This window comes from Lepus europaeus, chromosome 2, assembly GCF_033115175.1.
Source record: "Lepus europaeus isolate LE1 chromosome 2, mLepTim1.pri, whole genome shotgun sequence".
NCBI classification, from domain to species: domain Eukaryota; kingdom Metazoa; phylum Chordata; class Mammalia; order Lagomorpha; family Leporidae; genus Lepus; species Lepus europaeus.
In genome coordinates, this window is record NC_084828.1 from 66,737,326 (window position 1) to 66,809,414 (window position 72,089).

Consider the following 72,089-nt stretch of genomic DNA (forward strand, 5'->3'; position numbering starts at 1 on the left):
AACAACTTTTGGGCAAGTTACCAATGAATGATTATTGATTAAACATGGGTTTTGAAGAAATTATCTAATTTCTTGAAAAATGGATGAATTAGATAAATGGATATTAAAGATTATGAGACTAATTAAAATAAGCTACATAATGTTTTTAAAGCAATCACAGCAGTAAATCTTCAGTAACTCATATGTAAAATTTATTGCCTTATTTGCAAGTGGTGCATATCATGCATTCTATTTACTGTATTTACTTCAACAAAGTAAAATAAAATTTTACTTAAATATAAACATTTTAAACTTGCATATGTGTTTGATCTGCAAAATATAAGGGGATATTAAATAACAAATACTAATATAAAAGTTAATTGAAATGTTTGAGTTTTTAGAAGAAAACAGCATGAAAGTTTTATATACCACCGGGATCTTTTTATTTTTTTTTTAGAGAATGTATGATACAGTCATAGCAATTTTATTTTTTGAATATTTTATTTATTTTATTTGAGAGTTAGAGTTACAGACAGTGAGAAGGAGAGACAGAGAGAAAGGTCTTCCTTCTGTTGGTTCACCTTCCAAATGGCTGCAACGGCCGGAGCTGCGCCAATCGGAAGCCAGGAGCCAGGTGCTTCTTCCTGTTCTCCCATGCGGGTGCAGGGGCCCAAGGACTTGGACCATCTTCTACTGTTTTCCCAGGCCATAGCAGAGAGCTGGACTGGAAGAGGGGCAGCCAAGACTAGAACCAGTGCCCATATGGGATGCCAGTGCCGCAGGCAGAGGATTAACCTGCTGTACCATGGCACTGGCCCTCCACTAGGATCTTTTTAAAAACAATCCAGTCAATAACTGACCATGCAGGGGACACAGCCATTGGTGGCGACTGAAAATGCTCCAGCTCATAAAGCAAATTTGTTAGATGAGATAGGCAGACACTTCCAGACAAAGCACAAGCATGGCTTATGCCCCTAATAAGCAGGAAGCAACTAAAGAAGATATGATGATTCTATGCCCTTCAATATCCCTTAGCATTAAGGGCCTGGAATCTCTGAGCAGGGAATGATGTAGGCAGGCAGATAGGATAAAATTGATTAGATTTGTAAGTTGGGAGTCCAAGACCTATGCCCCTTGTGTGATCTCATGCCACTATCTGACTCCTTCTGAATGCCCACCTGCCAATCAGGCTACATAACCATTTCCCTTTGGAAGTGTATAAAAGGCCTGGAGCCCACTGGGATCTTTCTTTTTTTGCCCTTGCTGCCAACGTCTTCAGGGAACATGGCCTTCAGGCTGCCCACTCCCAGCTTTCCTGCTTGCATGCTTGCTGCTTGTGGCTAGCTTCTGGTCTGCTCTCTGCTTGGTATGTACCCAACTTCCCAACTTAACTTCTAGACTTTTCTTTCTCTCCTAAATAAAGCCCTCACTCTCCTACTCATTTCTTGTACTAAATAAAATCCTTAAAACTAAAAAAAAAAAAAAAATCCAGTCAAAAACAATGTCTTTTTCAAAAGAATTATTAGAAAGTAATGAAATTAATGTGTTGTAGCATGTTTCAAGTAAGAGTTTTTGAACCATGCTATGCTACCCAATGCTTGCAGGGAAATATTCTGTTTGATATGCCTGAAATGCTACATAGCTTGAAAACCACTTAAAGGACCACTTGAGACAGAAATAGAAACGAAAAAAAATGATTTCATAGAATAATATAAGTCATAGAGCTATGTTCAAGTTCTTTTTTGACCCTCAAATAATCTTAAAGAATATTGTCAGATAGTGTCCTCAAATACAAGGAATATCCACCTAAATAGCAAGTGGAAAATAACAAATGTCTTTGGTATGCAATGTCACATCCAGGAAATCCCCACAAATCCTTGCCACTTAAAGTGATGTGGGCTTCAATTCAAATGGGGGGGGGGGGAGATTTCTGAAGTATTTCCCATGACTCATCTTTGCATCATCTCTCAATGGGAACCATCCTATTGTATCTCATAATCTCTTCAGCCTATTCTTTAGAATTTTTCCTCCAAAAAGTTAAAGAAAGAGGGGGAAATTAACAGTAATGTCCAGATCCCTTTGCTACTTACTTGTCAACTCTTGAAATTAGAAGTCTTTGAGAGCTTTCCTTTACTGAATAACAGACTCAGGAGAATTAAAGTCTCTTAGTTGGAAATTCATCAGAGTTTATAACATTTCTATCTGCCCTGAAAATCCTACCAATGCATTGCAAAAAGCTGGTTACCATGAAGCCTGCTTAATAAAGGTTGCATTTTTGTGAGAGAAACAATGGCAGGGAGACAATTTGCATTAATTGAAATACAGTTTGTATAATGTAGCCATTCAAATTTCCCATTTTTGTCTCAAATTTTATTCTGAGAGCCGCCTCAACTACAACTGCTTGTTATGATGAATTAAGAGATAACAACACCAAATGGCCAGGCTCTGAAGGGGGAACGGAAGGAACAAGGACAAGAGAAGCAGCTGGTACAGCCGAGGAGCAAATGTGGGCTAAATCTCTTCCCACACATCACATGGAAGCAGTTGGTGATGCCCCCTTTGTTTTCCTTCCCAAGGTGAAGGCACGTCGTTCTCATTAAATCACCCAGTCATGACTTGGTTGCTGCTTCCAGAAAAAAAAAAAAGAAAAAGAAAAAAGAAAGTGTGTTGAAAGTAGCAAGGTAGATTCACACAAGACGAATAATTTACCTGAAATTCATTTCAAAATTCGTGAGGAACGAAATATTCTAGCAGAGGGAGAATGCAAGAGTTAACTCAATATTTGTGATTTAAAGACTTAACATTGAAATTTCAGGTAGCACCACTTGCATATGCAAGCAGATCAGCTAAACGACTTCCTTGCTGGTAAACAGCAGTCCCTTTTGTAACTTTTGTACTGGGTCACCTGAACTTCCTGGCCATTTCATGTTTTCTGCCTTGTCTGACCTATGACTTGAAATTGTCTAGCACAGCCTTCTCTTTGTCTGATCCTATGAACCTCAATTGATGCTTGTTGAAAACACAGGTTCCTCAGCCCCATTTTAAAGCAACTTAGTCAGAAATTTCTCCAGAGAATTTTTAATCCCTGGGTGATTTTAATGATCAGAGAATGTGTGCTGTCTCCAAATATTTCTGTGACCTTGCTGACCTTGATTCTCTACCCTGCTGTCCCGTCTCTTAATTATATACATCAAAGTGAGGGGTCCATTATATATATATATATATGTGTGTGTGTGTGTGTGTGTGTATATATATATAAATCTGTAATTCAATTGGCTGTGTGGGCTTTAGAAATAATTTTATCACTTTTTCTTACTACTTAATCTTAAAGAATTTTAATATAAGAGTTATGAATAGAGTTTCTAATAGATAGAACTTAAAATATCTTTAGATCAAACAGTAGGTTTTAACTCAAAACCTTGAAACTATTGAAGATAGAAATTGAGGAGAAACTTGGGAAAGAGGCCAAAATGAGATTTTTTTTCTTCTACCTGGGTGAACTGGGGGATTATCAGAAAGCTTATTCCACATCACAAAGTGGAAATTAAGCATAATTGTTTGAGCTTAAAGTTTTATAAAAAAGGGTGGGCAGGTGGTACAGCAAGTTAAGCCGTGGTCTAGGACATTGCAAGCCATACTGGAGTGCCTAGAATTGACTACCAGTTCCCCTCCCCATCTCTAGCTTCCTGCTAATGTGCGTGGGAGGCAGCAATAATGGCCCAAGTCTCAGGTCCCTGCCACTCATGTGGGAGACCTGGATTGAACTCCTAGTTTCTGGCTTCCCCCTGCCCCAAACCCAGCTGTTGGAGCATTTGCGAAGTGAGCCAGTAGGTGGAAAATGTTTGTCTCTGAGTCTTTCCCTCTCTCCCTAATACTCTGCCTTTAAAATAAATCTTCAAAAGATGTTTCATAGAAAGAATCTGACCAACTGCTATTTAAAAAGTACAGACTCTTGGTACACAAATAACTATAACATAAGAAAAATACTGTTTCAGACTCCAATTTGTTACTACGAAAACCTCTAAGCAGAGATAGTAATTATCTCTTCTTCAAAGATTTCCAAGGACAGGGACTCCCTAGAATTACTAATCTATCACCTCTATATTATAACTCTTTTCTTGTATATAATGAGTTTATAGTTTATTTCCAAAATTCCAACTTATTAGCTTTGTTCATTTTGGCAAATCATCATTACAAAATGAATAACGAGAAACCTTAGGGAAAAAAGAGCCACCACCAACATTTAAACCTAACTGCCTATCTGAATTGTCCCCAAAAATTTCTTCAAAGTAATCATTTAGACTTGGCTTAAATATTTCGATTAACATAGTGTGTAACCAGATATCTGTTGTCTTTCTAACAGAAAGCCTTTTCTTTTCCAAATTTGAACAAGTGTATCTTTCTGTTAACTTTTAACCAGTGCTCCTGGTTCAGCTCACTGAGGTAAACGAGTGAAAGTTTGGTCCTTCTTCCATTTGACATCTCCTCATCTCCTACAAACACTGGCATGAAATCAATTTGAGGCTTTGTGTCTACTGGTCAATTTTTTCTGGTAGTTTTAAGTCTTCCATATACAATACAATGTTGCTTGCTCCTTATCACTCTCTGGTTCATTTTTGTCTTTCAAACTGTCAAGACCCAATCATACACCAAGGAAATAATACCATTGCATTCTTTATCCATTTTACTATGCATCTGTAAAGCAATAAAGATTACAATTTTATTGTGCTAGCCTTATCACATTGTTGCCTAATGCAGTACTTGCTGTGATGCAAGATCTTGCTTTTACACATCTTGGCTAAAGAAACATCTCCTACCTTGTATACTTGTGAGATTATTTTGGGGTCCAGCAGCAGTCTCTCAAATTTGTTCCTGCTAAGGTTCATTTGGGTAGAGTTGGCCTATTATTTCTTTTTTTATTTTGTTTACTTTTGACAGGCAGAGTTAGACAGTGAGAGAGAGAGAGAGAGAAAGGTCTTCCTTCTGTTGGCTCACCCCCCAAATGGCCGCTATGGCCGGCACGCCATGCTGATCTGAAGCCAGGAGCCAGGTGCTTCCTCCTGGTTTCCCATGCAGGTGCAGGGTCCAAGCACTTGGACCATCCTCCACTGCCTTCCCAGGAATTGAACTATTATTTCAACCCATAAAGATTATCTTGATTCTTTCATCCCTTATACTCACCATCATTTCCAATTTTGGGTCATCTATAAATCTAATAAAATATTTTATATATTTTCAAAGATTAAAAACTGGTAACACAAGGCTCAGAAAGAACAATTTTTAAGTGGATGCTGGGAATATCTACATCACATTTGGGAGTGCCTGGTTCAAGTCCCATCTACTCAACTTCCATTCCAGCTCCCTGATAATGCATACCATGGGAGACAGCAGGAAATGCCTCAAGTACATTGGTCGCTGTCACCCATGGTGGAGAGAGTATGAGTTCTGTGCTCCTGATTTTTGTATGGCACAGTTCTGTATGTTGTGGGCATTTGAAAAGTGAAGCAGATGCAAAATCTCTCTCTGTGGGTCTCTGACTTTCAAATAAAATGAAAGTAAATTTATTCTTCAAAAATTCCAGAAGTTCCACAGCAGGAGACCTCGGAGCCACTTGTCATTACCCTTGTGGAGATATCTTCATCCAGTTGCAGATCTTCTAATTACTCTCTCACAAAGGTAACTATCACTGTTTCTATTTCTCTGTAATGTCCAGGAGGCTACAGTGGAGGGCGCTATCCAGAAGGGTTAGAGAAAATATGGAGAATCAGAAAAAACAAACACAATTAGGAGGGAATTTCTGAATCACTTAGTATCTCTTCAATGGATTATTTTAAAGTCAGTCTTGAATAACCCTATGTTTCAGATGAATATTCACTATTTATCCAACTCCCTTTTAGTACTGTAAATCTTCTAAAAAATAAATCTCAATTCGGTGTCACTTGTTCATGAAAGAAGCAGACAACTTTCTCAAGAGAAAAGGATGTGAAACCTACATAAACATCAAACATAGAAGGCAGAAGCAGATGATGGCTGATATTATTGGCAGACCACAGATTTCTGAAAGCATGTGGCTTGCTTTCCAAACCCACGCCAAGGTTCTGTGCATTATCAGGTAACCAAAACAGGATTTCTAGATACAAATAGAATTTAGAACCAAATATATCACCATTTCCACATGTGACAATGGGATTTGTTCTCGAGACAGTGAGTAGAGTAGTAGGCAGGTGGAGAAGCTAACGGTTCCTTCAGATGGAGCTCTCCTGGAGCTCAAGTTCATGCTTTCCAGCTGGCTTTGAAGATTTCCCAAGTTCCCCAGAATCAGGGGTTCCAATTGAGAAAACCAGTTCATCCATTATTCATTATTATTTCACACCAAATTTCTAAATAAGTATTTGACCTGGAAAAATAAAAGGCCGGCTCCTTTAAATTTCAGAAGTTGTGCAGTAACGTGATGGAAGGTAACGGGATGTGACAGATCAAAGGAAGAGCATCAGTTGAGATTTTGAAACTCAATTTCAGATTTTTTTAACTCACACATAAAAAATTGAGTTGCCAACTATTTCTAAATACTCCCATCTCCATCTGTCAAATTAATAATTGTCAAGAGAAAAAAGTGCATTAGAAACCATTGTAAATCCCCAATATGCTTCCTAATACGAAGTTTGAGATTCTTTCCACTGACTTCTTACTATGGACAGGAGCTGTGTTCTTATATTTTCAGTTTAAGGAGGAAGAGACTTTGTTGAGAGAAATGAAAAATGAGATCAGAACAAGCTAATACCTTAAGGCAAATATTCCATTTCTTTCTTTTGGTCCTAGGAAGTAGGTTTTGAGGAAATCTAATAGTTATATAACCAATGCCATTAGGTGGCTTTCAGGTTGGTTTGCTTCTGTGACAGGGTCATGCTCAGCCTGTAGCAGTACAAGTAATGAGTGAAATGCAAATGTTGGAAGTGTTTGCTATTGCAAGTCAAAAGAGAATCTATTTACATAGAGGAGAGCTGGGCTGTGGAGTTCTGGAGGATAGAGGGCTCCCTGAGCCCATAGACCCTAAGATTGCTGTTGTCAGATTAAATTCTAGGATAATGCAAGACTGTGTTAATTGCCACAAGGCAGATCTGAGAAGCCCTCTAATTAGGAAGAATAGATTTCTACCAGAATTTTTCAGTTTACTGTCAGAGTTTCCATTGTCTTCTCTGAAGCTGGCTCATTTAGGAGCCAGGTTTGAATGTTATGTACAGTGAATGTTAATGATCTCAAACGGAGGGACCTCTCCAGCTGAAGCAGGTAGTCTTATTACCAATGCTAATAGCATTCTGCTTGTCATGCACTGGGTTGCCGGGGTCCAGGCTTTGACATCTCTGCATTTCTGCACACTGTATACAGATGTGCTATGGGTCTTGACTCGCAGGGAGAATAGCAACATCATATCTTAGTAGGAAAGAGTTATGCCCACTGTGGGATAAGCGTGGTGATGTGTGCTCTGGTGACCAGTGACGATGTCCACTGCATCCCCTCTAGCACACAAGGACCTGTATGGATGAATGAATGAATTAATGAATGAATCATTCATCAGCTATGGGATTTACATAATAAACCTAGCCAAAATGAGGAAAGCAAAGCAGACCCAATGAAGACTCTTCAGTAGGAGCCTGTTAAATTCTTTAACATGTACCTGTGAATAAATAACCACAGAAAATAGAAACTGCATTCCTTCAATCGACATAAAGTATATAAAAAATGAATACAAAGTAAAGACTTTTTCGGACATACAAATACTGAAAGAATCCATCATCAGCAGAGCCACAGCAGAAAACGTGTCATAACAATCCTCTACGAGGCCAGAGTTGTGGCAGTGCCAGCATTCTGTATTGGAAGTCTGGCTCAAGTCCCAGCTATTCCACATCCCATCCGGCTCCCTGACAACGCACCTAGGAAAACTATGGAAGTTGACCCAAATACTTGGACCCCTGCCACCCTAGACCCTGATGAAGATCCAGGCTCTTCCTGGCTTCTGCGTAGCACAGCCCCAGTCATTGGGTCATTTGGGAAGAGAACCAGGACCAGGGAATGGAAGATCGATCCCCCTCTCTCTCTCTCTGATTGTCTTTCAAATAAGTAAATAAAATCTAAAAAAAAAAAAAAAAAAATCCTCCATGTAGAAGAAAATGATGCAAGATGGAAATATAGGCTGAATGAATGGAATAAAAAGCACCAAGAATAACATATTGATATGTGTGAGCATAGACTTTCCCTTATAACTTAAACCTCTATTTTTTTTTTAAATATTTATATACTTCTTTGAAAGTCAGAGTTACACAGAGAGAGAGGGAGAAGCAGAGAGAGAGAGAGGTCTTCCATCTGCTAGTTCACTCCCCAAATGGCCGCAACAGCCGGAGCTGTGCTGATGCAAAGCCAGGAGCCAGGAGCCTCTTCCAGGTCTCCTATGCAGGTGCAAGAACCTAAGTATTTGCACCATCTTCCACTGCTTTCCCATCCATAGCAGAGAGCTGGATCAGAAGTAGAGCAGCCAGGACTCGAACCAGTGCCCATATGGGATGCTGGCACTGCAAGCAGTGGCCTTACCCGCCACACCACAGCACCAGCCCCTCCAATAGATTTTAAGTTTATAAAAGCCAAACAGTTTTTTCCATGATGTTGCACATGAGCACTGAAGAGTTTGTTCTTTTTTCATTGGAGCTGAAATTTTATGAATTAAATGTATAGAATTTAGTTGTGATCAACAGATCTCATCTATATTCTAATATTCATTCAAAAATACTTTTTATCAATTGGGTGCTAGGTACTCACTTAAACATTGGAGATATAATAATAATGAATTAGCTAAAGCCTTGATCTGCAGATCTTACATTTAAGGACCATTATATAAAAATTTCAATTCCAGAAAAAGTAAGTTATAAAAACATATTAATAGAATAAAGAATGACCAGATGATAGAAAAGGTGGTAATGTTTATATTTGATGGTTGGAGAAGACCTATCTGAATAAAATAAAATAAAATCTAGATCTTAATGATGGGAAAGATTCAACCATGAAAAATCTAAAGACCAGGTTCTCATTCTCGGCCATATGGACATTTGGAATCCAATAACTCTGGGGAAGAGAATGTTATACTGTGCATTGCCAGATATTTAACAGCATACATAATCCCAACACCCTGTATGCCAGAAACCTCCCACAACCAATTGTAAGATTTTTTTTTTTTTTTGACAGGCAGAGTGGATAGTGAGAGAGAGAGAGAGAGACAGAGAGAAAGGTCTTCCTTTTTGCCGTTGGTTCACCCTCCAATGGCCGCTGTGGCCGGCACATCTCGCTGATCCGAAGCCAGGAGCCAGGTGCTTCTCCTGGTCTCCCATGCGGGTGAAGGGCCCAAGGACTTGGGCCATCCTCCACTGCCTTCCCGGGCCATAGCAGAGAGCTGGCCTGGAAGAGGGGCAACTGGGATAGAATCCGGCACCCCAACTGGGACTAGAACCCGGTGTGCCGGTGCCGCAAGGCGGAGGATTAGCCTGTTAAGCCACGGCGCCGACCCAATTGTAAGATTGAAAGATGTCTTCAAACATTGTCAGTATTCTCACCACTAGTTGAGGACCATTGATCCAAATAAAGAATAGTTCAAGTATAAGTTATACTTAAAGCAAAATTTTGAGATATGAACAGGTTCAGCAAGCTGAAAGAAGATAGGAAGAAAAAAAAAAAAAAAAAGACCAGTAGAGCTGAATGCTAGTGAGTAAGAAGAAACATGGCAAAGATACACTCAGAGAAGCAAAGGAAAATCATATAATCTCAATTTTAAAAATGGAGAAAATGAATTATTTTTCAATAAATCATGTATTATTATATATATTTGTGTGTTCATATGTACATATGTAGTCAAATTGCAATGTGAATTTAAAAGTATTTAAAAGTCTTTGGTAATGAAATGTTTGCATATCATTTAGAATCAGAATGTTAAAATGTGGCCTGGAGGCAAGAATTTACAGTACAAAACCAGAAAGTGTCTGGGATATAGGAGTTTGTTTCACTTTCAGTAGATGGCTCCTTTCTTCCATAAAATCTGTCACATGGTTTTATTCATAGAGCAGCCCATGATGACAAATTCTCCAGAGCCAACAGTTCAAGGGTCGTTTCTTTGATTAACATAAAAGTCGCAGGAAAAAATATCAAGGCAGATCCAAAAAAGTGCAATTAATCCAAATACTCCTTTACAGTCATTTTATGATAGCATATTTCTATTTAAGATTTTTCAAGAGGTGGCACAAGAAAATTAAAAAAGAAAAAAAAGCTGTATATTCTAAATCTAAAACTAATCTCAAGTTTCATTTACTGCTAGAAAATAAAGTGCCATCTTGTTCCTCTTTGCCTTGTGTTAGTAGCAGTCTTCAAGGCTAGGGTTCTTTGTTTAAAAAAGAAATTTCACTTTGGAGAAAATATTGACAGGTGGCAGTGGATTATTTTTAGTTTAGCCCATTCTATTGTAAATTAAATTTCTTGCCTTCATTCTATGATAAGATTTTGAGTTCAAGTAGCATAGATATCAATGCATTTTCTCATCTGTTGAATGTAAGAAAAAAAACCCTGGTTTAGAATGCTGGAATGTTATTACAACAATTCTATGAATATGTTCCAGAATATATAGTAATAAGATATCCTTTCAAATCCCTTTATCATATGTAGAAAGGATGACATGAGTTTTTCCATGTCTGTGGTGGTATTAAGATGTCAGTCAGCATCAAAAGCTATTTTGAATTTCTAGTATCCATTTTCTGTCCTGAATTCCTTTAATGCTGTGTATTTAAGTTGCACCTGAACATCTCCTAATCTTATAAGCTTGTGACAGACTGGAAAGAAATACCATACATTTATTTATAGCTTCATCATAGTAACCAAGTAAAAATATAAAACACACCAAAAAAAAAGAAAAGGAATGATTTGCATTTAGGTGAAGTCATATGCTTTGCACATAAAAGATATTGAAATATGAGTGAATGAGAGAGAATGAATGTACACATTGACAATGATTACTATCTAAGAGCTACAAGAAGTCTTCAAGAGCAGCTAGGGGAACCCTGTTAAATTACAAAAGGAAAAGCTTAAGGCAAAAATATTTGATCACAAGAAAATAATTTAGTTTTATTAATAAAGAGCAGTCAAAGAATAGATCTGATCGCCATCTCTACTTGCTTTTTCTACTATTCATCCCATTTAACATACAAGGGTACTTAAAAAACTTTATGGAACTGTATAATATGAAAAAAAAAACTTTTCATGGACTTCAACATTTTTTGCACCACAATAAACTTATCTTTTAATTCCATTTTTTTCATGAGCTCTTTGAAGTGCCTCATAGTTAACCCATCTACTAACACAAAGCTGTTCATACAGTGACTTATTTATCTATTTATTTTTAAAAATCACTGGATATTTCCTAAACACTACACAGGGTCTTAAATATTTTGGGAAAAGAGTGGAATGAGACATGGTTTTCATACTTTGGGAACTTAGAACATAACAAAGAGAAATATATCTAAGAACCAACTAAAGGGTAAATCACACTATGACACAGATAGGAAGAATTTTATGGATACACAGAAGGACACATTGGTTCTACCTGGAATAAAACAGGATCTCTCCTCAGAGAAGATACAAATTCTTTTTGGCTCTCAAGGCTAAATAAGAATATGATGGACTCAAAACATAAAATCATTCAGAGCACACATTAGAGACCCAAGGTGCAAAAGCTAAAGGCACATTTGGGAAACATGGAGAACACACTGAGGAGTGGCAGGGTTGAGGCTAAACATGTGCATCAAAGACGGATTGCCAAGAATCTTGAAAGTACACACTTCAAAAGACATTGCAGCAGTGGGACACAGTTGAATGCTTTCAAAAGAGATATCAGTGGGGACTAAGAAGGATGGATTTTAGACAGCAGAGACAGTGGGGGGAAAAAAAGTAAAGATAGCAATGTCAGATTCCAGACAGCTGATGAGGGTCTGGTATAAGACATAGTCAGAGAAAACAGAGACAGCAACAGTACTCTGGTGAATGACTGGATAGTGTGAGGAGACATCAGGGAGAAGATAAAGGGAAGTAGGTGGAAGGGTTCTGTAAGACAGCTACTTGGCTCGATTCTCATTGCTACCATTTTTGAAAATATCATATGTTAATTATCTTCATCTAAGCAAAGCTCAAAATTGTTACAATACTCTACAAAGCCTGCATGATGTGGCCCTATTGCCTCACTGACTCTGTTTTGTACAACTTATTCCCCTCCGCTACCAGCTCAGCCACAGCCACACTAGCCTCCTTGCCTTTCCTTAAAAATACAAGGCATACTCCGCCTTGGACTGTCCTGGCCCAGCTGCTTAGGACTGCAGTGCTGTCCTCACTGTGGCTCCTCTCTCTGTTCCCAAGCTTTGTCTCTCTTCATAGCACTTCCAATTTATCACCATAATCGCTAGTGTATGTATACTGTCATCTCGCCATACTAAGTCATTAACTCTGTGAGGACCAGGGAGAATTATTTTCTGTTTAAATTCACAACTTTACCCCAGCACGTAGAAAATTCCAAACAGATATTCAAAAATGTCTGTTGCTGGAGTAGGCCTTTGGTGCAGTGGTTAAGATGCCCCCTGGAATGCCCATATCTCATATTGAATATAGAATCCTGTCTCCACTTCTGATCCAGATGCGTGCTGGTGTCTACCCTGGGAGGCAGCAGGATTAACAACTTAAGTACTTGGGTCCCTAACACCCATGTGGGAGACCAAGGCTAAATTCATGCTCCTAGGATTAGCCTGGTCAGGCCCCTGCTGTTGTGGGCACCTGGAGAGCGAACCAGGCAATGAAGATGGCTCCCTATCTATCTCTGTCTCTCTGCCTTTCAAATAAATAGGATCACATAAAATTTTAATTGTAAAACACTTTTGAATGTAAGAATGCATGCATAAATTGATTATTACTGCCTTAAGCAAAAACATTAATTAATGCTTTTTTAAAATTTCAAGCCATATTTCTAAATCTAATAATTTATATGTCTTCATTCAAAAGAAAAAGACAGAGAGAGGGAAGAATTCACTTCATGTCTTCTTCACTTAATTCCAACAACATTCCTGATTAATCTATTTTTAATTTATTTCAGGTTTCCAGCCTCTGTCTCTTACATGGCTTTTAGAATATGAAAAATGTTGACTAGACTTATACAGTTCATATTAAAGGATTTTATTTTTCATTGCCATAGAGTCTATCTTAAATCCTTATTCTTCAAAGTATTATTTTAATTATACTTTAAGGCTTTATATAAATTCACTCCCATTTCCATTCTAGGAATTTTTGCAGGAACTCACTCTTCTTTCATTGCACTAATTCTATATCTACTCTCTAGGAGTTCAAACTAAAATGCATCTTCTTTTATTCTCCTTTTGCAGTTTCCTTTTCCATCTAGACCCCCATAGCAGATCTCATTGCTGCTCTTATGTTCTGAGACTATTATTATAAAGATGGTACATTTTATAATCTTATTTAGATGCCCCTTAATATACACTTAAAATTATAACAAACCATGTTATTATAGAGTCAGAATAACAAAACATAATTATTGATCTATTAACTGTGCTACATCCTGAAACTAAGAATGTTTAAACATATTATGCTACTAGTTGCACAGATCACACAGCTATATAAAAGTGGGCTTAATTGACCCTTTCTTATAGTTGAGGGTACCTAGGCTAAGACAGAGGCCCAATACTTGTCCATGGCTATGCAGCTGCTAAATGGTAGGCCAGATCTAATTCTTATGCTAGAAACTAGACTTAATTTGTAATTTGAGAGAAATGTCCTCATAGAGGACTTAAGCCAAACTATTCCCATTTGCAGAGGCCTAGAAATCCAAGCAGTAATATTTGTCTACTATTGCAACTTCAAAACAAAGCAACCTCAAATTATTATTGTTTTTGGTATGACAATTAAAGATAATCAGAGATAAGCAAAACTATTTGAAACCCCCTAAGAAGGTAAGAAAAATGTAACTCTGTAGCTGGAAAAGTAAAAGATCTGATTTCTAATTACTTTTGTGCCACATTCCAAATCTATTCCTGACAAGTGTTTGGAGCTCAAGTGACAAAATTTAGACAAATGGACAAGCCATGGTTTAACTTAATATCATATCAAATAGCAACAGTATGCATTGTATAAACTTGGATATGCACAGCATGCCTTGTCATCAGAAAAGCATGCTGTGATTACCAAATTAAGACACAAATGTATGCTTACGCCCTGCCCTTCAGCTTCAAAGCAGAATCGCTGAGGATCAAACCACCAGCATTACAGTCATTGGTAATCCCACTTAACTCATGCAGCCTAATGCACCATCCATATATGGCATGGCATGCCCCATGATTCACAACCAAGGAGCCCTGCAGAGAAAGCAAGCCCACAGGCCATGAGCATTGAGCTCCACATGGGCAAGAGAGTACATGGCCATTTCTTTGCTTTTGCCGAATGTGCCTCTCATAAAGGAAAGGAAAAAATTCCCAGTAGAATAACGTCCATGCTGTCACCACCTATTATAGACTCAAAGGTAAAGAGAACCATGGAATGTTTGAGCTTGAAGGTCAGTTGACATCATTTAATGTCACCCCTTTAATTCGCATGGCCATAAGAGAGTGAATGACCAACACAGCGAGTGAGGGAGGAAAAAACAGGTTCCCAAATGTGTATCTATCCATCCTTTTCTGGGAGTGACATTAAAAGCAGATAAGAGCTCTAAATTAGGCTCTAACTGACCTGCTTTGAAATCACACTTTTATGTTAACTGCATGGATGATTCTAGGTCAATTGATATGTTTCTCAGGGGTGAAGACTAAATAGGATACTGCATGACAGGCATTCTCACCAGGCCTCACACAAAGTGGCTGTTTAACAGATGTTAACTATTCAGAGAAAGTACGTATTCTTACTACCAAACTAGTATGGATTGCTATATACCTCCATTGTGACTATGGGTGCATAAGCCAGCATTCCTGTCATCAGCCAGCATCACTATCTTCTTCATGCAGCCTCAGAGTCAGACTTACACAAGGAATTGTGATCTACATCACAGCTGGTGGAAAGGCCAATTAATTTCAATTTCAGTAATTTTAATTAAATTTTAATTTTAACGAAATTAAATTATAATTTCAATTAAAGTAATTGGGAGGGTTTTATGTTTGGAAAATATAGTGGCTAGATCTATCAAACAACCATTGCATGTAGCACATGCTTACACTTAGAACAAGTCCTAGTGAGATTTGGCAAACAAGCCACCTCTTTCTTTCTCCAACACTCTACTTCCCTCATCTGAGTCTGCCTCTTAATGCGCCATGCTGGCCCCAGTGTCTCTCCCTTTCATGAACATTTGCAACTTCCCTGGAGTTTGTTCTTGGGGACTTCTTAAGGACTGTATAGTAACAAAACATCAGAGGTTTGAAAGGAACCTAAAGATTCAACCTCAGGTGTTAGAATTCATAATAGAATGATATGTGAGGCTTTCCAGAGACATTGTATATTTACATTCAAAAGGCATTGATAGCCTAGAAGAGAAATCAGCTTTCAGTTGTAGAATTTTAAGAAACATAGTATAATATAGACTGAGGCACATGACTTTTCTAATTCCTTTCAAAGAGTAGGCATATCTGAAATGCTGTGCCTTCTGTGTTGACAGGTATTAGGCAAACTTGGGGAGAGGGACCTTTGTCAATCTTAAAAAAAAAAAAAAAATTGCTCTCCTGGATGTCTAGATTTCATTTGTTGTTCTATAACTCAGTCCCCTGAGTGAAACTAAGGCTACTAGGCATGTATCTTGAAAATAATCGAAGAGGCCTTCTCCATAACCCCTCAGCTAGGTGGCTTGAGTGTCTACTGATTTTAAGCCAACTCAACAATGAAGCAGTTGCTGTGTTCAAGAAACACTTTTAGATAGCATGAGAATAGGTTAACTTCTTTGGGTTTTGGTTGGATGACATGCACTCAGTGCCTTCTTTCCATCAGAATTAATCTTATTTGCTTATTTTCCCCCAAATTTCTTTCTTTTTAAAGATTCATTTATTTTATTTGAACGTTAGAATTACAGAGAGAGATAGAGACAGAGAGAGAGGTCTTCCAAACGCTGGTTCACTCCCCAGATGACTGCAATGGCTGGAGCTGCACCGATCCGAAGCCAGGAGCCAGGAGTTTCCTCCAGGTCTCCCACGTGGGTGCAGGAGCCCAAGGACTTGGACCATCCTTTACTGCTATCCCAGGCCATAGTAGAGAGCTGGATTGAAAGAGCAGCAGCCAGGACTAGAACCAGCGCCCACAGGGGATACCGGCCAGGCCTTTAACCTGTTGTGCCGCTGTAGCACAGCGCTGCTCCCCCCAAATTTCTTTTCTTTGTGTGTTTATTGCTCAGTATTAGTACTCATTAGCTCATCTAATTATGGTGTTAATTTTATTCATGTCTTCTGTCCTCATTAGATGAGACACCCCTACATGGCAGGAATAATTTTCTAGACATTTCCATATGTATACCTCAAGACTTAACACAGTATTTGGTCCTTTATAAATATACTTTGACACCTAAACCAGAAAGTCCCAATAATACACAGTATTCCCCAGAGTTGAAAACAAGTATCATAACAATGACTTCTGGCCGACTTAAGAAATGAAGAAATTTAATTATTATAATGCAAAACTGGAGTGAAAACAGAAATTTATCACATGGTACTTGTGCTTCTTGACAAAATTCGCAACAGTGTTCAATAATATTTTCCTATTTTGTAAAATAATATTTAAGATTGTGTACTAATATAAAATTATACCAATCACATGGTTAGATAAACTTTCTTAAAACATGCATGAAATATAATGAAAAATTCAATAAAAGAACCATTAAAATGAAGTTGTGATTTTAGTTATTTCACTACTACATCTTATTTGATTTAGTTAAAGACTTGTCTGTCTTTTTCATTTTTTATTCATTTATTTTTTTTTATTTGACAGTCAGAGAGACAGAGAGAGGGAGATAGAGATTGATCTCCCATCCACTGGTTCACTCCCAAGATACTCAAAACAGCCAGGACTGGACCAGATCAAAGCCAAGAGCTTAGAACTCAATCTGGGTCTCCCACATAGGTGACAGAGACATAAGTGCTTTAACCATCACCTACTGGCCCCCAGATATGCATTAGGAAGCTGGATCAGAAGCAGAGTGGGTACTGGAACCCAGGCATTCCAGTATGGAATGTCGCGTCTCCTGTACTTAATAATAAGGTAATGAATTCACATGATTTCTTTACATTTGTAATACTAGCATTCTAATGCCAACACCTTCATAGCCTCTTAGCCATCTCTGATTTGTAGCTTTTCTACACTCCTCATTCTGCTTGCAAACTTTTATTAAAATAAGATTTAAGTGGCCGGCGCCGTGGCTTAACAGGCTAATCCTCTGCCTTGCGGCACTGGCACACCGGGTTCTAGTCCCAGTTGGGGCGCCAGATTCTATCCCAGTTGCTCCTCTTCCAGTCCAGCTCTTTGCTATGGCCCGGGAAGGCAGTGGAGGATGGCCCAAGTCCTTGGGCCCTGCACCCGCATGGGAGACCAGGAGAAGCACCTGGCTCCTGGCTTCGGATCAGCGAGATGCGCAGGCCGCAGCGGCCTTTGGAGGGTGAACCGACGGCGAAAAGGAAGACTTTTCTCTCTGTCTCTCTCTCTCTCTCTCTCTCACTATCCACTCTGCCTGTCAAAAAAAAAAAAAAAAGATTTAAGAACATGTTTATTTTTAAAAATCATTTCCTTTAAAAGCATTAAAATCCTCTAAATTTACAAAAGGGGAAAATGTCTCTCATTTATATTTATAAGTTAATAGAGTCTAAAATGAATCAATTTTACTTTGAGTACATAAAGACATATCAAATTCCCAATGAGGCAATGTTTATCTCACTTCTACACTGTGCATAGTATCACTTCTGATTACTGGTTATTTTTAAAATGGAATATTCCTTTTACCCAGTTGACTTGAAAGCACACGTTTTCCTGACTTTTTACATTCATTTTGACATGAAAATGAAATATAATTTCTTTTGAACACACTTCAAAGAATGCTAGCATTGTAGTCAAAGTAGCTGCCTTCAATTACACTTGGAAATATTTGCTATCCTTATCACCTTGAATCAATGACTCAGTTTTGCTTTGCTCAGGCAAATGCAACAATTGCTCTGGCATTAACTCCGGGGAAGCATTCACAGAAAACACGACTGGAAAAGCAGGTAATATTTCCCACACACATTTTTGTGAGCATTTTACTTCCCTTCAGTTTCTGCTTGTGTCATTCCATTGTTATTGCCAAAATTTTGGGACTCCTGGGGCATGAAGGGATTAATAATGTAGAATGTTTAAATTAAGACTATCCAGGGAAATTTGTGAGTCTGACTTAAGAACAACACAAATAATGAATACTTTAGATTTTGTAGTTATATCTTCAAAATAGCTGACAAGATAGCACAGAGTTAGCCACTAAGTTAAGAATCACTCTCAGCAGAAAAAAAAAAGCACCATTGCATCTTGGCTAATACTTAATGTTCACAATTAATGCCTATGTGCAAATCAACTATTGACAATGGGATATACTATTTTAAGCAGCAGAAGATATTCATTACAAATTATGAATTTCCTAATTTTCTTGTTATTTATGCAGCATAGAAAATTCTTTTGTTTACAGTGTGATAGGCTATGCCCACACGATTGTACTCACTTCCTTCAAGGTATTGAAATAATAGGTCATGTCACTGCATGAGTCTATATGCTACTCCTCTATAAACTGCAGTACCACTGGGCTTGCATGATTCCTAGTCATTATTATATAATGTGTGGTCTAGGAGGCAAGAAACTGGAACTAAAAAGAAGAAACTGTACATTATCTAAATCTTTGAATTGGAGATACAGCTTTCTAAAAGTTGGAATTCCAAGTGATGTGATTGGAAATAAGGAAGCAAGCGTAGCAAACTCCTTAGTAGGAGGGGAAAAGGCCAGACTTTCCCCTGCACAGGTAGAACATCATTGCCACCAACCAACTATGTCTGCAGTGGGGAACTGAGAGCCATACTCAGCTCTCATCACTGACCCTGCTAGATTTTAATAAGAATACAACCTTTCAGGTCAAACCAATAAACTGCAACTTGAACCTTTCCAGGTAACCAAACATTCTTTTACTCTTAGGTCACAACTATATATTAATGATATAAAATAGAATTTTAATATACATTAATACATTAAAGAAAATAGTATATATGTGAACATGATCTAGCTGGCCATCAAATACTGGCTGTTTCCTGATAGCAATCTTTCTTTCTCTTTTTATATATGCACATATATTTATCACAAGACTTAAATTTAAATTCATGTCAAAGCATATGTAAGTCTCAAAAATTCAATAATAGTTACTTTTTGAAGAAACTTCAGACTATTCTCAGATGACATTAAAATCAATCTGGAGTTGAAGGTTCAGAAATGAAGCAAGACTTGGCCATATGGTGTGGGGTTGCTGCTAAGAGAAGTGCAACAAGTAGCTCCCATCATCTGCCACCAGAAAAGACTGCGCTGGATTAGAACCATTCCAGTTTGGACATGTAAGACATTCCAAGAGCCATAAGATGCTCTTCATTCTGAAATAATAGAATCAGAAGTCATGGAAGTATGTTTTTAGACTGGATCCTTCCACGAGGTAACTTTAAAGTCTTATAAGTTAGCTAAGTTATACCACAACAATTTATGAGCACCAGCTCTGTGTCAGAAACTGTTTCTTACTGGACACAAAGACTAGCAAAAGATACAAGGTCCCTAGGGCCAGCATTATGGCACAGTGGGTTAAGCTGCCTCTTGCAATGCCAGCATCCCATATTGGACTGCCAGTGGGCCCACCCATATGGGAGACTTGGATGAAGTTGCTGGCTTCTGGCTTTGACCTGGCCAAGCCCAATTAATTGCAACCATTTGGGGGAGTGAACCAGTGGACAGAAGATCATGTTCTCTCTCTATCTTTCCTTCTCCATCTCTCCTCCTCTCTGTGTTACTCTGCCTTTCAAGCAAAATATATCTTTTGAAAAATAACAAAAAGAGTCCATACCCTCTTGAACCTTGCAATAAAGCAGAGATGACAAATATCAAATATTATCATATAATGTACAATGAACACTATAAACAAAAAGTGAAGTCAATTAGAGATCTTAATAAGGAGATTGTTGAGTTGGGGGGAGGCCTTTCTGAGAAGGTGATGTTTAAACCAATCATTCTAACTTCTGCACACTAAAGTCACCTGAGGAGTTTTCAAAATTCTGTGTGTAACTGGCCTTCCACCAGATCAAAGGAATGGAATATAAGATTGAAGTCCAGGTAATAGGGGTTATTAAAATTTCTTTTTACAATTTATTATCAACCTTGAGAGCCACTGATTCCACCCAGTTTTGGGTGGTAGGAAGAAGTTGAGTAAACAGTAAAGGGAAAGGTTTTCAAGGCAGAAAATACCACTTTGGGCCCCAAACCAGAAAGATTTGGCCACATTTAGAAATTAAAAAAAGGCAGCAACAGACAGATTAGGCAGGCACGTTAGATCTGGGTTCCTAGGTAAACAATTTAAAGGATGTAAAACTTTATTCTAAGTACTAAGGAAACCCATTGAACATTTAACAGGAAACTGACATCATTAGCTTTTAAATATCCCTGTGGGGGCAGTACAGTGATAGTACAGTACAGCAGTACAAAACACTGTTTAGGACACCCATATCCCATATTGGAGTGCCTGACTTCCATACCGACCTTCCACTCATGACTCCAAATTACCACTAATGAAGAACTTAGGAGGTTGTGGTAATGGCCCAAGGGATACCCATGTTGGAGACTGAGATTGAATTCCCAGCTCCCTGTTTAGCCTAGCCATGTCCTGACCAACAGCTGATCTCTCTCTCTCTCTCTCTCTCCTCTCTCTCTCTCTCTCTGCCTCTGCCTTTCTGTAACTCTGCCTTTCAAATAAATAAGTAAATCTTAAAATAAATAAATGAATGAATAAAACATTGGTTGTTTGGGCTCTACCTCCTAAAGATTCTAATTTTTTAGGTCTAAGATGAAATCTGTGAATTCACAATTCTAACAAGTTTCTTAGGGGGTGCTAATGCTTCCAGTAGGGGCCATGATTGTGAATGATCTAAGGTTTCCCTTACTTTTCTAATATTCTATAGTAACAATATTCATCCTTCTGAAAACTTCACAAGAAAACTTGTCCAAATACCAAATAGAGATTTTATTGAAAGATGAAAGGATTTTAAAATAAAAGGAAAGAAAGAAGATCACAGGAAAAGTTAAGAGATATTTTATGTCTTCATAATTCACTTTTATAAATGCTGGATAAATAGGAATACCTACTGAGCAACTTCCTCACACAAAGCAATTTATGAGAAGATTAACCTGTAGCTCTAAGTAAGGTATATAGCTTCTCCTGTTGGTGTTCCAGCTGTTTATGAAAAACTGAGTAAAATTCAGAGACCTTAGTTCTTTAAGTATCATTCTTTCATAGTCAAAAGAGCCTTGAGATATAACACTAAGGAAGATGAGCAACACAGACCACAATACAAGGGTGCTTCAAAAATTTCATGGAAAATGGAAATGAAAGATAAGTTTATTGTGGTGCAAAAAAATTTTGAAAGTTATGCATTTTTTCATAATATGCATTTCTCATGAACTTTATGTGGAGCCCATATACATCCACATGGAAACAATTGAGATTGTTAAAATATTGTTTTATGTTTTATGGCTTCACATAACGGATGGCTTACCAATTAAAGGAAAATTTAAAGTACACTATTGTTATTAGTTATTGGCAACTAAAGCTGTTTTCTAAAACTCCCTTGCTAGATTTCTTCACTGCCATAACATCAAAGTTAGATTACTCATTGTTCATAGAACTGTCAAGGTGGGCAAGGTACTCAACTCCAATTTACCTTTTCTGTGGATTGTTCAAGGATAAATAAAGCTGATTCTTCAAAAAGGAGACAGCTAAATAAACTTTTCAAAACTACCTGGGAGACCTAAACCAACTCTCCCACTTTGTAAAGTGCAGAGTAATATTATCAATGAAGATATAACTACAAACTCTCCCTCCAAAATCCTGATTTTCCAACAAACTGTGATTGTGTTCAAGAGAATGTGGACAGGGTATCTGAATGAGATGAGGGGCTCATTCTGAGGAACTTATAATAGGCCAAGGTATTTTTAACACCATGATAAAGTGTATGCAGCTCCTCTACATCAGACAAGGCATTCGCTGTGATTTTTAAATGTCACCAAATAAAAGCTTCTCACAGCTGAGAAATAAAAAGCAAAGTAATTTTTCCTATTCTTGTTTTCCCTATACAAAATCAAATACAAAGGTACTTCAAAAAAATCAAGAAAAAAATGAAATTGAAAATCAGTTTAGACTGGAGATCCAAGACGACTGGATAAAGAGGCCCCACCCTTGCTTCTATCACATAGAAGAACATGAAGAATAAAGGAAGGGCAGATTTTTCCAAGAGACTGATTGAGGGAAAACTTCAGTGAAAAAAGTAGCAGAAACTGAAAACAGCACAGACTCCAAAAACCAGCAGAGAGAGAACAAAGCACACCACAGCTCCTACCCCAGCTGCTCAGCCAGAGGAACTCCAACCTGCTGAGAAAAGATAAGCAGAAACTCCATGACCCCCGTGATCCCTGCAGACTTATCACCCCAACTACAGGGCAATCCCTCAGTCCTCACTGACTTCCAATCTGGTCTAGAAAACTGACTGGAGTCCTAGTGGATGTTTCACTCCAAAATAGGAATCTACATTGCCATCCTTGCCTCCAAAGCCCCAGACCCAAGCTGCTGTGGTGCAGCCATTGGTAAACTCCGTTCGGTCCTAGAGGACAGCATGTAGCTCCATTGCTACCAAAAGCCCAAGAGCTTAAACCAGAACACTTCACAGGGCAGAGCAGACACTTTTATATCTTATCTTTGCAAAATTCCTGAGCAAAACCTTCAGAGCCGAACCCATTTTCCACTGCTTCTTGGGGATTGATACCAGCATCAGCTGACACACAAAGGCAGATCTGAGAAAGCCCCCTCCTGTGGCTAGGGCATAAGCAGCAACATCACTTGTTCATGCCCTGTGGGAACCAGGGCTAGTCCCTTCTGTGTTCTGCAGCTCTGGGATTGTGGCTGTTGGTGATACAATCCCTGAAGTCACTCACACCACCTGAATGGCCCTATCGGCATTCCTCTGTTTTAGGCTAATGACTCCCAGTACACAGTCCTCAGCATAACCTGCGCTCCCCCTGTGAAATCTGGGTAGCAACCCCACCGCTTCCTACAGATCTAGGACTGTGACTTAATTCTTTATGTCCCAGGGACACCTGTGCCCCCACTGTGAGACCTAGAGAAAATCCTAATTGAATTTCTCTGCTCCAGGCCTGCACCTGCTGGAGCACAATCCTCAGTGTAGCATGTGATCACCAAGTATGGGTAAGCAACTTCACGAGATTCCATAAGAGTCATTGAAGTTTACCTCAAAGGACCTGGGCAAGGACTTCACTGCAACCAGCAACTCTGGTTCTGTGGCTGTTCCATAAGTCCCAGAGACACCTGCACTCAACTGTGAGGTCTGGAGTGGACCCTATCTGCAATCCCCCGTATAACTTGGATCAATCTTTGGGACTCAAATAACATACATTCTGATTCCTGAACCTCTAGGGCTGGAATGAGTCACCTGAGTTCTCCCCATGAGCACTGGAAGGAACCCTATCTGCATTCCATTGCTCTAGACCTATGTCTGCCATTGAATAATACCCAGCACCCCCATGCATGAAATAGGAGACTTGGCTAAGGTCTCCATGGCATTCTACAGTTCTAGACTGTAACTGTTGTCTCTACAAGTGCAATGAACTCCTGTGCTTGCCCTGTAGGATCTGTGGAAGACTCTATCTCCATATGTTGTTGTAGGACCATGATTGTCATATAAAACACCCAGTATATCCCTATGTTTTGCATGGAACCTGGCAAGATACACTTCCAGGCATGCAACTCTGGAGCTGTGACTACTAGTACTATATTATGCAAAGTCACTGAAACCTATCTGGTGGAACATATGGAAGACTCCAACTGCATTCCACTACACCAGATGCATACCAGCCAATGTAAAATTTCCACTATAATTTATATTTACCTTGTGGGGCCAGAGCAAAGACACCTTATATCCCATAATTTGGGACTGTGGCTTTTGGTGATATAAGCCCCAAAATCTCCCTCACCCAGATAATAAGACCTGGGTGAAGTCCTATCAAAATCACACATTGCCAGGGCCACAGCTATAGGTGACTCAAGCCCCAATATTAGTAAGGCTTGCCTGGAGAGATAAGAAGACAGTCCCATCTGGATCACACAGCAACAAGAACACAGATCTGTCATCACATACTCTAGTATGATTGACAACCAACCCTTGGGCCTAAAGACACACACCAATGGAAACCCATACCCACTTGAAAATCACCTGCACAAATTGATGCAGAATAGATAACTGTGGCACCCCAGGCACTGCTGAGATTGATTACAGCCAAAGAAATTACTCAATGGTTTAATTTCTGGGTTCACTTCAGCCCAAAGCCAGTTGACACCCTGTATTTGAACATGAACAAAAATTCTTTTCCAACTGAAAGCTAATCCACAAAATAGAAATAATTGTTACATGATGTGTGAAGACACAGAAAACAAAAAGAAGCAAAGGATCATAACACCTCCAAAAAAAAAAGCCACAATAGTTCTCCAGAATTATGTCTAGATTTGAAGAGAATCTATAAAATTCCTGAAAAAAATTTCAAAATAATGATCCTAAGGAAACTCAATGAAATGCAATAGGAATGAAGAAAACAATGCATTAAGTGAATTAGAAAGTCAACAAAGATATAGGCATTATTTAAAAACCAAGCACAAGTTTTGTCATTGAAAATTTCAATCAATGATATAAAAACACAACTGAGAACTCAGATAAAGCAGAAATAAAAGAGTTTTTATTATTTCAGACAAGACTTTTTAAATAACTCAGTCAGAAAAGAATGAAAAGAATTAAAAAGAATAAAGAAAGCCTATGAGACATATGGGATACAATTTACATAAACAGATATGCATATTATAGAGAAACATGGAGGAGAAGAGAAGGAAAAAGTCATCTTAAAACTAATGAATTGATATTTGAAACCTTCCCAAGTCTTGAAAGAGATGTATAACAAGATAGAGGAAACTCAAAGCACCCATCCAGGCTTAATCAGAAAAGAATTTCTCCAAGCATATTATAGTTAAATTATCAAAAGTTAAGGACAAGCAGAGAATACTAAAGACAATGTGAGAAAAACATCAAGTTACATATAAAGAAAATCCCATTAGATATACAGCAGACTTCTCAACAGAAACTTTCCAAGCCAGAAGAGAATGGGGTGATATAGTCAAGGTCTTAAAAGAAAAACATTTCAAACCAAGAATAACATATCCAGTGAAACTATCCTTTAGAAGGAAAGAATAAATCAAGTATATCCCAGACAAATAAAAACAACAAATTTATCATAACCATCCCAGCCCTGCAAATAATCCTGCAGAAAGTCTGACATTAGATGTAAAGATTACAGTAAGTGTCATGAAAACACAGGATAGTATAAAATTCACTAAGAGAACAGACACACAAAAGAGAAACAAAAGAGAACCCAATTTCACCATGACAGAAAATTACAAAAACACAAAGGCAAATAATGAAAAGCAGAAAGAAATAATCAGTAGGCAAACAACAAAATAACAAGAGTTAGTTCTTACCTATCAATATTAACTTTGAATGTAAATGAGTTAAATTCTACATTCAAAAGATATAGGTTGGCCAAAATTTATAAAAATAAAAAAGAAATAATTATATATACCTTCATGAAATTCATTTCACAAGGAAAAACATGCAAAGACTGAAATTGAAAGGTTGGAAAAAATATACCATGCAAATGGAAACCAAAAATTAACCAGAGTAGCACAAATTTAGCAGGTAAAACAGACTTTAAATCAAAATCTTTGAAAAGAGACAAAGGTATTGATAAAAGGATCAATTCAGCAAGATGATATAACACAAGACCACCCAAATATATAAAGTAAATACTATTAGACATAAAGAGAAAGATGGAGTCCAGTAAAATAGTGGGGACTTCAATATCCTACTGTCATCAATGGACAGATTATCCAGATAGAAAATTAACAAAGGTATATCAGCATTCAACCATACTATAGAGTAAAAGGACCTAAAAGACATATATCAAACACTTTATGTCATAGATACAGAATAAACATTCTTCTCATCAGCACATTGAACATTTTTTAGACTTCACTACATGTTAAACCCCAAAGATGTGACAATTATAAACATATATGCACCAAATTACAGGGCACCTGGCTATTTATAAGAAATGTTAATGGATCTAAAGGGAAAAAGACTCCAATACAATAGCAATGGGGGACTTCAATACCCCACTTTCAGTAATGGACAGATCAACCAGACAAAAAATCAGCAAGGAACAACAGGGTTAATCGGCACTATAGAACAAAAGGACCATACAGATACCTGTAGAATGTTCCATCCTACAACTGCCAGCATCACCTTAATTCCTAAACCAGGGAAACAGAGAAAGAGAACTATAAATCAATTTTCCAGATGAACATAAACGCAAAAATCCTCAACAAAATTCTAGCCAATCAAATCCAATAACAGATCAAAAAGATCATTCACCTGGACCACTTGGGATTTATCCCAGGTATGCAAGGAGGGTCAACATTTGGAAATCAATCAATGTGATATATCACATTAACAAATTAAAGAACAAAAACCTTATGATTATCTCAGTAGATGCAGAGAAAGCATTTGATAAAATACAACACCCTTTCATGATGAAAACTCTAAGCAAAGTTGATATAGAGGGAACATTTCTTAACACAATAAAGGCAACTTATGAAAAATCAATGGCCAGCATCCTACTGAATAGGGAAAAGTTGGAAGCATTCCCACTGAGACCCAGAACCAGACAAGGATGTCTACTTTAACCATTGCTATTCAATATAGTCCTGGAAGTTTTAGCCAGAATTTCTTTAGGCAAGAAAAAGAAATCAAAAGGATACAAATTGGGAAGAGGAAGCCAAACTACTCCTATTTGCAGATGACATGATTCTATACATAGGGGTCCAAAAGATTCCACTAAGAGACTATTGGAACTCATAGAAGAGTTTGGTAAAGTAGCTGAATATAAAAATCAACACACAAAAATAAATGACGTTTGTATACACAGACAATCCCTTGGCTAAGAAAGAACTTCTAAGATGAATTCCATTCAACAATGGCTACCAAATAAAAATCAAATATCTTGGAATAAATTTAACCAAGGATGTCAAAGATCTCTATGATGATAATTATAAAACATTAAAGAAAGAAATAGAAATCTCCCATGTTAATGGATTGGAAGAATCAATATCATCAAAATGTCCATACTACCAAAAGAAATTTACAGATTCAATCAGATAAAAATCAAAATACCAAGGACATTCTTCACAGATATAAAAAAAATGATGCTGAATTTCATATGGAAACATAGAAACTCCAAATAGCTAAAGCAATCTTTTCTTTAAGACTTATTTATCTATTTGAAAGGCTGAGTTACAGAGAGGAAGAGGGAGAAAGAGAGAGAGATCTTCCATCCACTGATTCACTCCCCAAAAGTTTGCAACAGCTGAAACTGGGTCAATTTGAAGCCAGGAAGCAGGAGCTTCTTCTGAGTCTCCCACCTTGGTGCAGGGCCCAAGCACTTGGGCCATGTTCTACTGTGTTCCCATGGAATAGCAGAGAGCTGACTTGGAAGAGGAGCACCTGGGACTCAAACCCATGCCAATTTGGGATGTTATCGCTGCAGGCACCAGCTTTATCCACTATGCCACTCTGCCAGCCCCACTAAAGCAATCTTATGCAACAAAAACAAATCTGGATGCATCACAATACCAGATTTCAAGAAATACTACAATCAAAACAGGCTGGTAAATGTACAAAAACAGATGGCTAGACCAGTGTAACAAATAGAAATGCCAGAAATTAATCTGTGCATCTACAACCAAGGTATGTTTGACAAAGGAACCAAAATCAATCCCTGGAACAAGGACAGTCTCTTCAACAAATGGTGCTGGGAAAACTACATCTCCACATGCAGAAGTATGAAGCAAGACCCTTACCTTACACCTTAAACAAGAATCCACTCAAAATGGATTAAAGACCTAAATCTATGACCCAATATAATCAAATTATTAGAGAACAGTGTGTAAACCCTACAAGACATTGATGTAGACAAAGACTCCTTGGAAAAGACCTCAGAGGCACAGGCAATCAAAGACAAAACTGACAAATAGAATTCTATTAAAGTTAGAAGCTTCTGCACTGCAAAAGGAATATTCAACAAAGTGAAGAGTCAACCAACAGAATGGTAAAAATTATTTGCAAATTCTGAAATTGATAAAGAATTAAAAACTAAAATATGCAAACAGATCCAGAAACTCCACAACAACAATACAAACAACCCAGTTAGAAATGGGAAAAGGACTTAAACAGGCATTTTTCAAAAAAGGAAATCCAAACAGCCCACAGACACATGAAAAAATTGCTGTGGATCACTAGCTATCAAGGAAACGCAAATCAGAAGCACAATGAGATTTCACCTCACCTTCATTAGAATGGCTTTCATACAGAAATCAACAAATGCTGGCAAGGATGTGAAGAAAAAGGTACACTTATGCACTGTTGGTACAGCCACCATGGGTGGCAATATGGAGACACCTCAAAAATCTGAATATGAGCCGGAGCCGCAGCTCACTAGGCTAATCCTCCACCTGTGGCACCGGCACCCTGGGTTCTAGTCCCAGTCGAGGAACTGGATTCTGTCCTGGTTGCTCCTCTTCCAATCCAGCTCTCTGCTGTGGCCTGAAAGGGAAGTGGAGGATGGCCCAGGTGCTTGGGCCCTGCACCCGTATGGGAGACCAGGAGGAAGCACGTGGCTCCTGGCTTCGGATCAGCACAGGGCACTGGCAATAGCGGCCATTTGGGGGGTGAACCAATGGAAGGAAGACCTTTCTCTCTGTCTCTCTCTCTCTCTCACTGTCCAACTCTGCCTGTCACCAAAAAAAAAAAAAAAAAAATCTGAATATGACCCAGCCATCTCACTCCTGGGTATTTACCCAAGGGAAATGAACCAGCATATAGAAGAGTTATTTACATCCCCATGTTTATTGCAGCTCAATTCACAATAGCTAAGATATGGAAGCAACACAAATTTCCCATCAATTGAAGACTAGATTATGGGATATGTACACTATGGAATCCAATATAGTGATTTAAAAAATGAAATCCTTGGCTGGCGCCGTGGCTCAATAGGCTAATCCTCAGCCTGTGGTGCCGTCACCCAGGGTTCTAGTCTCAGTCAGGGCGCCGGATTCTGTTCCGGTTACCCCTCTTCCAGGCCAGTTCTCTGCCGTGGCCTGGGAGTGCAGTGGAGGATGGAGTGCTTGGGCCCTCCACCCCATGGGAGACCAGGAGAAGCACCTGGCTCCTGGCTTCGGATCAGCACAATGCACTGGCCACAGCAGCCACTGGAGGGTGAACCAATGGCAAAGGAAGACCTTTCTCTCTGTCTCTCTCTCTCACTATCCACTCTGCCTGTCAAAAAAAAAAATCCTGTCATTTGCAACAAAATGGATGAAACCGGAAATAAGCTAGTAAAATTAAATGAAATAAGCCAGTCCCAAAAAGTCAAATACAATATTTTCTCCCTGACCTATGATAATAGAGCACATAAAAGGTAATCTACAGAAGTGAAATTGTCACTTTGAAATGCAATGACTTTGAACAGCCCTTGTCTTGACTGTTGAGTACAGTTTTTTTAATACTATTTGTTGAATTCCTTACTTAATATAGAGTTAATTATATTTGCTATAACCTTACTTGGAAATAGATCTTAGAAAAAAAAATAAGAATGGGAATAGGGCTGGGAGGAGGAAGGGGGTAGGAGTACAAGAGGGAGGGCAGGTACAGTGGGAAGGATTACTATGTTCCTAAAGTTGTTTTTATGAAACGCATAAATTTTGTATTCTTTAAAGATTTCTGGGGAAAAATATGTTGAAATTTTTGCATAGTTTTTTCATAATATACATTTTCCATAAAACTTTAAAAATTTTTGACAAAACAAGCTTAACTTTTTCCAAGAACTTTTTGAAGCACCCTTGTACCATTTGCATGGCTTTAAATCCTTAACTGAATGTGGGCTTAGTTCAAATTTCTAAATCCAGGAACCTTAAATGGATAAATTGGTTTGGATATCCCCACAGCCAAATGACATCCCCACAGCCAAACTTCTATGCATGAAGTGTCAATATAATAATCTGACCCCTTTTTTAATCCCAGTCACAGAAGCCACAAGCCTCAAGTGATCAGCCGCAACTCTCACCTCACTTGGCATGGGTTAGTGTGACATTAAAGCTTGCTTCCTAACTCAGTAAAGGACAGCTTTTCTCTATTTTCTAATAGAAATATTAAATTGTATTTAAACAATTTCTGGACAAGGGACATCTTATCATGGGAGTTATGCGTTACACATCCTGTTTATTGCTAAATAACAAGGGAAAGAATATAAAATCTATGTGTGATTTAATGTTTCATAATTTGTTTCTCAAGAAAATCAAGTATTCTTTTTTTAAAAAAAATCATTCATTTTTTTTTTTGAGACACAGAGAAACAGACAGAGGACTCCCAACTGCTGGGTCTCTTCCCAGATGCCTGCCACTGTCAGGGCTGGCCCAGCTGGGGAAAGGAGGAGTGAATTCAATCTAGGTCTGCTGCATAGGTGGCAGGAACCCAATTATTTGAGTCACAACATGCTGCCTTTCAGGGTCTACTTTGTCAGGAAGTTGGAGTCAGGAACTGGTGCCAGGAATCCAATGTGGGATGTGGCTTTCTTAACCACTAGGTTAAACATTTGCCACCAAATGTTACCTTTTTAATGGGTCTTAAATCTATTAATATAAATAATATTAAATTAGACTGATGTCACCTATTATGTAAGAATGAATGACTGATAATGGTATTGAAACATAGTTAGCAGAATATTTTGAATCAAAATAATGAAACTAAACAGAAGTACAAAATACATATATACACAATAGATGGAAATAAATGTATTTTCGACTCTGCCAACTAATTGTGTTATTTGGGATCTTCTGAAAAACACTATCAAGACAAAATTATATATGCAAGAGATCTACATGGAGCATAGATACAAAAGTTCTAATTTTCCTCTACTATATAATCTATATAATCTATATAATCTTCCCCAGCTCCACTTATAATTCCTATAAAGCAGTGATTGTTACAGCAATTACACTTTGGGTGCACAGAAGATAATTGTTTTTTAGTTGCACCTGTATGAATACAACCCATATCCAATGAGTGTTTATCAACTTCCTGGAACCCTATGCTATGTATTTCAAATGTACTTTATCCCTTCACTCTCACAACAAACTTATGGTGGGCCAGGAGTGGGGAGTGATATTGCTTTCCTCATTTAACAGAAGAGGAAACGGAAATTGACTTACCCTCAGATTACACCCAGTAAACATTAGAGCTAAGATTTTAGTCTAGATATTCTATTATCATAGCACATTCTCTTAAACTTTATCATATCCTTAAACAAATGGAAAAAAAAACAGAAAATCAATGAACAAGCATTTTAGACATCTACTATGTTCTAGGTGCTATTGAGAATATGAAACAACAAGAATCCCTGACCTTTAAGAGCTTACAATGTAAGGATGCAATAAATCACAAGTAAGTATTTACAGATATATAACATAAAAGACTGCCTACAATTAACACAATGTTAGAGGGCTAGAAGTACTGTGGGAATTCAGAGGAAAGATTACTTGCTATTAAGGAAGTACAGAAGGAAGGCAAAGCAGAATTCCTAAGAGATGAGATTAAAACCACTCTTTTGATCATGAACAGAGTTAAATCAGTAGGGAGTGGAAGGTAAGGTCTTAAAGTCCAAGACAATAACAAGTACAAAAACTTAGAAGCAGAAATGAATGACAAATTCCCAGAACCTTGAGGGCTTGAAGACACAAGACATGCCCATCTATCCATTTACAGTAGACGACTTGTCTGGGAAAGTAAAGTGCTACATACATTTTTGCTGAGTCAATGAATCAGTGACTACATGGATGAATAAATTATCATTATTTACAAAATCATAAAATTATAAAATAATTGTTCAGTGTAATTATCTCTTTAATTTGCCTTCCTTCTCCCCCCCCCCTTCCTGCATTTAATTTCAATAAATAAATTGCTGTGAAATGCTGTGAGATAAAATGCTGTGAAACAGTTAAAACAGAAAATAAAACCAATGGGTTACACCTTCTGCTTTGACTGGGTTCATTTCAAAACACATCCCTAAAATCAGACCACCTAAACCCCTATGAGAAAAATACTACTTTCGTTATCAATTACTCTGAATTCAGCCACACTGTGATTTTAATGAGCAAGAAAGTAATTAGTATTATTCCTTGTGGAAACTAAGTATCAAAAAGAAAAAATTCTCTCAAGGGATGGGCAACATCAGGAAAGTATGAAAAGCATAAGGGAACAAAATGAATTACATGTTTTTAATGAGAACAGCAAACCCTGAACACCTACGTATTTTCTTTTAAATAAATGGAGAAACATTTCCCATATATATATATATATATATATATATATATATATGTGGGAAGTTAATGGTAACTTGATAGGTCAATGTAAAATTTCTAATGTGAAGCACTGTTCCAGGCTTGACTGAACTGGGGTCAGAGAATGCAGCCTCTTTCTTTATCAAGCAATAGATCATGCAGTGACAGCAGCTTCGGAATCTGAAGGCTGTTGGAAGGTCAGCATGCGGCAGGGCATTCTTTGTTTCCTGTCTCCACTCAAGCTTAGAATGTTTTCTGTGTAACAATGTGAAGGGAAAAAAAACTTAAAAATGACCTTTGCCATGAAGAAAAAAAAATCTCCCGTGGCTTTGTTAAGTAATCATTACTATTCAATACACACTATTCATCTGGCCTGTTCTCCACCCCCACACATGAAACACTGAGGAAAAATTGATACAGGTGAGATGAAAATACAGACCTCGGCCTCCTCTACCTTATGAACTCGGTGACAAGGTACGCAATTTGTAAATTAGAAAGTTGGTTAAAACAACTCTACGACCAATCAAATTCAGTACTTCCAGATATCAAATAGGATATTGCCATCAACAAAAATTCTCATGACAACCAAAGCAATTCCTGTTCTTTTAAAAAAAAATTTTTTAAATTAAAGCAATTCAGTGACAAATTATATTTTCGTAACCAAAAAAAGGCTCCAAAGGCTACTTGGATTGACGCTAAGACTTATTTAGGATGATATCTCCCAAAGTGTGGTGAATGAAACATTAGCTCCATGGGGTACTCACAGCTGTGACAGAAAGAAATGGTCCTGTGATTAAAGGCTTTGGTGAAACAAAATGTCTTTATCTGGGCTTCTCTGATTCCTTCATATGTTGATGTGCATTATTAATATCAAGGGGAGATGGAATTTTATTGACAATAGAAGCCATTTTTATGGAGCATATAAATAGTTTCCAGTTAGTCTAGTTTAGGCATTTTGCTTAAGAGGATAGGAAGAAGAAAGAAAGAAAACCACTAAAAATGAGGCAACTCATTGAAAATAATGTGCTGCTTTTGCTTTTTTCCAAAATAACTAAAACTGAAACCTAACCATTCCCTTGATGTGGCATAAGAAAACCAGGATTGGGGAGCTTCCAGGTCCCTCCCTGACTTCACTTCAACAAGGAATTCAAGAATGAGGCACAGCATACCTGGCACCATGCATTTTATTGAGAAAGCAAAGATACACACTCCTCAGAGTGACATCTACTGTGATGGGAGTGGTCCCATCTCTGAAATGTGTTTAATATTGTGGGGGTTGTTTAATGAAAGAGGAAGTATATTCTAATAAAGGGAGGTAGATTCTAATAAGAGGGTGGAATAGTCATGTTTTTGCCTGGAAAAATGGGTAGAGATTTCTCAGAATCTAGACTCATCCCTTTGGTTCATTGTATGGTTGGATGTTTCCTGTCATGGTGGCTGGTAGGTGTGTCATTTAGCATGTTAATGTATTACAATGAGCATATAATGAGTTATAATCCTAAACAGGTATGAGCCTTGTCCAGGCAGGAGGTCTGCTTATCATCCAAGCAGAGGGAACCAAACCCAGATCCTGCAGGCTTTGAAATAATAAGAATTATTATGCTTCCTGTGTCTCCCTGTCTCAAACACAAAAGTACATTTGAGTCTTATTTTTGAAGCTACTGTGAGCGGTCTTCAAAAAAATTTATGGAAAATGCATATTGTGAGAAAACTGTATAGGAAGTTCAAAAATGGTTGAGAAGAAGGATTTTGTAGAGAAATGGATAGAAGAACACAAGAGGAAAGTGCTGTGCAAGCAGAATGAGAAATCATAGAAGCGAGATGTATCTGAGGCAAGAGAATAATCCGGGTCTATATGTTTTGTTTCTTATTCACTCTACAGGCCAAAATATAAAGATACTCTAAATATATATACATATACACACACATATATATGTGTATACATATATGTAAACAGACTCACACACACACACACATAGTCTAACCTTTTAAGGACAAAGAATACATGTTTCTGAAATGAACTTAGCAACACTAAACGCAGATTAACTTAAATCTCATATCTGAAGAAATGGCACTATTTGCCTTACTTTGTTTCTCTGAGAAGGGTCCGAAACTCCTAAGAGCCAATTTCTGGGAACCTACTTCTTAAACATTCACTTGGTCATTCTGGTTCTTTCTTGCAAATAGCCTGCCTGCCCAGATCCTTACTGAAGAATAGCTCACTTTATAATAATGACAATGCTCTCCAATAGTTAATCTCATCAGCACCCCAAGAAAAGAGAAATTGTGACATAATGATGGTGGCCCCCAGAGATCTGCCATGACATTCTTCAGAACCCCCCATCCAGGGGTCATCCAGTGTTTCATTCTTGTCTGGGCAACCAGTTGTTCACTGTTATTAACAAATCTCTGTTAGGATGATGATTCAAGTGTTAGTGCCCAAAGTCAGTGTTGGAAGTGAGATGGAAAGGATAACTCCCCCTTTACTTTAAAAAGACAGAGATGGATTATCTTTCATTTCCACACAGCATGAGACTGGAGTGGCTAGAAGATGTGCTGGGATCACAAGTGACACCAACTGGCAATGACAAACTACTGTTAGGACATGAAGAGAATCTATCTTATCTGGCCAAGAGATAAGGAGATGGTGTTCACAGGTTTCTTTCAGCCTTTTGTCCCACCCTAACTTCTGCCTCAAGAGTGTCTTTAAATTTAAGTACTCCTATAAGTTCGGCAATGAGACCAAATGGCTATTAACAAGACAAAAATGTATGGGTTTTTTTTTTTTTTTGTCTAGTATGTTCTATATTCTGAGAAATTCAAAGATCAATGTGAAATAAGGCTTGCCACTGAGCACAGGGCTTGTAACAGAATTATGTGGATGGAGAGGAACAGACAAGAGGAAAGAAATCAAAGGGAGACTTATAGGGCGCAAGAGAAGTCTGTGCACCACTGAGAAAAAAAAAATATTCAACAGAAATGATAAAGAAAAGTTTTACCGTGCTTTATATCCTTGATCAATCAAAAAGATTAGACTCTTTCTGATGATGGATCAATTTTATGATTTTCCAATACTCAAGGATCAGCTGCCAAAGGTAGATGGTGACAAGAGACCAAAGAAAGAAGTGGCCAAATCCAGAATCACCCAGAGTATATTAGGGATTTGTGGAAAGAAGTGTGTCTTGGGTGACAGAAAGACGAGAGGATTCCCATACTAACAGGCAAGTAAAAAAAAGGGTTTTATAAGCTCTGTTAGACAAAGATAGCCCATGGATACCCTGAATGTACTTAGACTTTCTTAAAATATATTAGCACTTAGGGCAAGCATTATGGTACAATAGGTTAAGCCACCACCTGTGACATTTACTTCTCATATGTCCTGGCTGTTCTACTTCCAATCCAGTTCCTGCTAAAGTACTTGGGAGAACATCAGAAGATTGTCCAAGTTCTTTGGCCCCTGCTACCCATGTGGGAAACCGCAATGGAGTTCCAGGCTCTTGAGTTGGGTCCAGCATTGGCCATTGCAGCCATTTGAGGAGTGAATCAGTGGATGGAAGATTCTCTTTCTCTCTCCCTGTCTCTCCTTTTCTCAATTTGCAACTTTGCCTTTCAAATAAAAATAAACAAATCCTTTAAAAATTAACATTTATAGGAGACATTTTAAAGCATCAGAGAAGAACAGCGGCTGATTACCTTAGCAACTTAGTTTATATGGTTTGGGATCACTGCTAGGGTCACTTAGAAGGCAAGGTGGCGGTTAAAACTAAGATGGCTTTGGTCATATCAAGTTGTATTCCTATAATTTCACCCATGTTTCAAGTTCCAGCTACTATCATAGTTCAATTCTGGCTGCACGATAAGAATAACATAGGCAAATGGCTTCCTCTTCATATCTAGAAAGATTGTTCACCCTTCAGCAACCTCCTTGATCTAAACAGAATAATGTTTACTCCATCATTTAGAGGAAAAGAAGCAAACCGAAGCTGGGTATTCCCACAGGCAACCCTATAGCTCACCTTGGTTCCAGAAAATTGGCCACATGAAAGCTTTGGTGCTCAGCAAATTTCTTTGGATCAGGAAAATAGAAGCTTCCAAAGAACCTTTGTTAATAATGACTGATAGAAGATACTTGGAAGTACAACTACAGGGGCTATGCCAGTGAGGAAAGAGGCTAGTTGGTCTAGCTCTAGTTGATCTCTCCATTTAAAGCAATATTTTTGCTTCAAATTTGTAGCAAGTCAGAGGTAAAATCTGTTACCTAAGAAACACTGGCTGCCACAACTTTTGTTCATTCAATTATTAGCAAATATTTACTATGCTCATGGTGTGTGCCAGGTATTGTTCTAGATGTTGCAAATACATTGTTAAACAAAACTGACCTTCTATGCAGCTAAATTAAACAAAAGAAATCTCAATGGTTTGGCACCCCCATACCTTTCTACCAGACTCATAGAGAAAAGATTTTAGCAAAAAAACTTATGTTCAATGGTAAAAGAAACCATACAATATAAATACAAATAGTCCAAAAAACAATAGAATTGACAGGCATATTTGTTTGGGAATAAAAATTTATAATTAAAGGCCAGTAGGTGATCCAAACTCAGACATTCTGGCCTTCCAGATGAGGAAACAGAGGCAGTATATTTGCATAAAATCATTCAGCAACCACACCTTGGGCAAGAATTTAAAATACTGAAGTTTTCCCCCTCAGACCATGTCCTTGCAGTACCTTATCTACCTTATCGCTTTCTTTTGAACATCCTCCAATTTCTCCACCTTTGTCCTTAAGTATACTGAGCAACACTTGTAGATTTAAACAAAACCACGATGAATTCTGGATACTAACTTAAAGATCATTAGGATAGGTTATTTGCAGGTAAATATAACAAGTCTGATTTTTCAGATAACTCCAACTCAAAAATACAAAATAGTCTATGCTAAAGAATACATTGCTACATATAATCCATGGTCAGAGTAAGCAACAACTGCTGCAGAGTTCTAAGCAATCATCATTTGTTCCCAAAGTGACCATTCAGGCCTAAACTCTGGGAGTCCGCATTTTCTAAAGGCCTGAGATAGTCTTCTAAGTTTTCTTTTGCCATTTGTCACTTCACGCCAGGCACCCTCTCATCCACCACCAGCAAGTTTATATCCACATCTCAATTACATATCCTTTTAAAGTTGAGGATATCTTCTGCAAAAACTCCTGCTCTTTCTTGCCTTTTTATTACAGGTCAGTGGTTCTCCTATTCTAGTGTCTGTCAGAATTGCAATGAATGCTTGTTGGAATACAGACTACTGCCCCCATTCCCGGAGTTTCTGATTCGGTGGGGCCTGAGAATTTTCCTTCCTAGGTACTTTGAAGGTGATGCAGATGCTGCATTTTGAGGACTTAATACTCTATTCTAGTGATTTTCAATCTTGGCTACATACTAGGATCACCTGAAGAGATTGTAAAAATAGAGGTGCCTGAGAATCAGATTCAAATGTCAGCCTGGTATAGTGTCTTACAATTTATATATATATATGTATATATATATACACACATATATATATATACATATGTATATATATACACATATATATATATATACATATGTATAATTTCCCAGATGTTTCACAGTTATGAAAATCATTAAAATTTTAAAAATTGTGACAATATCATCGAATGTTGGCCAGGATGTAGAAAAATTGAATCTCTCATACTTCCCTGATTACAAAATGGTATAGCCACTGTGGAAAACAATTTAATAGCTTCTTAGAAAACTAAGTATACAATATGACCCAAGCAGTTGACTCCTGGATATTTACCCTAGAGAAACAACAAATATTTGTTTTCACAAAATCCTGTATTTAATACCTCATAACAGTTTTATTTGTAATAGCCAAAACCTAGTAACAACCAAAACGTCCCTCATAAGTGAACAAACTGTGGTGCATCTACAACAAGGAATACTAGTCACTAATTCTAAGAATGAACCATTGATGCACACTACAACTTGGATGAAACTGAAGGGCACTGTGCCAACTCACAAAAATAGACAATGTCCAAATATCACAGGCAATATCATTCCACTTACATGAGAGTATTTCAAAAAGTTTATGGAAATTGAAATTAAAAGATAGGTTAATGTTTAGTGGGAAATTTTTTGAAATCCATGGCTTTTTTCATAATATACATTTTCCATGAATTTTTGGTATATTCTATGTATAACATTATTAAAATGACAAAATTATACAGATGGAACAAATTAGAGTTGTCAGAGGTTAGGAATGGTGGGGGTGAGTTGACTATGAAGGGGCCACAAGGGAAATCATTGTGGTATCTTGATTTTTATAGTGATTGTAGGCATCAGGACATGTGATACATGACAAAGTACTAACATACATGCATTGTACCAATGTCAAATTCCTGGTTTGAATATTTGGCTATAATTATGCAAAATGCAAACACTGGGGGAAACTGGATGAAGAGTACATGCCTTCTTTGTACCCCTACGTACTCTAACATCCTGTAAATCTATAATTATTTCAGAATAAAGAGTTAAAAATGAACAAGCAAACCAAAACCTCTTCCCCTGTACGACCAAAGTTTGGGAACTCAAACACAGCTTAGGGTGGAGACAATCCTGATTCTCACCCCCACACTTCTGTTGTAAGTCTCTTGCTTCCTTGAGGCTTGTGAGCCCAACCCACACCTGGATTAAAGCTCTGTCGATTTTTTCCTTTTTCACAACAGCTCAAATTGGTATACCTGCTGCTATAGGGAGTTATTGGTACCATCTGCCAAGGGAGGCTACTGGGCAGTATCTATCAAGGCCCTTAACAACATTCACACTATTTCACCCAATATTTCCCGTCAAAGCCACCCACCCTAACCAAAACACTAGGGAGGAAGTGAAGTTTATTCCATTTCTCATCCCAATAGCAAAAATATTGAATGCAAGCTAGTTAATTAAAATAACTGGGCACACACTCATGTGCTAAAGTGAGATAGGTTTTAAAATAAAGTTTTTAGGAGAAATATTTACTAAGTCTCATAAAAAAGCCACCAAAAACTGTATAATAGTCCCCTATTAGCAGTTTTGCTTTCTGTGGTTTGTTATCTGTGGCCAACTGCAGTTCAAAATTATTAAATAGAAAACTTCAAAATTAAGCAATTCATAAGTTTTGATGTGCTCACCATTCTGAAAAGTACAATGAAACATCACACTGTCCCTCTCAGTCCCTCCTGGGACATGAATCATCCTTTTTTACATTGTGTCCATGCTGTATAAATTACCTGCCCCTCGTCACTTAGCATCCATCTGGACTACTAGATGGAATATTGCAGCATCCCAGAGCTTCTGTTCAAATATTCCATATTATATTTAAAAAAGACCAAGAGTAATGATGCTGGCAGTTATCACAGTATTATGTCATAATTATCCTATTTTATTAGTTATTGTTGTTACTCTCTCACTTGCCTAAACTATAAATTAAACTTATTAAATTTATAAATTAGTACAGGCATATATGCTTAAAAATCAGTATTAAAGGAGGCAGTATTAGCCATCATTCCAAGCATCTACTGGTAATCTTGGAATGTATAAAGGATACAAGTATATATGGATTTTGTTCTCTTTTTTTATTATTTTTTTTGACAGGCAGAGTGGACAGTGAGAGAGAGAGAGACAGAGAGAAAGGTCTTCCTTTGCCATTGGTTCACCCTCCAATGGCTGCCGCAGCCGGCGTACTGCGGCTGGCACACCGCGCTGATCCGATGGCAGGAGCCAGGTGCTTCTCCTGGTCTCCCGTGGAGTGCAGGGCCCAAGCACTTGGGCCATCCTCCACTGCACTCCCGGGCCACAGCAGAGAGCTGGACTGGAAGAGGGGCAACCGGGACAGGATCGGTGCCCCGACCAGGACTAGAACCTGGTGTGCCGGCGCCGCAAGGCAGAGGATTAGCCTATTGAGCCATGGCGCCGGCCGGATTTTGTTCTCAATTACATTACTTTGTCTTTGCAAAGGAAATATACCAAAATGTAAATGGAGGTAATTTTAAAGTTATTCAATCATAAGTGTTTTGGATTTTGAATTCTGAATTTTTAATTTTAAACTTTGATCATGATCTTTAATAACAAAAATAATGCTGCCTAATCACATAAGTATTAAGAGTCACATTTGCAGGCTTTCACAATCTTTGGAATAGAAAATCTTGTCCCTAAACATGTTTAGAAATGTAGTCTACTTCAATCCACACTTCATTGCAGGCTGCCTTGCAAACCTCGTGTTCCCTGGCTGATCCCAAGTCAGCTGATCTTTTCTAGACTCATGACTCTGACGAGCACTCATCTCATCCAATACTTGAGCTACACCTTCATCATGCGGTCATCTTGCCGCTTAACAGCAATGCATGCCCCCATTCTCAAGTGTGGACATATTACAGTGATTTAAAACAAAAGTAAAGGGACCAGCACTGTGGCGTAGTGGGTGAAGTTGCTGTCTGCAGTGCCAGCATCCCTTATGGGCATCAGTTGGAGTCCCGGCTGCTCTACGTCCAATCCAGCTCTCTGCTATGGATTGGAAAAGCAGTAGAAGATGGCCTAAGTCCTTTGAGAGACCCACAGGAAGTTCCAGGCTTCCGGCTTTGGATGAACCCAGCTCTGGCCATTATGGTAATTTGGGGAGTGAACCAGCAGATGGAAGACTTCTCTCTCTCTCTCTGCTTCTGCCTCTCTGGAACTCTGCCTTTCAGATAAATAAATAATTCTTAAAAAAAAAAAAAAAAAGAAGGAATCAACATTGTGGTGTAGCAAGTTAAGCAACTGCCTGTTATGCTAGAATCCCATATGCCCACTGGTTCCTGTCATGGATGCTCCAATTCCAATCAAGCTCCCTGCTTATTGCTGGGAAAAGCAGCAGAAGATGGAGCAAGTGTTTGAACCTCTGCCATCCACATGGCAGACCTGGATGAAGCTCCTGACTCCTGGTTTCAGCATGCCCCAGTGCTAACCATTAGGGACATCTGGGAAGTGAACCATCAGAAAGAAGATCTCTCTCTATCTCTGTCTCTCTCTCTCACTCTGTAACTCTGACTTTGAAAATAAATAAATAAATATTTTACAAAAGAAAAAGGAAGAGCAGACCTTTGGCATCACAGATCACTTTGGACACTCGCATTTGAGTGCACGGATTCAAGTCCTGCCTCAGATTCAGCTTCTTGCTAATGGACATGTTGGGAGGCAGCAGTGCTAACTCAAGTATTTGTGCCACTACCACCCATGTTGGAAACCTGAATGAAGTTGTAGGATGGTGGCTTTGTCTCTGCCACCCAGACTTCCATCTTCAGCTTGATCCAGCCCCAGAGAGTGACCCAACAGATAGATCTTTCTGTGTTTCTCTTTCAGAAAAAATGAAAATAAATAAACAAAAATGTTTTTAAGAGGCAGAGAGTAATTTCTATTTCCATCTAATGAAAAATTTTCTGGAAAGACTAAATTAGATTCCTATAGTTCTTAGTGCCATTAAAAATTCCTTTGTGTGAATATATTCACTGTTGACAGTTTAGAATATGGTTTTTTTTGTTTTTTTTTTAACTTTTATGTAATGAATATAAATTTCCAAAGTACAGCTTATGGATTACAATGGCTCCCCCCCCCATAACTTCCTTCTTATGTTTTTTAAATATCATAGTACTTTGTTATCAACTTCTTTTTTTTCCTATGTTTCTTTTTGGCAGTTTGAACTATTATAATGAAGTGCTTTAATAACAAAAAGTGTGTGTTTTTTAAAAGCAGAGAGAAAGGGGGAGAGAGATCTTCTATGTGTGCTCACTCTACAAATGCCTGCAATCCCCCGAATTAGGCCAGGGGGCAGCCAGGAACCAGAACCTCTGTCTGGTATCTGATGTGGGTGGCAGGAAACCAAGGACAAGGGCCATTATGCCCTGTCTCCTAGCAGCAGTTACAGGAAGCTGGATCAAAAGCACAGAGTAGCTGGGACTCAAAGCAGGCATTCCAATATGGGTTGCAGGTGTCCCAAGCAATGGCTTAACTAACCGGCTGCTCCACAACATCCACCCCAGTATGTGTGTTTTACTCTTCCTGGATTCCAGCTTTATTTAACAAAATAAAGGCACAGAATGAAATTATCTTTAACTCCTTAATTTGATTATATTCTACATATCAAAATATTTATATTAAGCTCATTAACACAAGAATAAGTGTGTTTATGGTGCTTGATTTTTACAGAGTTCCCTGGAGGTCTTCCAAATGTCTTCCCTTGTATGTTTCCTAGATTACATATCACCATAGTGCTGTCCTCCATATTACCTCATTCATCTTAATAAAGATTTCCTAGTAATTACAGTTCAGAGATATACTTTCAATTGAAGTTTTGAGTATCATTATCATCTTACCCTTTTGTTTTAACCTTTTGAGAGACAAATGCATCCGAAGGTGTCACAAAATAGCCACTGGAGCCCCAGATTTTAGTTCAACTCTTACATTCATTCTATCAGCTTGACAAAAGACTCATGCTTGGAGTTTCCACGTATAAGTAAAAAACACTGGGCCAGATAAATCTCGGAAAGCTGTCTGATGGATTCTAACCTGTTTTCTGTATTTATGAGAGTTCTTAACTCTGAATAGAAACACTCCTGCCATTTAAATCCTTTGCTTAGCAGCACTGGTCTTAAACAGACTTGTTTTAGGAAGTGAGGTCAGAGAAGGAAGACCTGGGCTTCAGATACAAGGTTTCATACTTCTACCTATCAACCCTAAAATGCACAGAATTGCTTATAAATATAAAAACTTAAGTTCAAATTTCCTCAAACCAAGTCCACACTTTTATCTGTGGAAAAAATTTTACTAGTGTAAGGAGAGAAATCTCGAGAAAGTTAGCACTGATGGACAGTCATTTGACAAGACTCTACAAAGACTAACAATAGGTAAAATTAAGGGACATTACCATTATAAATGCTACAGTAACTGGTTAAAGATCATTTTTTGTTCTTCCACTTGGTGATGATTGAATATGGTGATAAATCCAGAAGATAAGGGCGAGCCACGAGCCTGTAGCTGATTAATTGAGATTGCCATGCAGAGTATATTAATCATCCAGAGTTAAAACTCTGAGAATTTTTTTTTTGACAGGCAGAGTTAGACAGTAAGAGAGAAAGACAGAGAGAAAGGTCTTCCTTCCATTGGTTCACTCCCCAAATGGCCGCTATGGTCGGCGCGCTGCGCCCATCCGAAGCCAGGAGCCAGGTGCTTTTCCTGGTCTCCCATGGGGTGCAGGGCCCAAGCACTTGGGCCATCCGCCACTGCCTTCCCGGGCCATAGCAGAGGGCTGGACTGGAAGAGGAGCAACTGGGACAGAATCCAGCACCTCAACCAGGACTAGAACCCGGTGTACCGGCACCGCCAGCAGAGGATTGGCCTAGTGAGCCATGGTACCGGCCAACTCTGAGAATTTTCAACATGAAGGAAACCAAGTCATATTAAAAGTAATCCTCAAATTAAATTATAGAAGTTATTATTTATGCAGTTATGCAATTTGACTACATCTTGACAATTATCATTATAAGGAATTATTTTTAAATTTTATTATCTATTTATTTATTTGAAAGGCAAAGAGAGAGATCAATATTCCATCTGTTAGTCATTCCCCAAATGATCACAATAGCTGGGGTTAGGCCAGGTCAAAACCAAGAGCTTAGAACTTATTCCAGGTCTCCTATGTTGGTAACAGAGACCCAAGTACTTGAGTCAACACCTGCTGCCTTGCAGAGTGCAAATTTGCAAGAAGTTGTATCAGAAATGAAGCCAGGAATTACAATATGGGGTGTGGGCATCCCAAGAATCGTCTTAACTATTGCATCAAATGCTTTCCCTATTGTATTTATTGAATATCTACATTGTATATTAGAGTGTATGTCATCAAGAATGTATTATGTGTAGGTATTTAACACAGGAGAGATTGCTTACTCACATGGTAGTTCTATTTTAATTTCTTTAAGAACCTCCATACTATTTCCCATAAGGACTATAAAAATTTACATTCACACCAACAGTGAAGAGCTCCTTTTTCTCCACGCCCTAATCAACACTTGTTATCTTTTTATCTTTTTGACAATAGTCAACTTGGCAGGTTTGACTTGATATCTCATTGTAGTTGTGGTTTGCAGTTTCCTCATGGTTAGTGATGCTGAACTTTCTTCATAAACCTTTTGGTCAGTGTTATGTTTTCTTGGCTTCCAAGATCAAGCATGCTCAGGGTTGTATGATCATAGATGTTGGAGGCTGCCACCTGCTATTTTTATGTCTTCTTTGGAAAATGTCTATTCAGATCCTTTGTTCATTTTTTAATCAGGGTATTTATTAGTATCTGCTATTGAGTTGTATGACTCATATTTGAGATGTTAGCTATTATCAGAGGCATGATTTAAAAAATTTCTTCCATTGGACAGGTTTTCTCTTTAATCTGTTTGTTTGTTGTTTCTTTTGCTGTGAAGAATCTTTTCAGTTTGATGTAGTCTTATTTATTTTTGATTTTGCAACCTGAAAAGTTTGGAATAATACCAAAAAATATTGTCAAAACCAGTATCATGGAGCCTTCTCCCTGGTTTTTTTTTTTCAAGATTTATTTATTTATTTGAAATATGGTGAGAGAGAGAGAAAGAGAGAGAGGTCTTCCATCCTCTGGTTCACTCCCCAGATGGCTCCAACAGCTAGGGTTGGGATGGACAGAAGCCAGGAGCCAGGAGCTTCTTCCCAGTCTCCCACATGGGTGCAGGGGCGCAAGCACTTGGGCCATCCTTGGCTGCCTTCCTAGGTCATTAACAGGGAACCGTATGGGAAGTGGAGCTGCCGGGAACCCATATGGGATACTGGCACCTCAGGCAGTGGTTTTATTCAGTACACTATAGCACTAGCCCCCTCCCTATGTTTTCTCCTAGGTTTTTACAATTTCCGATCTTATATTTAGGCCTTTTATCCATTTTGAGTTGATTTTTGTGGTGTAAGATAAAGATATAATTTAATTCCTTTGAAGGTAAATATCAAATTGTCCTCATATTATTTTTTGAATAATTACCTTTCCACATTGTGTCCTCTTGGTGACTTCACTGAAAATTAACTAGCTGACTGTATATATTTGAGTTTATTTCTAGGTTCCATTCTAATCCCCTGGCTTTTATCTATTTTAACAATATTTTATTGTTTTATTACTATAACTTTGTAATAATTTTAAATCAAGAAAAATGGTGCCTTGAACTTTGCTTTTTGGGTTTATTTTGAAGACTTTATTTATTTGAGAAATAGAGTTACAGACAGAGAGAGGGAGAGACAGAGAGAGAGATCTTCCATTGGTGGTTCACTCCCCAGAGGGCTACAACAGTAAGAACTGGGCTGATCCAAAGCCAGGAGCCAGGAGCTTCTTCTTGGACTGCCACTTGGGTACAGAGGCCAAAGCATTTAGGCCATCTTCTACTGCTTTCCCAGACCATAGCAGAGAGCTGGATCAGAAGAGGAGCAGCCAGGGCATGAACCAGTGTTGCAGGCACAGGTTTAGCCTTGGATGCCACAGCGCCAACCCCCTTGAACTTTGTTTTTATTTCTCAGAATTGCTTTGGTTATTTTGGATGTTTTGTGGTTCCATTTGAATGTAGAATTGCTTTTCCTATTTCTGTGAAGAACAATCCCATTGTTATTATTTTTATATTTATTTTCATCTACTTGAAATGTAGAGGAAGCCAGAGAGAGAGAAAGATCAACATTGAGAGAGATCTTCCATCCACTGCCTTACTTCCCAAATTCCCCCAACAGCCAACACTGGGCCAAGCAGAAGAGGCAGCATCCCAGATCTTCACCCAGTGGATGACAGGGTCCCAAACACTTGAATCACCTTGTGCTGCCTCCCAGGGTGCATTAGCAGGAAACTGATCACAAGCAGAGTAGCTGAAACTCAAATTGGAACTGCAATATGGAATGCAGTATCTCAAGTAACAGCTTAACCTTCTGCACCACATGCCTGTTCCATCACTGCATTTTTTTTTTAAGATACAAAAATTTATTTTGAAAGCCTGCATTAGAGAGAGAGAGGGAGAGAGAGAGAGAGAGAGTGACCTTCCATCTATTGGCTCATTCCCAGATAGCCACAACAGCCAGTACAAGGCCTGGCCAGGAGCCAGGAGCTTCATCTGGGTATTCCATGAGGAAGGAAGTGGCCCAAACACTTAGTCATCTAGTTCTGCTTTTCTCAGGCCATTAGCAGGGAGCTGGATTGGAAGTGGAACAACCAGGACTCAAACCAGTACCCATACGGGATGCCAGTGTTGCAGGCAATGCCTTTACCACTATGCCACAACACTAATCTGCCTCACAAAGATTTTTATAGGGATTGCATTGATTCTGTATATTCTTTTTGGTAATATGCACATTTTCATAATACTAATTTTTTAAGATTCATTTATGTATTTGAAAGGCACAGTGACAGCGAGAAAGGGAGATACAGAGGGAGACAAAGGTATTCCCATCCTCAAATGGCTGCAACAGCCAGGGCTGGGCCAGGCTTAAGTCAAGAGCCAGGAACTCCATCCAGATCTCCTATCATGAGTGGCAGACCACAACCACTCGGCCGTCACCAATTGCTTTCCCATGCACATCTAAAGGAAACTGGATCAGAAGCAGAATAGGCAGGACTTGAACCAGCACTCTGATATAGGATGCCAGTGTTGGAAGCAGCAGCTTAATGCATTTCATCACAATGCTGACGCCAATAATACTCATTCTTATTATCCATGAACATAACATATCTTTCCATTTATTTGGTTTTATTTAATTTCTCTCATCAATATAGAATACAAGTGGAGACCAGAAACATGGTACCAGATATTTATGTTAGCAATTAACTTAAAACATAGCTTATTAACAGAAAATTTGAAGAATATGAAGCCAACATACCAGGAAATAGCTGCCATTGAAAGCATAGTTTATTACTCACAGTTTCCAAGAAGTGAACACATACTATGCCACTGGACACCATTGTAGGAGGCTGTGGTTCTTGTAATTTGTTTTTATGTTGGATTCATGTCTTGTGTTCACAAAAAATGAGGATCATGATCAAGGAAGGATGTATAAAGTAGAAGTGATTTATTAAAAAAAAAAAAAAGAAAGAAAGAAAACAAAAGTGAAGGAGGGAAGAAATCTTAAAAGCAAAAGTGAGAGAAAACCGCCCAGCAGCACTGAATGGTACCTAATGGAGCAAGCCATTTTAAAGGCTGCTTGTCTAGGGTATTATAGGCTATAAAAGAGGAAGTTCTTATGATTGATCTGAGAGAGGGATGGTTTTCATTGGACAATTGGATGATGGTTACACAAGAGATTCAACAGAAAACACATGAAACTTCCTCCCAAGACACACAGAATTCTCATGACAGAGATCAGTTAGGACAGTGCAGAAAAACCTTGATTACAAGGACTAGCTCATGACAGCAGCATCCTCCAGAGATGCTGGTTGCTTGAATTTTCTTATCTACAGATAGTGGAAAGAGGCCCCCTGGTCTCGACCTAACTAGCCAGGAGTCTCTCTTTCTATCAGCACCACAAGGAGAAGCACCAGGATTGGTTGGGGGCCAGAGGAAGAGGAAAGAACTGTGAACAAGAGCCATTATTGTGGTTTCCACTGGAAAGAAAGGATGAGTCAGGGTAGGCAGGTTAGGAGTGGCTACTTTGAATATATTTCAGTGGGCGCTCAAGCATAAAGGTTGTATCAGGTCAACTGGTATCTAGCTCTGGGTTGATTAGAGAAAGTTGGTAGTGGTGGCAAAAAAGGAGGTGGTTGAGATGTGGGCTCTGAACTGGTTGCTTTATATTTTAAAAGAGTACTCATAGGCAAGTTGTTGGCTTTCTCTACAAATTGGCTAACTCTAGGAGGAGCAATTCCTTTAGGGCCTCAAGATGTCAAATCATCAGAATACAGAAAATGAAAGACATAGTTAATACAACAACATTTTGACAGTGGTGTATTTCATCTGTGTTTACTTTAGTATTTCAAAATTCACTTTCATTTAGATAAAATTAATTTCATTTAAAATTTAAAACTTTATGAATTATAATGTATATGTGATTTTATTTTGATGTTTGCAAACATTTCAGAAGGACAAAATAGTTCTTATAAAACAAAGGAACACTTAATCATGGGACGGATCTAGGTATTACTTGAGAAATACTGAAATTCACATCATCATGATGCATTGAGCAAATTCATCATATGCAACACTATGACAATGTTAGAACATGATATTCAAATTCTGTGGTACATTTTTAGGGAAATATAAAATTATTGGTTGCTGTGTTGCATAATAATTGTTGTGAGTAGTAACAATTTGCTGTAACTATTTGGGATGAATTGCATTGACTAATACTTTTTATTCTTTCTTTTTTTAAAAATTTCTTTATTTGAAAGACGAAATTAGAGAGAGAGAGAGAGAGAGAGAGAGAGAGATTTTCCCTCTCTAAATGGTCTCAATGGCCAGGGCTCGGCCAGGCCAAAACCAAGAGTAAAGAGCTTCACTGGGGTCTCCTACGTGGGTGACAGGAGCCAAATACATGTGCCATCTTCTGTTGCTTTCCCAGGTGTATTAATAGGGGTGTGGATTACAAGTGGAGCAGCTATGGCTTTATTTAGCACCTGTATGGGATGCTGGTGTTGCAGGCAGCAGCTTAGCCCTCTGTGCCATAATGCCAGTCCAGGCTGAGTCTTTCTTAGATCAGTGAGTAGGCAATGAAAAAAACAGATGGCCTTAATCCTAGAGTAGGCTATGATGGAAAAAAATCTGTACTCTCGCTACCCATACCTGATCCTTGGCCCCATCTTCTCTCCTGTTCTTAGGAAAGTTTTCCTGACAGTGTTGCTGCTCATGCAGTTGCTGATCAGATACTTCCAGGAAGTAAGAATGCAAAAGAAAGTTAAAGCTCTATGTGCCTCTGGGAAAAAAAGATCTTATTCTGTGGTCTGGGTCGCTCAGATGAAGTACATCTCTCTGGATCCCACATTCCACAATACTATTTATAATTTAGGAATCCAGAACGGACTCATCAAGGGAAGAACCATCAGAATCCATTGTAACCAGGACTCCCTAACACACGAACCTCCCCTACCTCCTGTAAGAGAATTTATGTCTACTGACCCCCAGCTGAATTTTCCTGTGCTCCCTTCCTTTCCTTGGCTGCAATGAACCCAAAAGCCTCCTGAATCCCACATTTTGCTCACCCAGAATTTCAGGACTGTGTATGCAGAAAGAAAACCATATGACCATTCACAGCTTTCAGGAACTTCATTTCCAAAGTGGCTATGCTTCTCACTTTCTCCTGAGGCATGCACGATAATATGTACGCCTGATACCACAGATTAAACTTCAAAGGAATCAGTTCCAAATTACACAAGAAAGCAATTCAATTAAATATATATATATACCAGTGAGTTTCAGATTTGGAGTCAGATAACAGAGTTTAAATTCTAATATATACGAGATTATCAGGAAAATCACTTGCCTATGCATGCCGCTTTTTCTTATCTATCAAATGGGGGAAAATGAAAACAATGATATCTCCATTGTGAGGATCAGAGCAAAAATAAAGAATAGTTAACTGCCATCTACACTGTAAAGTGCTGGACAGAAAAGTGCCTCAAGGGAACTACACCTGCCTCCTGCCTTGCTCAAAGATCCTGGGCCAAAGTCTTGAAGGGAAAAGGGTTGAATGCTTGTTTTCAACAGAATTAAACAAGTTAGGGTACAGGGACAACATCTACACTCAGTCATAGGTAGAGAAACCCTGAAGAAACAGATGGCTTGGTAAGAGCTTTCATGAGAATGGGTGAGGAGGCTGTGTTTCTTGGGTTGCTGAGAATCTCTCCGAGGAAGAACAGCGAAGTGACTTCGTAGAAGACACAACTAAGAGCTGTATTTGCCCAACAATGCCAGATAGGTAAGGTGTAGTTTTTACAATAATTTCTTTTCCACAAGGACTTCATTCACTTGTTTTATGGTTACCTCATCTGCTCAGATAAACGTTCAACTTGCTATGTAACCATGGTTTTCATTCATTTAAAGTAAGAAATCCTGTTAGAAATATTCAAATCATTTAAAGACTTACATAGAAGTCTACATATAAAAGAAAATTTCTATACTAGCAAATATAGAAATATTTGTTTAAATATACCACAAATCTTCCAGAGCTATACAAGCCCTACACTGGCTTTGAGTGCATTCTATCAATTTCTGGGATAAGAATTCTATAAAAAATTCTATAAAAAAAAAAACTGTACTATTTAAGTCAATAAAAAAAAATGAGTTACTTCTTTAAAAATCACTGAAATTGGCCGGCGCCGCGGCTCACTAGGCTAATCCTCTGCCTGAGGCACCAGTGCCCCAGGTTCTAGTCCTGGTTGGGGCACCGGATTCTGTCCCAGTTGCTCCTCTTCCAGTCCAGCTCTCTGCTGTGGCCCGGGAAGGCAGCGGAGGATGGCCCAAGTGCTTGTGTCCTGCACCCACATGGGAGACCAGGAGGAAGCACCTGACAGATAAGACACTGCTTAGAATGCCTGCATCCCACAACAGAGTATGTGGGTTTGACTCCCAGCTCTGGCTCCTGATTCCAACTTCCTCTAATGTGAACTGTGTGGGTAGCAAGTGATAGCTTAAGTAGTTGGGTACTTGTCACCCATGTGAGAGACCTGGATTGAGTTCTTTCCTCTACATCCCACCCATTTCAGGCACTAGGGCCATGGATCAGTAGACAAAAGTTCTCTTTTTGTCTTTATTTCTCCCTCTTGAAAAAATAGTAAATAATTTTTTAAAAGATAAGTTTACCTGGCCGGCGCCGTGGTTCAACAGGCTAATCCTCCACCTTGCAGCACTGGCACACCGGGTTCTAGCCCCAGCCAGGGCACCGCATTCTGTCCCGGTTGCCCCTCTTCCAGTCCAGCTCTCTGCTATGGCCCGGGAGTGCAGTGGAGGATGGCCCAAGTGCTTGGGCCCTGCCCCCCATGGGAGACCAGGATAAGCACCTGGCTCCTACCTTCGGATCAGCGCGGTGCGCCGGCTACAGCGCGCCAGCCGCAGCGGCCATTGGAGGGTGAACCAATGGCAAAGGAAGACCTTTCTCTCTGTCTCTCTCTCACTGTCCACTCTGCCTGTCAAAAAAAAATAAATAAGTTTACCTTGTTGCAAAAAAATTTGAAATCCACACATAGGTTTTTTATAATACACTTTTGTATGAATGTTTTGAAGTTCCCACCTATAAACAAATACACACACACACAGATATAGGTATATAAATTACATAAATTATCCTTACTCCAATATATGATCTGAGCACCTTTGTCAAGGATCATTGGCTGTATGTGCAAGGATTGGTTTCTGGGCTGTCTGCTCTGTTCTACTGATCTACATGTCAGTTTTTATGCCATTGTTATTTTTATTTTACCACAGTTTGTGGTGTGCTTTGAGGTCGATATTGTGATGCCTCCAGCTTGATCATTTTTGTTCAGGATTGCTTTGCCCATTCTGGGTCTTTCGTGGTTCCATGTGAACTTTGGGGTTTTCTGGTCCTATAAAGAATGTCATTGGTGTTTTAATGGGGACTGCACTGGATCTGTGGATTGCTTTGGGTAGTGGGGATGTTTTGATGATGTTGATTCTTCCAGTCCATGAGCACAGAATATCCTTTTATATGTTTGTGTGTCCTTGCTGCTTTATTTCATCAATGTTTTGTGATTTTCATTGAAGAGATCTTTCACTTCTTTGGTAAAATTTATTCCCAAATATTTTAACTTTTTTGCGGCTATTGTGAATGGGATTTCTTTCTTGATTTCTCTTTTATTAAACTCATCATTAGTGGATAAAAAAGCCACCCAGTTAAGAAATGGACAAAAGACCTTAATAGACAGTTCTCAAAAGGAGAAATACAAATGGCCTATAAATTTATGAAAAAAATGTTCAGGGAAATGTAAATCAAAACCATAATGAGATATCATCTCACCCTATTAGAATGGCTATAATCTAAAAGAAGACAACAAATGCAGGCAAGGATGAGAAAAGGGAACACTTAGATACTGTTGGTGGGAATGTAAATTAGTGCAGCTGCTATGGATTACCATATGCAGACTTCTTAGGAATCTAGAAATAGACTTGCCGTATTATCCAGCAATCCCACTGCTGGTGTAGACGGAACATGTTTTACCAAAGGGACACCAGTACCACCATGTTTACAGCAGCATTGTTCACAATAGCCAAAATATGAAATCAACCAAGGTGCTTATCAGCAGATGTATGGATAAAAAAGTTATATGCATATAACTTTTATATATTTATTATATCTATAAATATGTATATATATATACACACACACACAATGGATTATTATTCAGTTATAAAAATGAATGAAATTCTACCCTTTATAACAAAATGGATGAAACTGGAGGACATTCAGTTGAATGAAATAAGCCAGACACAGAAAGACAAATAACACATGTTTTCTCTTATATGTGGGAGCTAAATTTAAAAAAGAAAAGTAGAAAGAAATGCCTATGTGTATCACTATTGCTAAAAATATCATTTTACAGGGTTGCTCAGTAGGTTAATCCTCTGCCTTCGGTACCGGCATCCCATATGGGCGCCAGTTCTAGTCCCAGCTGCTCCTCTTCCAATCCAACTCTCTGCTGTGGCCTGGGGAAGCAGCAGAAGATGGCCCAAGTGCTTGGGCCCCTGCACCCACATGGGATACCAGGAAGAAGCACCTGGCTCCTGGCACACAGCTCCGGCCGTAGTGGCCTTCCAACGGAAGGAAGACTTTTCTCTCTGTTTCTCCTTCTCACTGTCTGTAATTCTACCTGTCAAATAAAAAAAAATAAATCTTAAAAATATCATTTTGTCGATCTTTCTTTTATATCTTTGCCAAACCAATAGTTAAGAATGCTATACTACTATAGCTTTAATGATATGTGATTACTTCAAACTTTACTATATATGGGTGAAATGATCTTTCCATTTGATTATTGTTTATAGCCCTTGCCTATATTCCTGCTAAACTAAGATCATTTTGCTTTTTATTTGTTAAATGTTTTACTTGATTGTTTAGTGTTTTGATTGTTAAATGTCGTATTTGATAATTTATTTGATTTATTTTATTTGATAAGCCCTTGACTGTAATATAAAATAAAAAATGTTTCCTCAAAAATTTTTAAAGAAAGAAAAAAGGAAAAAAGAAAACAAAAGAGAGGGAGGAGGAGGGATGGAGAAGGGGAATATCATTATGTTTTTAGAATTATTCTATGAATTATATTGAGTCTGTTAAAACTAAACTAAAATATAAAGAAAAAAATTAAAATCTTTTCAACTCTATTATTTTAGCACAATTTTCAAAAAGAGTTGCCCATTTTAAGAAAGCCTTTGGTTAGGCATTAGAACAATCTGAGAAAAGGCATCCAATATTCTTAAAGCAGTTGATAGCCCACATTCTTTGATTTTTTGAATATATGATCTTGTTAGTAAGATAGGAAATTAGATAAATGTATATTTCCTTAAAATAGATGGTTTTCTAAAATGAATTGCTAAGTCAAATATTTCTGCTATAATTGTAAACATTTCTAAAAATTGAGACATTCTTCCACACTATAAAACTATTTTACACTTAAGTTTTCTGGTTTTTATTCTTTGATTAGAAATTATTTGCCAAAATAACACCCCCAAATCACTCTATGTAATAAAGTGCCTGGCTATGCTTTGAAGATGAATATACAGATGTTACAGGTGGAAATGTGCCCCTTTTCCATGCTGTAATGAGGTCAGCCATTCTTCAACATTATCAATCTTTAGTTGGCATTTCCCCATTCTGAAAAAGAATCAGCAGGCGCTGATAGCATCTAGAAAGGCAGGTATTCAGGAAGTTTGCCAGTCATGTAATCGCCTATAACTCACATCCTTCTTTCCCTTGCTCAGAATGTTGAACAAGAGCCCAAACAGGCTGGAATTCCTAGAAAGAACAGGCACCTGCTTCTCAGGAATTCATAAAGCTGGTGAGGAAATTCTCAGTGTGGATGTCATTAATGCTTTCATTTGCCTTTTTATACATTTATCTCTTCACCAAATATTTACTAAACAACTATTATTGATGCAAAGCTACAGAGACCAAAATGATGCCTAGTTTTTCTCTTCATTTTGTCCTATAGAAGGCACTTAAGGAAGAAATACCTGCAAATCACTAGAGAATGAAATTGGATCATTTTCTGTGAGGTCCACAAGAACAGGAAAAAATGATTAACAAAACCTTAAAATCATATCTTAATAATTATTCTAAATACAAAGTCTTATGCCCTAATGGTATTTGAAAACATCCACATCCATAAATGATTGCAGATTGATGTGAATCAGGACAAATGATGAGCCTCCTTTGCCTGATGGAAGTTAAATGAGCAATCATTGCTAAGGTAATCTCAACTTACATCTCTCAAATGGCTGATGTGAAAGAGATGTTTATGGGCTAGTGTTTGGGTGTAGTGGGTAAAGTTGCCTCCTCAGATGCCAGCATCCCATATGGGTGCCAGTTTGAATCCCGGTTGCTTCACGTTGGATCTAGCTCCCTGCTAAATGGCCTGGAAAAAGCAGAGGATGATAGTTCAAGTGCTAGGGCCCCTGCCACCCATGTGAGAGACACAGAAGAAGCTCCTGGCTCCTGGTTTATCCCAGCCAACCCTGGCCATTGCTACTATCTGGGGAGTGAACCAATGAATGGAATATCTTCCTTCTCTCTCTCTCTCTCTCTCTCTCTCTCTCTCTTTCTCTCTCTCTCTCCTTCAAATAAAAAGTCTTTAAAAAAAAAAAGTGAGAGATGTTTATAGTTTGTGGGAAAAGCATCATCTCTTTCTGTCCTAGTAACCTGGCTTTCCACCTTTAGAGATCACATTTCAATATTGAATCTTAAAAACTAAAAATAAAGGAAAAAAATTAAAATCTTTAAAACTCAATGTAAAGTTAGGGGTGGGCATTAAAGCTTGTGGCAAAAATATCAGAGAGGATGCCCATGTCCCATACTAGAATATTTGGGCTCAATGCCTGCTGCTAGCTCCTGACTACAGTTTCTTGCCAGTGCAGACTCTGCAAAGCAATGGTGATGAATCAAATAATGGTGTCCCTGCCACCTATGAGGGGAACCTGGATTAAGTTTCAGCTCCTGAGTTTATCCTGGCCCAGCTCAGGCCTTTGCAGACATTTGGAAAGTAAACCAGAAGGTACCTGCTCTCCATTGTCTGTCTTTTTCTGTCTCTGTCTCTCTTTCAAATAAATTTTAAAAAACTACACTTTTAAAGGTAAAATTAAAATTGCTTAGGAAAAAATGAACTTATTTTTAAAGCTATCATTCCATAAAGACAGACTTGACTCTTGCTGTTGAAAATGCCTTTAGAAAGATAAAATGATTGGTTTCTGTGAATTGAATGCTGATTTCCTAAAAGCAATATTCATTACTTTTCTTTATACAGATGCTGTGTTAATAGCTGGAAGATAAAGACATCATGGACAGTAAAGACAGATTTCGGACTACCAGGTGTGAAGTGGGAAAGAACGATTCAGGAAGGGGAGGAAGTACACTAGCATGGAAGCTTAATTAATGTTTGGAAAAAGAAAGAAAAATATCATTACTGAATTTCTACCATGAGTCAACTCATATCATAATTTTATTTAATGTTCATGGGCCTCTGAATTTACAAGGCCTAAAGCCCAACAGATTATTATCAAGCCCCTTCTATCAGGTTCTATTTGCCTCTCAATCAGAAAACTTAATTGTAGCTTAGACAGCACCTTTCTTAGCTCCTCTAATAATGACTCTGTCCTTTGTTCTAGGCCCTGTCTAGTGCACTTGGGCCTCATTCCTTTGTAATCATAACCTCTACTCTACCACCAATGGCTCTACTCCCAACATGTGTGTACTGATGGTCCTCTTCCCCACTTAATGCTGTATAATTGTTCAAACCTGGTAAATGCCACTCTTAGGATCATTGGTTACTATCCTCACTCTGTCTTTTATGACCTTGTCTAAATATGATCAGAGTCAGTGAACTTGGAAGGCTTCCATAGCCTTGGCAACTCATGACGACAGCCTAGGATGGTTACTGGTGCCATAAACTAGAGTGTCAATTTGTTGGGTCAACAACAGGAGCCACTGTGCACTTGCTCCTCATGTGGGATCTCTGTCCTTAATGTGCTGTACATTGTGATTTAATGCTATAACTAGTACTCAAACAGTATGTTTCACTTTGTGTTTCTATGTGGGTGCAAACTGTTGAAATCTTTATACTAAATTGATCTTCTGTATATAAAGAGAATTGAAAATGAATCTTGATGCAAATGGAAGGGGAGAGGGAGCGGGAGGGGGGAGGGTTGCGGGTGGGAGGGAAGTTATTGGGGGGGGAAGCCATTGTAATCCATAAGCTGTACACTGGAAATTTATATTCATTAAATAAAAGTTAAAAAATAAATAAATAAATAAATAAATTTAAAAAAAAATATAATGTTCATGGAAATTATAAAAGAGAATATTTCTCACCATTTTACAGATAAAAGAATTAGGCTTAAATAAAACATCCAAGATCCCATTGCAGTCATGCAAGGAATGGGATTCACTTGTGTATCATTTCAGAGTCTGCTTCTAGGACCTTCTGCACAGAACAGGAGATAGATAGATTATTCCAGAAAACAGGAACTATTTGTATACTGACCTCAAGAGGGTCTGAACAAACTATAAAAATGATTTATTTTTTAATGACTCAGAGGTGTTCCTTCAAAATACTAAATAATTCAATTATTTTTTGCAATGAACAGTGTGTTACAACATGACAACTTTCTCAGTGTAACCACTGTTAGGCCACCAATGGAGTGAGGAATTCTTGATTTTATTTGGGCTTTTACTGATAAAATTCTAAATATTATTCAAATAATTCCTTGCTCTAACTATAAAATCCTTTCCACAGTATGAGGAAATCCCGAGATATTAATGAATTCCTGCATTTGATGTTCTTTGAGTGCCCTGAAAGAAAGGCTAAATATAAATGTGATGTTATTCTTATTTGTTCTCTTTTATTTGATGGCTTGCCAAAGTTGACTGAGTGTTTGTGGCTTGTTGATTCTGTTAGTCACCAGAAAATTGAAGCCACCCTTCAATGTTCAAGTAAAAATAGAGGTTAGTCAATGACTTAACTTCCACCTCCAGGCTGCTAAAAACTAAAATTCCAGTGATGCTTTTGCTTCTATCACTTGAGTGTATGTCAGTTGGCCCTACCACGATGTTAGATTTACTTGTTAAATTCAAGATTTATTAGTATGAGCAGGATGTGAGCATCACACAATTGTCCTCACAAAATTGGAGAGCTACTTTGAAATAGGTAAAGAAACGGGGAGGGGATAAAAATAGCTCTTAATGGACCTTGCAATATTCCAAGTGAACATATTTAACTTCATAAGGCACTGAAGATGTCATCAGTTTGGTGAACCAGAAGACAAGCTCACATAAAGAAATGTCTTTTTGACAGAGGAATGGGTTATTTGTAAATGGACTTTAAATGCACTAGAGATTGTTTGTATCTGGCATAATATTGCTTTAAACCTAATCACACTGTTCATAATAGGAAACATTCTCTAACTCAAGAAAAGAATTTTAACTCAACATGAAGAGTTGCTCATTTTATTATTCTCAACTTCTCTCAACCCCCCTTGACCCTATGTTTGTCCTTTCTCGCCAGCGTCATCAACATCTCTCTTTGTACTGACTTCTTTCCTCAAACATTTATACATGATCAATGTGTTATTTGCTTAAGACAAACAACTCCACAACTCAACTCACAAACTTCTCCAGTGATTGTGTCATCTTATTCTTGTCATAGTGCATTTTGTGCTGCTGTAACAGAATGCCTAAGGCTGGATAATTTATAAAGAACAGAGATCTACTGACCGTTCTAGAAGGGGTCCAAGTTAAGGGGCCAACATCTGGCAAAGGCCCTCTTACTTCTTCATGCCATGATGAAAGGAGAGAGAGAAAGCACAGAAACTCAGCCTCAAGTCCTTTTATAATCAGCACACTCTGTTCTTGAGGGCACAGAACTAAGACCTATATACTACCACTAGATTCCACTTTCCACTATTACTGTGTTGGGTATTTCTACACATGAACTTTGAGAAAGACATGGAAGCCATAGCATTCTGCATAGTCAATTTTTCTTGAACATGTTTGCTTTGTGTTATATACATAGTAAACGCACAAAGCATATTTGTGTAAGATTTTCCTAGTGCATGAGGATTCTTCTGTTTCGTCTTATCATTTGCATTTGATTGATCCATCTATATGTATCAACTTGATTTTCATCCACAGATGCTTTACAATCTTTGTTCCTAGGCTGTTGTCTTTTCCTACAATCCATCTCATATATTTTTCCCATCAAATCTGCTTTTTTCCCCCTATTTCAATAAAAGGCAGCTCCATCCACTTCATTTTCCAAGCCACGAATCTAGGAATTATCCTTTATTCTTCCCTTATCCATACCTCCTATATTTAGTTAACCATTACACATTGCCAACTCTTTACCCTAAAGAATTATGTTATGCATTTGAAAGGCAGAGTTACAGAGAAGGACACACACACACACACACACACACATACCGAGAGAGAGACATGAGACAGAGAAAGAGACAGAGAGAGAGACAGAGAGAATCTTCCATCTACTGGAAATGGCTGCAATCACTAGGGCTGAAGCAGGAGCCTGGAACTCCACCCAGATCTCCCCCCAAGGATAGCAGGGGCTCAAGTACTTGGGCCATCTTCCATTGCTTTCCCAGGCACATAAGCAGGGAGATGGATTGGGAGTGGAGCAGCCAGGACTACACCTGTGTTTATATGGGACGCTAGTGTCTCAGGATGAAGCTTAACCAGCTGCACCACAATGCCAGATCTCTAAATATTTATTAGATCTGCCTATTTCTTTCCATCTCCATTTATCTGTTCAGGATATATTACCATTATCTCCCTGAATTACTGGAACTGACTCCTAATTCTCCCATCCATTATGCATACCTGATCTAAAATGATCTTCCTAAACATAAATACAATCCTATCACTCCCCTGCCAAAATCTTTTCTCTTTGCCTTTATTCAGTTCTTTCACCCTGCTTGCTAGTCCCCAACTGCGTCATTTATCCCTCTTTAACCAATCTATTCTATAGTAAAATTGAGATATTTTCTATTCCTTGAATCTTCTCTGTGTTCACACGTTCAAATATGCAGCTAGTACTCTCTGCAACACCCTTTTCCCATTTTATTCTCTTAAAAACTGAGAAAGTCTTTAACATCTTTTATATCTCAACCCTTTCTAGAAGCCTCCCCTGTTTTTTTTTAGAAACATTTATACTCTATTCCCGATTCTAACTAAAGACTTTGCAAGTAATGAGTGTGTAATAAAATCTGTAAATGAATAAGCACTTCCAAAAAAAGGCATCACTGAAGCACACAGTCATTAATAGCAAATCACATCCTTTCTTTGTATCAAAGAACACTGATTCAAATCCCTCCAAACAGCATGACCATATAACTGTTCATCCTTACCAACCCATTTCTGACAACAAAAGGGATAATATCAATAACTTATAGGTCAACAGGGTAAAATAAGACTTTTGCAGACAAATCGGGAGCAAGGCAAATAATATAAATAAATAAAGCACAAATACATCTGCATTTTCTGGTGGGATAGAGATGTTCTATTGATTTGAAGGTGGCGAGAACTACACACTTCCAGAGAATTGTTACCAGGTGGAAAAAACAACCTGGTCTTGTCAGACCATTTTGACTTATCAAGAAAAGGAGTAAATCCTTATTTTACTTGTTATATCCCATGCTTTAATATACGTTTAGGACACTTTCATAAAAACAAAACAGCTTTAAGGATAAGCAGAAGTTAAAAACAAAACATGTAGTCATTGCACAAGTCAGTCACACAGACATAACATCAGTCATTGAATAAGGAAGTTTACCCCAGTCATTACATCTTCATTTGCTGGATCTTAGCAATATTCAGAGTCGCAAGCCAGGGTCCATGCATCCAGGATATTAGTAGAGTGTTTAAGAGGTCCTAAAACATCTTAATATCCTAAACTTTGGATGGCTACACCAAAATATTATTGCTGGTATAGATATAAGGGATATTTCACAAAGTCTTCCAGAGTGACTTTTATTTCTGAAATATTGTGATGAATTTTATTTTCTTATTCACTCATTATATAGTAACTTCCTACATGTGGTCTGCATTATTACTAGATAATAAGTATTCTGGTTGTCATTCATCCTGCCTCCACTCCAAAATTTTACCTGTCAGTTGAGACCAAAATCATCACTTCGATAAACTTGAGTCAGAAAGATTTAGCACAGCTTCCCCAATATCCCGAATTCTTAATTCCCAATTTGCCCATGAGAAGTATCTGTCTAATATCCATAGTTCATTTTCCAAGCTGTTACCCAGTATAATAATAATACATGTGGAACTGTGTCATGATCAAGGACTGAATGAGTCATTCCCCAAGCAGCTGTGTTATTTATATGCTCCAAATATATACAAAACAGATTTGCAAGCATGATTATACTGCAGATATAATTAAAGAATGAGCCACAAAGAAACTTGACATCATCTGGTCCAGCCTCTTCATGTTACAGATGAGGAAACATCACCCAAGGGAAGTTGAGTAAATTCCTGAGCATCATACACCCTGCAAGATGCTGTGTTCAATATTTGAATGCCACCTCAGTTTATGAGTGACAGAAGTTTCAGCCTGTGGGTAAGGTTAAAGGTTACACAAATTGGGGTGGAGGAGTTTGGGAACGGAAGTGTTTGCACTAGTTGGTTACCCAAGACAGACTTTGCAGAGATGCAAACTAAATTGCCAATGACCTCATCACAGTGCAGGGGTGGACTCTCTGCTGAGGTATTAGACCTGCTCAGGTATCTGAGGATCAGAGTGGCACTCACAAGGAAATGCCTCTCACACCCACTGAGTACTGGAAATGCTTCAACCTTATTTTGTTCTTTAATTTCATCAACCCCCATGTTTCTATTGTAGTCACAGACCTCATTCCATATCCTCATTTTTATCTGGTTTAGATGCTTCCCTTTCTCCTTGCCTGATTCTTGGCTGCCACAGCCCATGATATTCCAAAGAAATGTCATTGTTTTCTTGAAAACAATGTAAACTTTTTTATTCTGTTTCCTGCCTCCCATTTCCTTGTTCACTACATCATCCAAAATCCCAGGTCACTCTTACCCTAGAGTCCTAACTGCATCAAAAATATTTGTTTTGGAAACAAAAACCATTTTCTCCTCTTCTTGTCCATAACCACTGCCTTGGTCCATCCAGAGAACCTAACTGAAAGATTTGTACTTGATCTTGAATGATCCTAACTTATCCTCCTTCCCATTCAGCCCATTCTCCATAAAGCCAACAGTTTTCTCTATAAACCCTAAATTTTCTGTATAAAACATTGTGGTGATATTATGTGCCTTATCACTTCCAACATAAAGCCAAAAAACCTTAATAGTAAAAATGCTTTGACCTTGTAAATTATATATTGTGTATGCTTTGACCTAGTGAATTAATCTAATGAACTTATTCTTAAGACATAATCAGAGATTTATTTGTTTTCAATAATGTTCATTGTAATGTTATTTAGAATAACAGAAAAGAAAAAGGAACTTCAATGTTCCCAAATAGAAAAATAATTCAAAATTTTAGAATATCTAGAGTGGGTTATACAAAAATTATGTTTCTAAAAAGTTCAACTGCCAGTCAAAATGAATAAGCCTACCATAGTTTAACTCCCCAAATGATTATAACTATAAGTATCAGGCAAAATGTATAAAGTAATTTTCTGAGGACTCTGAATAGCATACAATACTGGAGGAAAGAATTCAAATGAGTGTTCTTCTCCTAGGATTTTTTTTTCTTGCTCTTATAGTATAGAACTCTAATAAGAGAAATGTGGTGGTGATAAGGACACTTAAGATTGCCAGAGAAATTTAATCATTTTTGCCAGAAGATTGGGCAAACTGTTCTCTTCAAGACAGAAAATGTGGGGGAATCCAAAAGAAGAGAATTGAATAAGGGAATTCCATGCTATCCAAAGGGATTTCAAGAAGTATATGGAAAATTGAACAAAAACATAAAAATAGAAAACAAAAATTTAATTTTTTAGAATAAGCTCCATCAAATTAAAAAACATATGTAAGCAGTGATACCAGCCATTAAGTTCACCCTTAAAAAACTGAGGGTCCTAGGACGTTAACCATGTCAGTGCAATTTTTTTTTTTGTATTACTAACTGAGGGGTGAACAATGGGTGCTCTTAAAAGATTTTTTTAAGATAGGAAAGAAAAAAATCAGAAATCAAATCAGAACTTTAAGGTGGATGCCTAATGATTTTGCAACGAAACTCAAAGTTATCCTTGTGCGATGAGAAAAGGAGCAAAAGTATTGTTGTGGTAGAGGAAAACTCTCTGGGGAAGCTTATAAAGCTTTGGCTGATGTTTCAAAATACTCTCTTAGTAAGGTGTTAGTCTTTGGCTGTTCAGAAAGTCAACAAGAAATGCCTTAAGCATCCCATGACCTTCATTCTTGCTCAATTCCTTCCTGCTTTAACTGAACCATTTCTACTTCTTGGTACCCATTGTTCTGATTATGATTTGTTTTTAGGATCACACTGGTAAGGCCATGTTTCATCTGTTGTTAAAATTCTTCAAAGAAATGATTGACAATCTTGATCTCAATAGTTTAAAATTCCCACTGAAAATTCTATTCTCATCTGCAGCTGATCTAGGAATAACAGTTTGGAACCTCAGTAAGTAAAAAGTTTTCTTCATGTAATTTTTTCAGCAGAATTATGTAAACTCAATCAATTTAGATGCCTACAGTTTCTGCTATTGTTTCTTCCAGTAATTGTCAGTCTTCTTCTTTTGGGATGCATTTAAGACTAATTTCTTCCTACCACATTGACATGGATGGTCTGTCACTTCAGACTTCATCTTCAACATCACCTCATTTGTTCTCAAACTTAGTTATCCATGTGTAAACTGATGATATCTTTTGGAAATTGTGCCCATCAACTTTTCATAATTTTCAATGATTTCACCATTCTACCATCAATATAATATTTGTCCTTGCTTCAATTTTAGCAGAATTTATGTTGCTCTTATATGGCCTCTTTTAAACTAATATCTTATCCTTTTAAGTATCTCAATCTAGATCATGTCCAGACATGGTATAACATTAGTACAAATTATTTTGGTGAAAACAATTTGAAAATCCATGTATAGTTTTTTCATATTAATTTTCCATGAACTTTTTGAAAATTCCTTATAAAAGCCACAATAATAAAGATAAAGTAACATTGCTTAAGAGATAAACACTGAAGCCAATGGAAAAACACAGACCCCAAAACGATATCTATACAAATACAAAAATACAGATTCTGGCAAAAGTGAAAATCCGATTCAATGGAGAAATTGCAATCTATTTTTAAGGTAAACAAATATTGTATAATTCATACATAAAAATCTAGGAACATAGCAGTATTTCCCACTCTACCCTCCCTCTGCACACACTCCTACACTACCTCCTCCTACCTCTCTTATTCTTTCTCTTAATTTTTACAATTATCTACTTTCAGTTTACTTTATACTCATAAGATTAACCCTACACTAAGTAAAGAGTTCAACAAACACTAAGAAAAAAATACCTGTTCCTCAACAGTAGAGACAAGGGCTGCAAACAACCATCAAATATCAAAATGTCAATTTAACTCCTATGCATTACATTTTTGGTACTCTATTGGTTACCACAGATCAGGGAAAACATATGTTATTTGTCTTTTGGGGACTGGCTTATTTCTTTAAGTATAATTTTTTCCAGTTGCATCCATTTTGAGGCAAAAGACAGGATCTCATTCTTTTATTACAGCTGAGTATCATTCCATACTACAGTTATATCACAATTTCTTCATGCAGTCATCAGTTGATGGACATCTGGGTTTATTCATTTCTTAGCTACTGTGAATAGAGCCACAATAAACATGGAGGTACTCTTTTAAATGCTGATTTTATTTTCTTTGGGTAAATCCCAGGAGTGGGATTGCTGAGTCATTTGGTAGATCTATTTTCAGATATGAGCTATCTCCATATTGTCTTCAAAAATGGCTGTTCTAGTTTACACTCCAGCCAACAATTGATTAGGGTACCTTTTCCTCCACATCCTCACCAGCATATTATTTGTTATTTCTGTATGAAAGCCATTCTAATGTGGATGAGGGGAAACTTCACTGTGGTTTTGATTTACATTTCTCTGATGGCTAGTGATCCTGAACATTTTTTGATGTGTCTGTTGGCCATATGAATTTCTGCTTTTGAAAAATGCCTGTTCAAGTCCTTTTAGCCATTTCTTAACTGGATTGTTTCTTTTCATCATTGTTGAATTTCTTGAGTTCTTATAGATTCTGGGTATTAATTCTTTATCAATTGCATAATTTGAAAATATTTTCTCTCATTCTGTCAGTTGCTTCTTCACTTTGCTGAGGGTTTCTTTTGCAGCACAGAAGCTTCTCAGCTTGATGTAATCCCATTTATCTACTTTGGCTTTGATTTCCCATGCTTCTGGTGTCTTTCCCAATAACTCTTTGCCTATGCCAATGTCTTTCAGTTTCCCTAATCATCTCCTTTAGTAATTTGATGATATCAGGTTGTAGATTTAGATACTTGATCAACTTTGAGTTAATTTGTATACAAGATTTAAGGTAGGGGTATTGTTTCATACTTTTGAATGGGGAGACACAATTTTCTCATGAACATTTGTTGAAGAGACATTCCTTTTCCCCAAGGATTGATTTTAGCTTGTTTGTCAAATATTAGTTGGTTGTAGAAGCATGGATTGATTTCTGGAGCTTCTATTCTGTTCCATTGTCTGGATATCTATTTTTATGCCAATACAATATTGTTTTGATTATAACTTTCCCATAGTATGTCTTGAAAGCTGGCATTGTGATGGTTTTGGTTTTATTTTTGATATTGAATATTTCTTTAACTCTTCAGGGTCTCTTTTGTTTTCATATGAATTTTAGCATCATTTTTTCTGGATCTGAGAAGAATGCCATAGGTAGTTAGATTGGCATCACATTAAATTTGTAAATTGCTTTTGATAATATGGATATTTTGATGATATTAATTCTTACAATCAATGAACATGGAATATTTTCTTACATTTTTTGCATCTTCTATTTCTTTCTTTAACATTTGATCATTTTCATTGTAGAGCTCTTTGACCCTCTTGGTTAAATTAATTAAAAGGTGTTTAATTTTTGTGGCTATTGTGAATGCAATTGATCTTAACAATTATTTCTCAGCCATGACATTGTCCGTGTATACAAAGGCTATTGATCTTTTGTGTTAATATTTTATGCTACCACTTTACCAAACTCTTTTTTGATCTTTTGTGTTAATATTTTATGCTACCACTTTACCAAACTCTTTAATGAGTTCAAATAGTCTCTTAGTGGAGTCTTTTCAGTCCCCAATATACAGAATCATTTCATCAATAAATAGTGATCTCCTCCTTTCCAATTTATATTCTTATGATTTCTTTTTCTTGCCTAATGACTCTGGCTAAAACTTCCAGGCCTATATTGAATAGCAATGGTGAAAGGGTGTATCCTTGTCTGGTTCTACATCTTAATGGAAATGCTTCCAAATTTTCCCCATTCAATAAGATGCTAGCTGTGGGTTTGTCATAATTTGTCTCAATTGTGTTGAGGAACATCCCTTCTACACCCAATTTTCATAAGATTTTACCATGAAACATGTTATATTTTATCAAATACTTTCTCTGCATCTACTGAGATCACATGATTTTTATTTTTCAGTTTGTTAATGTGGTGTATCACATTGATTGATTTGCGAATGCTGAACCATCCCTGCATACCAGGGATAAATCCCACTTGGTCCATGTGAATGATCTTTCTGATGTGTTGTTGAATTCAAATAGCTAGTATCTTGCTTTATGACCTAGTATATGGTCAATCCTAGAGAAAGTTTCATGAACTGGTGAAAAGGATATGTATTCTGCAAATGTGGGATGAAAGATTCTTTAGATATCAGTTAGGTTCTTTAGGCCTATAGTGTCTATTATCTCTGTTGTTTCTTTGTTGAATTTCTGTTTGGTCAGCCTGTCCATTGATGAAAGTGGGGTATTGAAGTTCCCCATTACTATTGTATTGGAGCCTATGTCTCTTTTTAGATCCATTAACATTTGTTTAAATAACCAAGCACCCAGCCAGCCGGCGCTGCAGCTCACTTGGCTAATCCAACTGCAGCACTGGCACCCCGGGTTCTAGTCCCAGTTGGGGCACCGGATTCTGTCCCGGTTGCTCCTCTTCCAGTCCAGCTCTCTGCTGTGGCCAGGGAGTGCAGTGGAGGATGGCCCAAGTCCTTGGGCCCTGCACCCTCATGGGAGACCAGGAGGAAGCACCTGGCTCCTGGCTTCGGATTGGCATGGTGCGCCGGCTGCAGCACGCCAGCTCTAGTGGCCATTAGGGGAGTGAACCAACAGAAGGAAGACCTTTCTCTCTGTCTCTTTCTCTCTCATTGTCTAACTCTACCTGTCAAAAAATAAATAAATAAATAACCAAGCACCTTGGATTGGGTGCATTTACATTTATTATAGTCACATCTTCCTTTTGAATTGATCCTTTAACCATTCCAAAATGGTCTGCTTTATCTCTTTTAATAGTTTTTGTGGGAGACATTGCAAAGCTCTAATGGGGCAGGCATTTCAGCTAAGTCCCTGCTAGTATGCACTCTGGGAGGTATGCACAGGTGATGGCCTTTGCTATCCAATAAATAAATAAAGCCTTAAAATTATTTAAAAAGTCTCCAATTTTTTTAGAACATTATAAAATTTATAGAAAAATTGAAAATACCACCATTACCAAGATGGCAGAATAGGCAGGGAGCACACTTAGTCTGGGGGGAGAGAAAGTTTAATATAAGTGGAGATACTGCAGGGTCAAGGAAGAGTAGGGGATGAAACAGCAGAGGAAACTCTTCCGGAACTAGTGATTCACAGTGGACCTGCGTGGAGAGCGTGGGAGCCCAAGTTCGGGACACCAGCGGCAGACTCAACGCACCAGCGCTGGAACGCGAGGTGAGCCGAACCTCCATAGCCCGAGATACCAGCGGGCAAGCGGAAAGAGGAGGCTAGAGGGAACGAGGCTTGAAACTCCGTGGGAAAAAGTTCACCAGGCTAACTAGAAGAGAGAGAGGAAAAAAATTTAAAAAGTGACCGATACAGACACAAGTTTCTCTCTCCCCGCTCACCTCTCAAAGGTGAGCAAGACAGAGCAGGCGCCATTTTGAGCATACGTCATAAGCAGGGCGACCTCAGGTCTGCACCAGCCCTGAGCCTAGCAGAAAAACCTGACTCTGTGGGGAGGGGTGAAATAACAGGAGATTAGCATCTAACTTGGCAACCCAGTGGGAGACTGCAGGAGAATTGGAGCCCACACTGAGGGCAGCAGAGATTCGCTGTGTGGTCCTTGGGAAAGAGCTTCCAATCTCTGGCTCCTGTGGGTATATCATTTGCCTGCTAACTACCTCCAATTACGTTCAGCTGTGCGGAATTACTTCCCTTTTGAATCAAAAAAAGAAAGAGAGATTTACCACACCTAACTTGGGAGTGTCATCTTTGACACACTCTCAACCCTGAGGAACCAAACACAGCTCTCAGTCCACACTCATCTCAAGCCTCTAAGGGTCCACTGAAAGCAGACAGTCCACTTAATATAGAGCCATAGTGTAACAAGAAAAAACACCACAGTGAAGAAACCAAATATCTCCAACATGCCAAACAACAAACGCAAAAACCAAGCTAACAAGAACAAGGAAGAAACTATGACGCCCCCAAATGAAAAAGACACCCCAATTCAAGATTATGAAGATGATGAGATCGAAGAAATGCAAGAAGCGGATCTCAAAAAATTGATAAGAACATTAAGAAGTTCTCAAAAACAAATTCTTGAACTACAGAAATCCTTCATGGACAAGATAGAAAATCTCTCTCGTGAAAGTGAAATATTAAGGAGGAATCAAAATGAAATGAAACAACTAGTGGAACAAGAAACTCTGATAGTGACTAGAAATCATAATGAAATGAAGAGTTCAATAGATCAAATGACAAACACATTAGAGAGCCTTAAAAACAGAATGGGCGAAGCAGAAGAGAGAATATCAGACTTAGAAGACAGAGAACAGGAAAGGAAACAGGCAAACCAAAGAAAAGAAGAAGAAATTAGAAATCTAAAAAATATTGTCGGGAATCTACAGGATACTATTAAAAAACCCAACATTCGGGTTCTAGGAGTTCCTGAAGGCATGGAGAGGGAGAAAGGATTAGAAGGCATTTTCAGTGAGATACTAACAGAAAATTTCCCAGGTTTGGAGAAGGACAGAGGCATCTTAGTACAGGAAGCTTATAGAACCCCTAATAAACATGACCAAAAGAGATCCTCACCACGACATGTTGTAATCAAACTCACCACAGTGAAACATAAAGAAAAGATCCTAAAAGGTGCAAGAGAGAAACGTCAGATCACTCTCAGAGGATCTCCAATTAGACTCACAGCAGACTTCTCATCAGAAACCCTACAAGCTAGAAGGGAATGGCGAGACATAGCCCAGGTACTAAGAGAGAAAAACTGCCAGCCCAGAATACTATATCCTGCAAAGCTCTCATTTGTGAATGAAGGTGAAATTAAGACTTTTCATAGCAAACAGAAACTGAAAGAATTTGTTGCCACTCATCCTGCCCTGCAAAAGATGCTTAAAGATGTGTTACACACAGAAACACAGAAAGATGGTCACCAATATGAAAGAAGGTAAAGGAAGGAAACGTCACAGCAAAAGATCACTGGAAGCTCAATTTCTCTTTGACATAGAATGAAACTCTGATGCTCTGTTAAAGCAATGTGTTAAAGTAATCTATTATGTTCTCTTGATGTCTGTTAAATTCTAATTGTTCAAAAACAGCTGAATTTTTATTCAGAGCTATGGGTTATTTAAATATGTGCTTATTTTCAAAGATTTGAATAATCACCTTGTAACAATGATCACATTTGGTCTATGTTATGTCATGATTTTAAGAAATCTTATTTCAACCAGATATTTTGGATTTTGAGCCTTCTTGGCATTCTTGACAGGCATTCAAAAAATCAAAGTTTCAAACAATATGGTCTCTAAAATTTCCAGTAAATCCTGGACTTTGGTTTTTCCAGTTTGGGCCTAACTGAAAAAATCGAAGGACCTATGTCTCTCATCTTATAGAGACACCAACTAATCAGGCTATTTGGAGTATATTAGAAGGACTGTCAAGATGTGATGTGGTACCACACTTTAAGTTTCTATAATGGAAAATGCTATTAATACAAATGTTTGAGAATTAAAAAGTCTAATGATCTTGTGTTACTAGACATGATAGTTACCTTAATGAGAAAGCCCCAGAGGCCTAAAGGGTTAAATACTTGTAAAATCCTACAGGTGCTTTCAAAAATACTGTGAAGTAAGCAAGTGCCTCTTGTTGGTTGATGAGTTTATAATTTTAAACATGGCGACTTAAAGTCTTTTGTCATCCACAGTTATATATGATGTGCTGCTCATAAAACTAAAGCGTTGTTGGTTCTGTGTTTAGCTGTCCTCCTATAGGTTCCTATGGACTTTTTCCAGCCACTTCTATTGTATTCAGTACTTTGGGATGGCTCTGTAAACAGATGAAGCCAATAATGTATTAACAGTACCAACTGAGAGAAAGTATGGTTAACTGAGGTTACTAAAAAGAAAAAGCAATTCAAATCAATTGGCAATCTACAAAAAGAGTTAAAGATTTTAAAAGCTATTATTAAAATTGCTATATTGGTCTACTATGCTATGTTATATGTGTGTACATATTGTATGTCCACATGGGGAAATTTTATTAAGAGTTTTATTTTAAATGGCTTATAGATAAGATTGTCCATAAATTTAAGCTGCTAAAATCAATCAAAGATACATTTTAATTTGTGGGACCTGAATCTGTGTATCATATGTTTTAAATGTGTTGGTAGAAAGAAACTAAAAACATTTTAGATGGTTGTGCTTAAGTTTACTGGCTAAACAAACTACACCATGTTAGATATTTAAGAGGTGTTTTCAAATACATGATTCTTAAAATTTATAGAAGGCATTGGACCTTCTGGTAAATGTTTTCTTAAGTTGTTATCTAATGGTTGAAACGGTTTGCTAAGTATTCATGTGATATTGCTATTGTCAGCAAGCGATCTAGGACTTGCTCCCTCATTTCTCTATTCTAAGCCCAACTTGTTCTTTCATTTCTCTATTCTCTTCAAGGTAGGAAACTAATTCTATTATGAAGGAATCTGTAGGATGCACAATTTAATCTTTAGACCTTATAAAAGAGACGGCTAACATTTTTCTGCAATAGCATAGCCAAAATAAGAACTTAAATAATAATCTCATAGCTAGATTCACTTCGCCATCAGCGAAGTATACAGTAAGTAGAAAAAACCTCCCTTTCAGACCAAAGGGAAAGAAAGTTTTAAAGTGAGAATATAATTTTCCTCATGGGCATTGTCTACCTTAGAAAAACTACTACAGAACATGCCTGTGACTATAGACTTGTAGTTCAGGCCACCGAAGATTAGAGATGGGACTTGGGCACTCCCTTGACTTGCATCCTCTGGTCTGCTTTAACACAAACCAGGAGGAAAAGAAAGCTAGGCATCAGAAGCAATGGGTGGCAGGCCTATTAATGGCTGATCTGTACAGTAATCTGCCCTCAAGGAGACCCAACAGGCCAGTCCACTGCAGTGGCTTTCAATGTGGTAAGCCTGGGCTTCAGTAGAAGTCAGCTTGTGAAGAGCCCTGGCAGCTCTGCCAAGAGTTGGATCACTGGAAATGGACCTGCCCTGGAGTCGAAGGATGCCCCAGGTCAGAGCCACAGATCTTATTGGCTCTAAGCTGAAAAGCCCTTCACTCAGCCCAACTTCCAAAGTGACCACTGCAGCTGAGGGGATGGTCAAGTAGGGTCAGCAACATTGCAGGCAGAACTGTAAATTTCTTGTTAGAGATGCCCCCTGCCTT